This window comes from Amblyomma mixtum, chromosome 10, assembly GCF_055824585.1.
Source record: "Amblyomma mixtum isolate Tamu chromosome 10, ASM5582458v1, whole genome shotgun sequence".
Taxonomy (NCBI): Eukaryota; Metazoa; Arthropoda; class Arachnida; order Ixodida; family Ixodidae; genus Amblyomma; species Amblyomma mixtum.
The window spans coordinates 3,533,551-3,605,223 of record NC_143021.1 but is presented as its reverse complement, the minus strand read 5'-3'; the positions used below and the strand labels follow the sequence as shown (position 1 = coordinate 3,605,223).

Sequence of the window (71,673 nt, the reverse complement as noted above, 5' to 3'; positions counted from 1 at the left end):
CACAAAACAGAGAGCCCGATGTAGAAGAAATATGGCTAAGAAGTACTTGAAACTGGGCTTGTTGGTGCATATTCGTGAAAGTCCTTTTGGCATATTCGCATATTCGTGAAGGTCCTTTTGGCAGATAACGATTTTACTTTTGACGAAGCAGTAGCTGATGTTTTAGGTACGTTTGGTCGGAATAGCATGGGTCTCACCTTCACACACGAACTGCCTAGCAGTAATAACAAATTACAGTTTTTAGATCTCACCCTAACCTTCCACCCTTCACACGTTTGCTGGCAGTACTGTCCACGCGCAAAGAAAGATTTGTTGCCTTTCCATTCGAACCATTCTAAGACCGTTAAGAGGGCTATCGCTTCCCAGTGCTTAGCTTCCGCACTAAAGAAGTCTTGCCACCATGCCATGCACGCAAGCTATGCTTCCCAGGTGCGGAAGAGAATAAGGCCCTCAGGCAGGAACTCGGCCAGCTCAGGAAGCAGCTGAGCGAGGTCCTTAAAGAACTACGCGAAATCAGGACGGGGCAGACGCAGCCCAGAACTCAGGTCCCACCGCCCCCAACGGTGGAAACACAACAGCAACAGGATGGTGAGCTTAAGGCCCTCATAATGAACATGCAGAAACAGACACAAGAACAGATGCAATTTATGCAACAAAAATTCGCACTTCTGGAGCAAAATGTTAGAACACACATTAAGAACCAGAACACGCAGAGAATGACTAACGACGCTAGAGACCGCCTGTTTAACGAACGCAGGTTCAGCACAGAAACCCTAAATACAAATAACAGTACACCAACATGGCAGAGCGCCTCCAACAACTAGAGATGTGGCAGTGGAACTGCAGGGGGTACAGGCAAAAGCACGGCCTCCTGCAGCAGTACATTTACGCCAGGAGAACTCCACCAGATATAATCATGATACAGGAAACTAATTGCACACCTTCGCTGAGGGGCTACACGTGCCAGGAGGCTGGCCGCACCGCGACCCTTGTCAGTAAAAAACTGGTAGCCATAGCTCATGACGAAATAACGGATACCCGGATCGAGCACGCGATTACAGAGATCATACCCAAAAAGAAAGCGCAATCCAAGAGCACCTTCATTATCAACCTATATAGCCCGCCTAAGCAGAAGGACGGGGACTTCATTAGGCTCTTCACAGAAGCCAGAAAACTAGCGGGCTGTAACACCCTGGTTATAGCAGGGGACTTTAACGCCAAACACCCAAGATGGGGATACAGCAAAGACGATAGGAAAGGCAGGGTAGTCTGCATCGCAGCAGAGCAAACGGACTGCGAACTCTTGACTGACGAAGACCAGCCAACAAGACAGGGCAATAGCGTCAGCCCAGACACGTGTCCTGACCTAACCTTTGTAAGGGGCGCTAGGCAGGTGGAGTGGGAAAACCTACTCGAAAACCTAGGGAGCGACCACTACATACTGAGAATCAGTATCACCGCTGAGAATACCAAGCGGAAAATAGGCAAGACTCGGCTCGTCGACTGGGACGCCTTCAGGGCCCACTGTAGGCAGATGCAAGGAGGCAACATTGAATCTGTGGGGGAGTGGAGTCAACAGCTCAAGGAGATCCAGGAACTCTACACCAAGGAGGTGGATCGAACCGAACAAGCCCCGCAGGTGGACAAGCGGCTCCTCAAGCTATGGGAGGCGAGGCGCGGACTCACTGCGCGGTGGAAAAGACAGAAACTGAACAGGAAGCTCAAGATCAAGATAGCCGAAATCACCAAGCAGGCGGAGGAGTATGCGACACAGCTGGCCAGGCAAGGTTGGCAGCAATTTAGCAGTACGCTGAACGGCACCCTGAGCACGGCCAGGACGTGGCAGATCCTCAAGTCCCTCATGGACCCAAGCAAAAACAAGTCAGAGAGCGGCAAGGCAATCCGAAGGCTGGTGCACCAATACACCGGTACAGACGAACAGCTAATGGAGGAAGTCCGGATCAAATGCTATGGCAACGATCAGGCCCAGAGCTATAAAGAAGAATACCGGGGCGAAGCGAACCCTAATATGGACAGACCCATAACCAGAGAAGAGGTGGTCGAAGTGATCAGGTCTGCTACGAAAAATACGGCAGCAGGAGCAGACAAAATCCGTAACTCGCTGATCAGAAACCTAGGAGATGGAGCCATTGATCAGCTTACTGCCTACTTCAACAAACTCTGGCAGGAAGGAACGGTGCCCGCCGAGTGGAAACATGCGGTCGTGGTTATGATCCCGAAGCCTGGCAAGAAACTACAAGTGGAAAACCTCAGACCGATCTCCCTTACGTCTTGTCTAGGCAAGATGTACGAAAAAGTAATAACGAAGAGAATCCAGTCGCACCTGGAGAGGAACCAACTCTACCCCGATAGCATGTACGGGTTTCGAGCTCACCTGTCCACGCAAGACGTACTCCTCCAGCTAAAGGAGGAAGTACTGGAGAAGATGCCAAGAAGCGGGGAGAACGTTGTCATGGCCCTCGACATCAAAGGGGCCTTTGACAACGTGAGCCACGCCGCCATCATGGAAGGCATAAACGACACGAATTGCGGGACGAGGGTCCACGACTACATCAGGGCCTTCCTAAGTGACCGGACAGCAACCGTAGGGCTAGGCGAGTTATGAAGCGACGTCTTCGCCACGCCCTGCAAGGGAACACCCCAAGGCTCTGTCATATCGCCTGTACTCTTCAACATGGCGATGCTAGGACTAGCGAGAAGGCTCAAAGCGATCCCGGGTATTCAACACGCGATGTACGCCGACGACATTACCGTATGGACCACCCAAGGGTCGCTAGGAGAGAAACAAGATCGGTTACAAGAAGCTGCCACCTGCATAGAAGACTACGTAAGGGAGAGAGGCCTGAGGTGCTCGACCGAAAAGTCGGAGATCATCAGAATAGGGAGACACCCCACCCAAGCTTCACTGGATGTCGTCCTCGAAGGACACCTGATCCAGGAAAAGAACCTGGTCCGCATCCTGGGTATGTGGCTGCAAAGTAGCCGCAAATGCAGTCACACCATCACCCTGCTCAAGAGGGCCGCGGAACAAGTGGGAAGAATGATCAGCCGAGTATCTCAGAGAAGATACGGAATGAAGGAAGAAGACACTCTAAAACTCGTAAACAGCTTGATCGTCAGCAGGGTCATGTACTCGCTGTCTTACCACGCTACAACGAAAGCGGAGAGGGAGCAGGCCGACTGTGTCCTCAGGAAGGCCTACAAGATCGCTTTGCACCTACCCAGGAACGCATCAAACGAAAAACTGCTCCAGCTCGGAGTCAGCAACACCTTCGACGAGCTCGCAGAGGCTCAAACGGGTGCACAACTGGTTAGACTCAGAGGCTCCCCCACAGGAAGGGCGCTCCTGAAGAGGTTGGGTCGGAACACCGGTGGTCTGGCTGACAGATACACAGAAGTACCAGACGACCTCAGAAGGACTTTCAATGTAGGGCCATTGCCTAAAAACATGGATCCCAACTTACACGAGGAGAGGCGGAGGGCTAGGGCCGAGCAGATGGACAAAAGGCTAGGCCGATCCGAAAACACACTATATACGGACGCTTCTATGTACGCAAGCGTAGAGAAGCGCACAGCCGCTGTAGTGGTAGTCAATGGTACAGGGGAAATGACCTCCTGCGCTTCAGTGGGAGTGTCGGGGATAGCGGAGGCCGAAGAGATTGCCGTCGCGCTGGCGGTAGCCGAAGACTATAGAAGAGGCCGCTCCCTGAACATTCTAACGGACTCGAAAGAAACATGCAAGAGTTATACGAAGGGCAACATTAGCGGCATCGCCCTTAGGATCATCGGCGAGGCGGCAGCTTCCGCTGGAAAAACGCCTATACAGCATATCATCTGGGTGCCAGCTCACGCAGGCGTAGCAGGAAACGAAAGGGCGGACAGCCTGGCTCGAGGGCTCACTTACCGAGCAGGCTTATCGGACGCCCCGGAGTTACGGCTACTCACGTGCGAGGGAGGCTACGCAGAGACCCTACAACTTTATAGGGGAACTAGATTGAGGTATCCACCACCACACAGAGCACTGACTAGGGAAGAGGCTGTAGGATGGCGTAGGCTACAGACGAACACTTTTCCTAACCTGTACATATACAGCAAAACGTCACCAACGCAATTCAGATCAGACTGTCCCTGGTGCGGCGGTACACCTACACTCTATCACATTACCTGGGAGTGCGAAAGAAACATAGCATTCCACAATTATCAACCACCGAGTGAGGAGCAATGGGAGAGCTGTCTCTCCAGCAGCGAGCTCGAGGTCCAGAGGGCCTTGGTACAGCACGCTGTTGAAGCGGCACGACTCAGTGGAGCCCTGGACTGAGGGCCCACCCTTGCTCGAAGACTCAAGTCGCCAGCGCCCAAGCAGGACGACCAAGAAGTCTTCATCTCCGCGAATCTCTTGAAAGAGCAATAAAAGTTTTCTCTCTCTCTCCCAGGTGTCCAGGCTGCAGAAAGCAGGCTTCCCGGCTTCCCTGGTTCTCTCCGTGGCGCAGACCTTGCTGAAAAAGCTGAAGGGCAGCAAGGAAAACAACCGACCGCAAGAAAAAAAGCAGGCAAGGCCGGAAGTTGTACCTTACGTACACCACACTTCTCATAACCTGAAGAAGGTGGCTAATAAGTATGGCGTCGATGTGGTATTTTCAGCGCCGCGAAAACTCGCCGGAATGTGTTCACGGATTGGAAGAACAAAAGTACAAGAGTGCCCCATCAGACACCGAATGCCACATGTTGGCTGCAAGAAAGCAGTAGTCTATGAGTTCCCGCTTACATGCGGCAAGGTGTACGTTGGACAAACCGGCCGTTGTCTTAATGAGCGCCTGCTTGAACACAAGAATTCTTTAAACAAGAGAGGACATCTTCCAGACCACTGCCAAGCCTGCTCGAAAGAGAAGCGTGTAGCCTGCAAGCCTCGACTATATGATTGCAAAGTGCTATTGATAAGCCGAGATAGGACTGAACGTGAGCTTGTGGAAGCCTTCTATATCAAGAAGCGAGGTGATAATTGTATTAGTGACACGTCAGTTGTTCTTCGCCACAGTGAAATGCTGTTTCTTGATGCGTATCTGTGAGAGGCGATTGTCTGCGATCAAGAGCATGGATAAGAGCAAAGGCTATTTAAACGTTCTTCCCTGAATAAATCCTGTTGAAAGTGCAGCGCTCGTCCTGTTCCCTTCCTCGTCCGTGTCCCCGTTTTGCGCTCTCATGTCTTTCACGTATTTAGATGACGTCGTTGTCTTCGCCTCGAGCTTTGAAGAGCACCTGAAAAGGCTTCAAACAGTACTAGACGCAATCAAATCGTCCGGGCTAACTTTGAAAGCAGAAAAGTGCCACTTTGCCTGTGAAGAGCTGCTGTTTCTAGGCCACATTGTTAGCAAGGAGGGAGTACGCCCAGGCCCGCAGAAAACAGCTGCTATCGCAATGTTTCCGCCACCGGCCGATAAGAAAGCTGTGCGCAGATTCCTCGGACTGTGCGCGTATTACCGACGTTTCGTCAAAAACTTTTCGCGCATCGCCGAGCCACTTATCCACCTGAAAAAGGCAGATGTACCATTTAAATGGGAAGCGCCGCAAATAGAAGCCTTCAAGGAACTTCAGCGCCGTTTACAGACCCCACCGATCCTTGCGCACTTTGATGAAAACGCCGAGACTGAAATTCATACCGACGCAAGTAGTGTGGGCCTAGGCGCTGTCCTCGTTCAGAAAATTGACGGAGTGGAGAAGGTCATCGCGTACGCTAGCCGTTCCCTGTCCAAAACCGAAGCTAATTATTCGACAACTGAGAAGGAGTGCCTTGCCATCATCTGGGCTACGTCGAAATTCCGCCCCTGCCTGTACGGACGACCGTTCAAGGTGGTCAGCGATCACCACGCACAGTGCTGGCTCGCCAGTTTGAAGGACCCCTCCGGCCGCCTCGCTCGATGGAGCCTGCCCTGCGGCTCCAGGAGTTTGATGTAACCGTCGTTTACAAGTCCGGACGTAAGCACTCTGACGCCGACTGCCTGTCACGACCCCCTGTAGATGCACCGCCGCCGGACGACGATGAGGACGCTTTCCTGGGACCCATCAGCTCCAGCTCTTTTGTACAACATCAACGCGCGGACCCCGACATAAAATGCCTCATCGAATACTTGGAAGGCAAGGTTTCTTCACCCCCTGCCTCGTTCAAGCGAGGATTGTCATCGTTCTGTTTACAGAACGATGTCCTCGTGAAGAAGAACTTTGCAGCGAACAAGACAGTCTACCTCCTTGTTTTACCTGTAAGTCTGCGCGGAGAAGTTCTTCAGGCCTCACACGACGAGCCGACAGCTGGACATCTCGGGTTTTCTCGCACCCTCCGCCGCATTCAAGACAAGTATTACTGGCCCCGACTGTCTGCCGATGTCGCACATTATGTGAAAACCTGCCGAGATTGTCAGCGACGAAAGACCCGTCCAACCCGACCAGCGGGATTTCTGAACCTCATTGAACCCCCCTCAAGGCCCTTTCAGCAGATCGGCATGGACTTGCTTGGGCTGTCCCCGACATCAACATCTGGAAATAAGTGGATCATTATAGCGACCGACTACCTGACCCGCTACGCCGAGGCAAAAGCCCTACCGAACGGAACAGCAGCAGAAGTCGCCAAATTTTTCGTGGAGAACATTCTTCTGCGACACGGCGCCCCCGATGTGCTCATCACTGACAGAGGAACAGCATTCACGGCGGAACTGACGCAAGCCATCCTCCATTACAGCCAAACCAGCCACCGGAGAACAACTGCATACCACCCGCAGACCAACGGACTGACCGAGCGCCTCAACAAAACCATCGCCGATATGCTCGCCATGTATGTCGATGCCGAACACAAGACCTGGGACGTCATCTTGCCGTACGTAGTCTTCGCCTACAACACTGCAGTGCAGGAGACCACCCAGATGACGCCTTTTAGGCTCGTCCATGGCAGAGAGGCCACGACCACGCTGGACGCCATGCTGCCGAACGTTCCCGAGGAAGATAACGTCGACGTCGCCGCCTATCTACAACGCGCAGAAGAAGCCCGAAGACTTGTCCGATTAAGGATCAAAGACCAGCAGCGGACCGACGCCACACGCTACAACCTACGAAGACGCGACGCGGAATACAAGCCAGGAGACCGAGTCTGGGTTTGGACGCCCATTCGCCGCCGAGGATTGAGCGGAAAGCTTTTGCGACACTATTTCGGCCCGTAGAAGGTTCTTCGTCGGCTAGGTGAATTGGACTATGAAGTCGTCCCTGACCAAATGACTGCATCCCAGCGACGCCGCGTACGACCCGAAGTAGTCCATGTCGTACGCCTAAAGCCCTATCATGCACGCTAAAGGACGCCGTGTTTCCACATTCAGTGTTTATTTTTGCACAATCCGTTTACATTATTTTCTACAGCATCGAGTCGATGCTTCTTTGAGAGGGGAGTAATGCCGCGAGTCTTTGTAGCGTTTGTTTGATGTGTTTATTTGTTCATGCTTCAAGGCTGCCGGTACGCCGCTTTATCGCTTCGTTTGTGACGCAAGACGCGCCTAGAATTATCTCGATGGATCGCATCCGGACGGAGCCGACTCTGCCAGAATATTCTAGTAACTTCTAAAGCTTTATCTCGAAGATTCGCTATCGGCTTTAAAAAGAGCACGGCCGACCGCGGCGGGCATTCTGTTCGACGACCGCCGAGCACGCTTGTTGCTACGCCGCCGCCGAGTGATTCAGTTCTTTGCGGGCGCAAGTCAGCCCGAATAAAGAGCTTCGTTTCGAAGACGTTCTCGCTGTTTTCCTGTTCGCCGTACTGCAGTGACCACTACGTGACAATATGATTAAAATTTGGCTAAGTCCTCTGAAGATCTAGTTTGAAGAAACCGTTTAAAAAGATAATTTTTCTTTTGAATCATGTTTAAGCAACCACAATATATCCAGGGTTTGCGCAATTTACTAGGCTTCTTAGTTGTTTTGTATGGGAAGCATTTGTCGTACAAAAATTTTAGTGTCTTGATGTATGTGTCATATGCTTTGCTGGGGTCATCTATTTCGTAGACGTGATTCCACCCTGCCTTTCGTATTTCATTACTGAAATTTTCAATAATTTCATTTGTCACGCATTAGTACGTCGTATAGGAAGGCTTACTCTGTCGAAATACTGTTGGCAACTCGACAAAAAAAAATTAGCAGATGGTCACTAACTTGTGCTAGCACCACTCCTGACTTCATCAATTCCTTTGGCACATTGCTACAAAAAACATTAATGGATGTCTGTGTTAACGGTCGCGTTGATTCTTTTATGTAGTTGGTAAGGGTTTAACATTCGAACAACGTGTCTGCTTCTTGTGTCTCGGGAGATGTCAATATTAAGGCCACCACTTAGTACTACCTTTAAGTCATTTTCGGTTACCCAAGATAGCATTTGATGTTCCCAGCTGGGGACGGTATACTGCACAAAATACATTGCGGCCAGATTTCATGGAAATTATTTCATAATTTTCGTTCATTTTTGAGAACTCCGGAATAAGGCAGCTTTGGAAATATTTCTTTGCGCAATCAGCACGCCACCACCTTTTTTATTCGTGCTAGTTTGGAGATAAGTATCGTACTGTGGCAGTTTCAATGGGACCGTGTCTTTTTTATTAACGTTTCTGTTTCAGAATAACGTGAAAGGCAAAGGTTAAAGCGTCCAAAAGGTTTGGTTTGGTTTATTGGGGCTTAACGTCCCAAAGAGACTCAGGCTATGAGGGACGCCGTAGTGAAGGGCTTCGGAAATTTCGACCACCTGGGGTTCTTTAACGTGCACTGACATCGCACGTTAAAGATAACAACGTCCTCTTCTTTGTTACAAGTGACTGTGCGTTCAGGTGAACGCACAGTCACCAGATGCCAGATGCCATTGAAATAACAGAAAAGTGCATGGGAGGGTTCATCTAGTTTATCTTGTCCGGCAAGCGATCCTGACATCCGAACTGTCATTCCTTCTAGTTAAAATGTGGCCATTACGTGTCCAGAAAAATTTCCAACTTTTCTCTTTTTTACGGCAAATTGTCATTCCTAGTTGTTTTTTGAAGGCGGGGCACAAATGCTCATTTACGTAAATAGGTTAGTTTATTGGTTTATTGGGGCTTAACGTCCCAAAGAGACTCAGGCTATGAGGGATGCCGTAGTGAAGGGCTTCGGAAATTTCGACCACCTCGGGTTCTTTAACGTGCACTGACATCGCACAGCACACGGGCCTCTAGAATTCCGCCTCCATCGAAATTCAACCGCCGTAGCTGGGATCGAACCCACGTCTTTCGGGCCAGCAGCCGAGCGCCGTAACCACAGAGCCACCACGGCCGGGCTTACGTAAATATGAGTTTGTTCGGAGTGGCCAAGATCGGTTGTAGCCATATTGATTTTTTTCGCTTTCGTTAGGACGGTGTCCCCCTTCGAGCTATTGCGAAACTGCACAATGATGTTCGGGATTGTGGTATTCTCAGTTGGCACACGGCGACAAGCATCAATGTCATCAAGCGTTATGGACTCACTGATGACTTCATAAACCCTCTGTGCCGCCGCGGTGGCTCAGTGGTTACGGTGCTCGGCTGCTGACCCAAAAGACGCGGGTTCGATACCGGCCGCGGCGGCTGGAATTTCTTTGGAGGAGAAATTCTAGAGGCCCGTGTGCTGTGCGATGTCGGTGCACGTTAAAGAACCCCAGGTGGTCGAAATTTCCGGAGCCCTTCACTACGGCGTCTCTCATAGCCTGAGTCGCTTTGGGACGTTCAACCCCAACAAACCAAACCAACAAACCCTCTGCAACGTGTCTTGAAGGTCGTCATGCTCACTTTCGAAAACGCCTTCAATGTCTTTGTTTTTATTTCTGGAATATTGCTCCGGACCAGTGCATCGTTGCTCAAAATCTTCTACAAGCTTCTTGAGTCCATCTCGCTCAGTGCAGCATTTTCAGCTCTAAGTTCCTTGCATTCTTCCTTCAGCGCTGAAAACTCAGCAACTATGTCATCAAATTTCTTGGAGCAAAAATCGGCAATGTTGGATAATTCGCGGCACTCTTTCCGAACATCCCTCTCGATTGAGCTACGCAATTTCCTTTGGGAACTCTTTTCGGAGTTCTTCACGTCGCTTGTCGACATCACAGGCAACGCCAGCTTGGCAGTGACAGCAGCAAGAGATGCTAAAAGGAGCAAAACGTAAAATACCGTACCGTAAAAAGAGCGTCGCATTGCCTGGAGTCTTCTCTCAAAAAATCGTTGCAAGATACCTTTCAAAATCAGATGGGCCGACGTCCGGCGGCTGGGTTCCCCTGCTCTGAGTTGGTTGCTGTTTGCGAGACCCTCTTTCAAAAACTTAAGCACGAAACACGAAGAAATACTGGAGAGGATCTTTTCAGGGCACAGAATCTGCTAGTTGTGCCTTACGTACACAAAACCTCGCACAACTTGAGGAAAGTGGCCAACCGGCATGGCGTGAGTGTCGTCTTTTCGGCTCCTAGCAAGCTGGAAAAGTTGTGCCCCCGAATCTGCAACTCAAGGAAGCGGGGTTGCCAGATGAAGCATGGTACTCCATTTACCAAGTGTTCCGTAGGAGTGGTCTACGCTATACCCTTAACGTGCGGGAAGTTTTATGTCGGCCAGACTGTCCGCTGCATCAACGAGCGTTTGGGGTACCATGCCCGGAATTTATCAGATTTGAAAGATAAGTACGCACATTTGGTTGCGCACGTAAGAGCAGAGAGGGTTGCGAGGCGCGGTTAAATGAGACGAAGATTCTTGGCAAGAGCACAGATAAAACTGCACGTGGCTTTTACATAAAGAAATTTCGCCGTAGGTGTGTCAGCACTCTATCGTTATTTTTATTTATTTATTTATTCAATACTGCCAACCACCATTTGGTTATCTCTTTTTGCCTCCTAGCTCAATTTTCTGGATTCTCCTATCAAGTAACTGTTCTTTTACTTTAGTGACATCTGGCTGCCTGCCTGTTTCTGCGTTCCCAGATGGTTGCCTTTTGAAGCGAAAAGCTTCACTACGAGGGTCGGAGCCGAGCTTCGCGTGAGCCGGTGCACAGATTTGCCAGCTCTGCGCATGCGCGAAAGCGAGTGACGTCACACGCGGCGCAGGTGGCCGCAGCCGTCTCCGCGGTCTCCGTCGCACGACCTTTCGCCGTAGCCGCGCTCTGCTGCGCATGTGCGCCGCCGCTACCGCTGCGCGCGCTACTCCTCCTCGCCACCGTTTGACCTTTCGATGCAGCCGCGCGATACTTAAAAAGAAACTGCATCGGAGCTGGGAATCGAACCAGGCCCTTTGACATTTGAGGCGGAGGCGCTACCACTCCGCCAGGAATGCTGAAGGTTTGAGCATGAATAAAGGCGCATCTAGTGAATGCATGGCTCTCATAAATGAAAATAAAAGAATAAAAAATCAGAGTAACAAAAAATTAGACATTAAAAAAGAAAAGAAAGAACTGAAAAAGAAAAACGAAAAAGGAACGTAAAAAAACAGCAAAAAAAGGAAATATACAGAAATAAAATTTGAATGAATAAAATATGGGAAAATAAATCCTTCTTCATGGGAAAATAAAAATTAAAAACAATGAACAAGAATAAAAACAGAAACAAAAAGGAAAAATTAACTATGAACAATAAAAAAAAACAGTGCGCCAGGAAACGCTTTCGCCTTGCAGCACTTTAGACAGCCAAAGTGCCCCCTGAATTTTAACCGCGCCGAATACCGTCTCCGCCTCCGCACAGGCAGTGTGTGGACGGCCGAACGCCTCCACCGTGATCGTGGTGCTCCCAGTGCACTGTGAGCCAACTGCGACAGCCATGACGTGAAACCAAGCGTAACTGCAGCTCTTCGCTTGTATAGACAGGCTTATCCAGAGCTAAGCCACTGCCAAATTTTTTTTCACCTTCTCATCCATGTCACCCTTCTTTTCCCTTGAAACTTCACCTTATGTAAGGTGCTTCCTGGCTTCAATAAAATTTCAGTCTCGTCCTTGCTATTTTCTTGTGGTGTGCATGGTTCAGCGCTAATTTTAAGGCGAAAGCCTTTAATGGCTCATTCTCCCGTCCGTCCGTACGGCGTTTACAACCAGCGCCTGGACGACGGGTGTCCACCGAGATATGCGAGACAGTTACTGCGCAATTGTTGTTGTTGTTCCTTTCCTCAATTACAATCTTCATTTTCTTCATTACGGCCCCTCTTTCTCCTTCTTCTTTCACTCCCACCTCCTCCTTTCCTCTACAGTGCCATTTCCTTTCCTCAAAACGAGTTGCGTTCAAAGGTGCTTCCAATGGGCAAGGCTTCGCAGTGGTGGGGTTCCGTGGACTACCTGGCAGCACTACAACACGCTATCGCGTTCCACTCCTAAAGGCGAAGCTTAAGCGTCAATAATTAGCAGTTATTTAGTACTTATTCATTAATCAGTACTCAGCCATTAATTAGTAATTTGTCGCTAGTTATCAATTAGTCATTAATTATGTGTGACGTCATCCAGTGGTAACGTCACCAGTGCCACAGAGGCAGTCAAAGTGGTGCGCAAAATGCTTTATGCTCTACGCACTTTAGACAGCCAAAGTGCCCCCTAAATTTCTTCTCTCCATTTCAAGACAAGGGAGTCCCCTGGCCCCTCAAGAAGGGTTCGGACGGAGAAAAAAAGGTGAGCTTCAACAGGAGAGATTCCGAGCCTAACCAGCGAGTACAAAAGATAGAGAAGGAAAACCAAGACTCAGAGAAACACTTAAGGAGCTGAAGAATGTCATTATGGCACTCAAACAGAAAATGCAAACACTTTAACAGGAGGTACACACACCCCACAAACACCGCGGCCACACTACACAAAGAGACTCCGCAGTCCCAAACTGCCGAACCTACAGCAATAAAGACGTTAACAGAGGCGGCAAAGAGGCGCAGACCCCGCCTAGCAAGCGCAAATGCATCGAAAAATTCGAAGACATCTTCGTTACGAAGGCACAATTTGAAGAACATGCTTTAGGGCTAGTTGGTTCATGATTGAAGTTCAGAATGGCGCAAAAGACACACACACAGGAAAAATAGGGGATGACACAAAGAGCGCCTACTACCAACTGAGTTTATTGCGGAAACACCCTCTTTTATAAGGCAAGACATATCAACCACGAACCGGAAACAGAAAAAACACATATTCATGGTTTGAATTCACATTTCGAAACACCATCGGCAGAAAAGAAAAAGCCACAAGAACGAAAAAACAGAATCTAGAACTACACGTGGCCGTCTAAGAAATCCAGCTCCTGGCGGCAGAGTTTAATCGATGAATGCACGTGGACCCAGCTTTCTCTATATGATATGCTTCTATAATCTCTCTTTCAAATCGCTCCCTGCCTCTGCCGATAAACGTTGCCTGTTCCAGCATCGGTCCGCAATCTCTGCATTCCCTACAGTGATTCGGCAGGTTGACCCTGTGATTGATTTTAATTGTTCTTCTGTGCTCGCTAGCTCTCTCGTTGAAACACCGGCCAGTCTGGCCAGTGTAGGCGGATCCGCAGCTGAGCGGTATGCGATATACTTTGAGAGGACATAGTAGTAGCGCTTAAAACAACACCAATTAGCCCAGCTTTCTGCCTTAAATGCGATATACGACTTCGGACTTGCATTCAGTGAACCGTATCTGATGTTTGATAGCGCATCTGCGGGGTCGTCAGTTCATCATGGAGCAAATTTTTGCAAGCTTGCATGGTGCTGAAAACAACACATTTACACAATATCGACCTCCTATCTTCTTGATATTGTGCGCTATCTTATGCATGTACGGTATTACCAGACGGGTTTTCCGCTTTGTTGATGATTATTTTATTCTTTTTGACGGGACCTCTCCTTTTATCTTTGACGATGCTGTTGCTGATGTTCTTAACATTTTACGAGACAGTTCTCAAGGCCTTACCTTTACTTGGGAACTGCCTCAAGAGGGTAAAATCCAGTTCCTGGACATTCTGTTTGATTTCTCTAAAAAATACCATGTGTGTTGGGTGTACAACCCCCGTTCTAAGAAAAACCTCATGCCGTTCAGCAGTGCCCACTCCAAACTGGTTAAACGCAGCATTGCCATCACGTGCCTACACGCAGCTTTCTCGAAATCCTGCGATTATTGTGTGCAGGCCGGCTTTGACAAGCAGCTAGTGAGACTGGGTAGCGCTGGCTACCCGTATCTGATGATAACAGCGATATGTGAATCTCTGCTACAAAGAATCAAGGTCACTTCTAGCGGAGATACGCAAAGCAAGCAGGAAGACAAGAGGCCTATGGTGGTAATACCGTACATGCAAAGATAGCGCACAATATCAAGAAGGTAGGGGATCGATATGGTGTAAATGTATTGTTTTCAGCACCATGCAAGCTTGCAAAAATTTGCTCCATGATGAACAGACGACCCCGAAGATGCGCTATCAAACATCAGATACGGTTCACTGAATGCAAGTCCGAAGTCGTATATCGCATACCGCTCAGATGTGGATCCGCCTACATTGGCCAGACTGGCCGGTGTTTCAACGAGAGAGCTAGCGAGCACAGAAGAACAATTAAAAACAATGACAGGGGCAACCTGCCGGATCACTGTAGGGAATGCAGAGATTGCGGACCGATGCTGGAACAGGCAACGTTTATCGGCAGAGGCAGGGAGGGATTTGAAAGAGAGATTATAGAAGCATATCATATACAGAAAGCTGGGTCCACTTCATCGATTAAACTCTGCCGCCAGGAGCTGGATTTCTTAGACGGCCACGTGTAGTTCTAGATTCTGTTTTTTTCGTTCTTGTAGCTTTTCTTTTCTGCCCATGGTGTTTCTAAATGTGAATTCAAACCATGAATATGTGTTTTTTCTGCTTCCGGTTCGTGGTTGATATGTCTTGCCTTATAAAAGAGGGTGTTTCCGCAATAAACTCAGTTGGTAGTAGGCGCTCTTTGTGTCATCCCCTATTTTTCCTGTGTGTGTGTGTCTTTTGCGCCATTCTGAACTTCAGTACAATTTGAAGCCGTCATGACAGGAATTAACAACCAGCTAGAAACCATCGTAAATGAAATGAAACAGGCCATGGAATCAATGCATGGGCAAATGCAGTGCATATGTCCAGCGAAATCAAGAAAATCCAGGAGAAGCTCGAGTGTAGAGCGGCAGTACGTCTCGAAGGCCCATAATGGCTACACATGTCAACAACAATTTCCCACGCCATTTCAAGCTAAGCACTCATACCCCCCCAACCATTCTACAATCGAACTGCAGGAGTTACCCGGAAAAAAACGAGCACTGCTAGAACACTGCCTTTCTTTAGTTGGCGAGGTTCCTTTAGCCATCGCACTTCAAGAAACCAATATAGAATGGCCTAAACAGAGGCACTTCAGGCCCTATAGAAGCAACAGAGGGGACGACACCAGAGTGGTAACACTAATCTGAAAGGACGTCACGGCCGTATGGCACGGCCCCTCGTTTCAAGAAATCCTCAATGGGGACAAACACATAGCCAGCATCTTTATATTTAACGTATACAGCCCACCGAAGAACTACAGAGACCGTTCCAAGCCGCACTTTAAGACCGCAATTCAAGCCGGTGTGAGTGCCCACTACCTATTAAAGGAGACTTTAACGCCAATCATCCAACTGGAGATACGACAAACTAGACTCGAACGGCAGAAGGCCGTGGGAGGATGCATACGCGCTCAATCTCACTCTCCACACAGACCCCACTTCCCCATCCAGGGACCGCAACAATGTCACTAAGGACACTTCGCCGGACCTTACGTTCACAAGAAACCTGAAGGAGTTTACGTGGGGGAATACCAGATATAATCTGGATAGCGATCATTATTTACTCAGTCACACTCTCTCCCTCACCAAAACATTCGGTCGCAATGAATCACAGATTGGGGCAAATTCAGAAATGAGAGCACTCAGTCACAACAAGAAGACGTGCATCGTGGTGGAGCAGCGAAAAGGACGGGACACAAGAAACAAGGAAGGACGTACACAGGCGCTCACTATCAACTGTATTTCGTAATAAAAATTCAGTTGATAGTCAGCGCCTGTGTACGTCCTTCCTTGTTTCTTGTGTCCCGTCCTTTGCGCTGCTCCACCACGATGCAACAGCACCAACTAGCCCAGCAACTTGCTCTTCTGAAGAAGACGTGATCCAAGACATTGAGAAATGTACTAAAGAAATGGGAACGAGAGTCAAGAATAACACCAAACGGTCGAGGACGAAGATGCACCCGCACCGATGGACTATGGCCTCCTCCATATGTGGGAAGTCAAGAAGAGCATGGAAAAGAGACTGAAAGGACAGATATTGTGCCCCCATATCAGTGGACAATAAAGTTTCTCTCTCTCTCATCGTCAACTCCCATCTGGTACCCTCATCACTCTTCAGGCCAAGTGAGCCCAAAGTCTTGTGTCTTTGATAACGCATTCTCCTCTCTCCGCCCACCTCCTACATTCTATCACGCATCTCCAGCTTCATGGTGAGCCCATCAGCATCAAAATATATGCCCCCATCTCATGCCTCGCCATCATCCATAACGCCGATGGCCACTTCACCCCTGCTTACCCCATGCATGGCATTGAATCATTCTCTACAGATATTCTTGCTGCTCGCATGATGAACAGCACTCAGTCGGTGCTCATAACTTTCGCTGGTACCGTCATCCCCCATTTTGTGTATTTTAAACGCGTTGCCTTCCGGTGCCGTCCTCATAAACCTAAGCCTCCCACCTGCACTCGTTGTGTCGCTCTAGGACACCGTGCCCACCAATGCACCCAGCACAGTGTTCCGGTCAAGCACCGTCTCTGTGCTGCTGTAGGGTCGGCGCAGCGCTCATGTATGTGCCCAGCCCTGGTGCGTTCATTGCCAGGTTAACACCCACACCTCCCTCGACCCCACTTGCCCCTTCCTCCTCGCTAAACAACGCGAGTGTGCCAAAGCTGCATACCTCCGACGCCTAGCTTTGCGCCGGGCCACGCAACCCATCTCCTCCTCCTCCTCTAATCATGAACCTCAATCAGCTCCAAACCCGTCACCACCAGGCTCCTAGGCCGCCAAAGTTAAAGGATCCTCGGTTCCAGCATCCCTCTCTTCCACTACAACACCCTCTCCATCCCTGATTGACGAGAGCCGCTCCTTCGATCTCCAGCTCGCAATGCTGGAACGCCAACAGCGAGAGCAAGAGCCCATTTCCCACGATCTACAACAGCAGATCCATGCCTTGACTCATACCCTTCAGATAACCACCTCCTCTCTTATCTGCCAGCTTACCAAGCTAAATGACCACCTTGCCACGTTCACCACTGCCTCCTCCACCGCCCAAGTTGCCCCTCTAGCTGACACTGTCGAATCCATCGCGACCACACTCGCTTGCTTCAGCTACACACTTCGGTTCTCCACATTCTTACCACCGTTCAAGCACAATCCAAGCAATTGGAATCCTTCACTTCTATGCTGCACTCCCTGCATGAGTCACTGCCACCGGCCAAACAGAAGGAACGCGTATCCTGACGGGCCTCTACCTCGCCGCTATCATAATGGCGTTTCGCAAGAACCTGGAGACTGTGCAGAGGAACTTCCGAAACCTTTGCCATATGTAAGGAGATAGCGCCACCCAGCGTCGGTTGTGAGGCAGAAGACGAAAAAGCACGAGGAGCGCGTGCGGAGGGCTACGGCGGAACAGGTGGAAGAGGATTACGTGGCAGAGAAGGGATGAGCGCGGCCGGCGACGGACGTTGGACGAGTTCTGCTGGCTCCCCGAGTTCCGGGCTTGGGCCTCAGCCGCAGACGTCCGGGCCACCAGACCTGGGCATCCGTCGTCGAGAGCCTCAGCCACCAGGCCCAGGCGCCACTCATCTCCGTCCATCTGTCAGCTGCTCCACACAGGCCGTCTCTGGCGCCTACGTGGCGTACCCGTGCTGGAAGCCCACAGACGCTGACGCTGTGGCAGCGTAGAAGGCCAACGTGGGAAACGCCGGTAACTGTGCGTCGACACTGGGACGCCCAGACTGCCTGACGGCCCGACACACAGCCAGTCCTCCCCGCTCGATGCTTGTGTAAAAGACAAGTAGTGTGCCTTTCCTTTTTGACTTTTTGTTTCTGTATTTTTCGCGAGGATTTTGTTCTGTTCTCCCGTGTGTGTTTTTTTTTTGCACTTGTTGCGTTGCTCTCTTGTCTCTTTCCTCTTTTCACGCCAGTACCGAAATTAGAGTTTCCTTTCCTATAAAAGCCGCCTCGTTTATTTCTTATACCTTTAATGTTAATTCAACCTTAAATCTTCCACTTCCTCACAAATTTGGCGTCCGCTACGACAGGTTGAGGTCGGTTTTTGTTTCTTTACCTGTTGTGTTAATTTAGGCACAGTATGAGCGCTTCAGAGTTGGTTGCTTTAGGCGAGCACATGGGCTTGCGCGGCGCGGAGTTGCGAGCGTGGGTGGAGGGCGAGCTTCGTAAGGCACGGCAAGAGAGAGACGCTGAGCGTGAAGCTACGAAGCAGAGTTAGAGTTAGAAGCACGGAATTTAGAGATGGAGCGTGAAGCTGCGAAGCAGAAATTGGAGTTAAATGCACGGAATTTAGAGACGGAGAAGCAGAGATTGGAGTTAGAGGCGCGGAACTTGCAGCTACAAATAAGGCTCATGGAGGGTGGCGCAAATCCTCCAAATGACCGTGGAGAGCGTAGCGTCGCACCGGCCAGCTCTATTAACCCGCACGCACTCATACCACAGTATAATGAAGCGCGGGATGACCTCGATGCCTACTTAAAGAGGTTTGAGCATGTGGCCACGGGGCAGGGTTGGCCAAAAGAAAAGTGGGCAACGGCGTTGAGTTTGTGCCTTGGCGGCGAAGCGCTTAGGGTCTTCGGTCGGCTCTCGCCTGAGGATTCCGTGGACTATGACAAAGCGAAGCTTGCCTTGCTGCAGAGGTTTAGGTTCACCGCGGAAGGGTACCGAGAAAAGTTTCGCCAGAGCAAGCCCCAGGATGGCGAAACGGCCTCGCAATATGCTGCCAGGTTGTTTAGTTTCTTTGACCGTTGGGTCGAGATGCGGGGAGAAGGCCGCACTTTTGAGGTGGTTCGCGAGATGGTCGTGAGCGAGCAGTTCCTGAACAACTGTCATTCCCGTTTAGCGCTTTTCTTACGTGAACGGGAGGGCAAGACAGTTTGCAAGCTGGTGGAGGCGGCCGATCATTTTCTCGAAGCACAGCGGCAAAAAACTTGTTCTTTAAGGAGCAGGGGGAGCATACGTTAAATAAGGCCAAGGACTAGGTTTCAGTTTCACAATCCCGCCTTCGGTGTTTTCTTTGCGAGAAGACTAGGCACAAGGCGTCGGATTGTCGGACGAAGCCGAAGCAATCGTACTGCACCTGGTGCCGTGAGGTAGGACATGATGCCCAGTCATGCAGAGCTAAGTGACCAGGAGACCGTGAGGAGTCCGCTTGTTGCATGACACCTTGGTATTCGCGTCCCGAAAACCCTGCAGAGGTAGCGCGCATAGAGGGCCAGTTGGGAGAGATGATGATCTGCCTTTCCAACCCTGTGGAAGCTGCTATGCTCGTGGGGCACGGCGAGGTGTTTATTACGGGATACGGGCAGCCGCGGCATTGTTGTGCGTGAGTCCCTTGTACCGGCAGCGGCACTTACAGGGAAAAAGGCTACATTATTTTTGGCCAATGGGACCCGTGTAGAAGTTCCGGAAGCGGAGGTGGTGATTTCTTCTCCATACTTCACGGGTAAGGCCATCGCACGGTGCTTATCTACACCCCTGTACGACATCATAATAGGCAATGTCCCTGGCGCTAAAGCTCCATTCTCGGTCGACCCGCCAGTTCTAACTGATCAGGCAGTTTCCCCTGCCATGACGGGTTCGGTCGATGTTCCTTCCCTTACGGTGACAGCGAAAGTTTCAGAGAGTAGCAGAAGCCCCACTCTTAACACACTACACTTGTCACGGCCGGAGTTTCGCCTCAAACAGGAAGAAGACCCGACGTTAGAGGTGTGTCGCAGGAAGTTGAGGCAGACATTTCCTGGCAAGGGACAGACCGCCCATACTTTTCATGCAGATGACGGTGTTCTTTTCCGAACATACCAAGTGTGTCCCGGCCGAGTCGTTGAACAAGCGGTAGTACCGAAGTGCTTACGCACACAAGTCCTCATGTTGGCACATTAGAGTGCATTATCCTCCCAGCAAGGGATACGGAAAACGATAGCTAGGGTGCTCAGTGAGTTTTATTGGCCCGGTGTACAGGCTGACATTAAGAGTTCTCAGATCGTGTGATACGTTTCAATGGACTGTGTCGAAGGTAAGGGAGAACAGAGTAAATAACATCGTAGGACGGGAACATTTAAAATCAGGGTGGAGACCGAGGTCGGTTTGGAGAAACCGGTTTCACAAAGGAAAACGGAAGTACTAGCTGAAAGCGTTCTCGGGACGGTGAAGTGGTTTGATGTGAAGAATGGAATACGGAATAATGTAGCCCACACCGGTTCGTGTTGGCACTGTCTGTGTTGGTTCATGTTTGTTTTTGAGTGTCCGATACCTACTTTTTATGCCTTCCGTGATTCTTCGCCGCTCTATGGACGCTTTACGTTGACTTTGCATATACTCTCTGTGCTGTGTGTGCGAATGTCTGTGTACGCTTCGAACATTGACGACTGTCGTATTGTGTGTGGTGTGTAGTGTGCGCGCTGTGGTGTGGTGTTCTGTGGTGCGGTCGTCGAACACGTCTGGGGTCGCTCTCCTGGAGTTGAGTTCTTTCCCTTGGAAAAAACTTCCGAAGAGGGGGCCTTCTGTAAGGAGATAGCGCCACTCAGCGTCGGTTGTGAGGCAGAATACGAAAAAGCACGAGGAGCGCGTGCGGAGGGGTAGGCGGAACAGGTGGAAGAGGATTACGTGGCAGAGAAGGGAAGAGCGCGGCCGGCGACAAACGTTGGACGAGTTCTGCTGGCTCCCCGAGTTCCGGGCTTGGGCCTCAGCCGCAGACGTCCGGGCCACCAGACCTGGGCATCCGTCGTCGAGAGCCTCAGCCACCAGGCCCAGGCGCCACTCATCTCCGTCCATCCGTCAGCTGCTCCACACAGGCCGTCTCTGGCGCCTACGTGGCGTACCCGGGCTACCTGACCTGGGAACCGTGCTGGGAGCCCACAGACGCTGTGGCAGCGTAGAAATTGCGTTGCTCTCTTGTCTCTTTCCTCTTTTCACGCCAATACCGAAATTAGTTTCCTTTCCTATAAAAGCCGCCTTGTTTATTTCTTATACCTTTAGTGTATGTGCTAATTCAACCTGCAATCTTCCACTTCCTCACACCATAATAGGAGCCCCCCCCACCAGCATCTGCTCACCCGCCCCTCCCTGCCCCATTTTCTCCTTCTCCAGGAGACTCGGACGGCCCGCACTGTCCTAGATTACCGCACCTACCTTGCTACTACGGCCACACCACTTCGGTCTACTTATCCACGCAGCGACGTGCTTGTCGAGCCACTGGACATCCCCTCCACTCTCCTTAAATATTTAGTTGGTGTGGCCTATTACCACCCTTCTTCCCGCATCTCACTCGCCATTTTGTCTTTCTGCAACGCCCCTGTCACTTCCTGTTTATTCTCCGCCCTGGGCAAGTTCCTTCACTCTTTTCCTTCCACCTCCCATTTCCGCTTTGATGCTGACTTTAATGCCCCTCACACACTCTGGGGCTCCCCACAAACCCTCAAACCCGGCCGCCTCCTCCATTGTCTAGCCCAGGAACGCCACCTCACCCTTCTTAGTACTCCTGGCTCCCCTACTAGAGCGGGCACTGTCTCACAGCACCACAAGACACTCGACCTCACCTTCTCTCGGGGTTCACTTCCCTTTCACTGTCAGGTCACAGCCGAAACTCTTCACAGTGACCACTTTCTTATCCATAACCACCTCTCTTTCCCACATCGCTCAGTGTCATCCGGTCACTCTCACTGATTGTCATGCCTTTCGCACTAATCGTCTCAGACTCCTCTCAGTCACACAACGATTGGACGTGGTGGTGGTGAAAACATTTATTACGAACAGGAGGTATGTTTGGATCAGTCCGTAAGGGACCGATCCTTACAAACACTAGGTGGAGGTCCCTAGTATGGGACCCCAGTGGCGGTTGCCGCCGCCCGTGTGCGCCCGACTAAGGCTTGTTGGGCCTGTAAGTCGTGGCAGCCGAGCAGGGTCGCCTCCCAGTCCTCCCGGGTTGGGTTGGGGATGGGGGGAATAGCGGGGTTGGAGGGGCAGGCCCACACCATGTGATAGGTGTCAGAAGACACTGCACTACAGTGTGGGCAGCTGCCGCTAAAGGAGGGGTCAAAATGTTTTAGCGCTGCCGGGCACAGCAAAGTATTGGTGAGAAGGCGGAGAAGGAGCCGCTCCTCCGCCTTCTTCAGGCCTTTACATGGGCTAGGGTAAAGGCGATGACAATTTTGATAATATGTTGTAATATCTTTGAATGTATATACCGGATTAAAATCGGGTTCCTGATCGGATGGGGAGGAGAAAACAGCCCGGTGAGAGAGCGCGCGGGCGGCTGCGTCTGCTGCCTCGTTTCCTGCCAACCCCTGATGAGCAGGGGCCCATATGAAGTAACGGTGTGCGGGGTCCGTATCCGGTATGCAATTTTGGTATATTCGATAGGCTAGGAAGGGAGTGCAGCCTTGTTCGACGTTCCGACAGGCCCCTCACGAGTCGGTGATTATGTATTTTGAATTGGAATGTCAGGCCGCGACGGACGGACGGACGGACGGACGGACGGACGGACGGACGGACGGACGGACGGACGGACGGACGGACGGACGGACGGACGGACGGACGGATGGACGGATGGACGGATGGATGGATGGATGGATGGATGGATGGATGGATGGATGGATGGATGGATGGATGGATGGATGGAGGATGGATGGATGGATGGATGGATGGATGGGACCGCCCCCTTTGAAACGGGGTGGTGGCAACTGCCACCATGCTCAGCTTTTCTTTCTTTATTATTTTTTTTTGTTTCCTGTGTTGGCAATTATCATTAACAATCGCCATCATCTTTACCTACAGTTCCCTACAATTCTAACCTTATGCCACATCTCTGCTTTTCAGCCACCAATCCTCCAATCGCTTTTTCCTAACTTTCACTGCAGATTTATTTACATGACAATTGTTGTCTTTAAACCCTAGGGCCTCAGGAAGAGTGACTGCGCCTGCATCGACATCCGGATGGATACCATCACGTTTGATTATGAGGTGTTCAATTGTTTCCACAGATCTACCACACACGGCACATGTGTCATCTTCTTCGATAAATTTCTTTTTGTAGCTGCGCGTTCTAAGACACCCTGATATAGCTTCAAAAAGTAGGGCACTGCCTGTTGAGTTATCATAGAAGAATTCTTTCCTGATCTGCCTTTTCCAGTATCGATATATTTCTAGACTATGTTTCTTTTCCATTGAATTCATCCAATTACTAACTTCCGCGTTTTTAACCTGTCGTTTAATGCTCTTTCTTTCTCCGCCCTCATGACCTGCATACTTACTGGTTAGTTTTCTAGTTCTTTTCCGCCACTGTGAGTCAACGCTCTTTCTGTATAAATATTTAAATACCTTAGCTGCCCACCTGTTATTGTCCAATTTACTCAGGCGTTCTTCATATAGTATTTTACTCTTAGATTCCCGTGCTTCGAACGATGCCAAGCCCATATCCCCTTGTACTGCCTCGTTCGTGGTTTTGCCGTGGGCACCTAGTGCTAATCTTCCAACAGCTCTCTGATTTACGTCTAATCTCGACTGAACTTGTGCCCTTAAGCACAGAACCGCATTGCCGAAAGTAAGTCCCGACACCATTATTCCTTTCCAAATACCTCTTAGTACTTCATATTTGTTGTACCCCCATAATGCCCTATGTTTCATTATCCCGGCGTCTCTTCGTCATTTTGCCCTAAGAGCCTGTTCGTGCTTTTCTGTGTATATCTGCCCTTCGTTTAGCCATATCCCGAGGTCTTTGTATTAGGCTACTTTGAGTATTTCGTGGCATTGTACTGTAAGCACCTGGTCAGTTGTATCGTTAAAAATCATCAGACCTGATTTAGTGGCGCTAAAACTGAATCCTAGAGAGTCTCCTTCGTCTCCACAGCAAATAACCAAAGTTTGTAAATCTTCCTGGCTATCTGCTAACAGTACAATATCGTCCGCATACATTAAACCCGGGAGTCGCTGCTCAACTACATTTCCGCCTAATCTGTACGACAGATTATAAACTAGATTACTTTCTTCTAGCCTTCTTTCCATATTTATCACGTAAAGCATGAACAGCAGCGGTGATAGAGGACTACCTTGCCTTAATCCTTTGTGCACCCCTACAGTTGTGGTACTTTTTTCCCTTCCCATGTAATTTCAACTTCATTATTTCGGTAGATTTCCTGTATAAAATCAATTACCTCATGACCGATACCTAAATCTTTCAATATGCTCCACAGTACTTCCCTGTTCACGTTATCGTATGCACCGCTTATGTTCAGAAGGGCTAAAAACAGAGGTCTGTTTTCCGCCTTAGCTATTTCTATGCATTGGGTAAGCACGAACAGGCTATCATCTAAACGCCTACCCCTTCTGAACCCATTCTGGAGTTCTCCGAGTATCCGATTACCTTCTACCCATGCCTGCATTTTTAATTTCACCGCCTGCATTGCCAGCCTGTACATAACAGACGTTATCGTAATCGGACGGTAGGATTTGAGGTTCATCTTATCTCCTTTCCCTTTATAAATCAAATTTATTTTACTCTGCCTCCAGCTGTGCGGAATTTGCTGATTTGTTATGACTGTCTCCGATGCTTTTATCAGCGCTTCCTTACATCTTGGGCCAAGTTCATTAATCAGCTTAATTCGCATTTCGTCTATCCCTGCGGATGTGGTTCTAGGAATATTCGCTTCCGCCTTTTCCCAGTTAAGGCTAGTGAACGCGAAGCGTTCAGGCCTGTGGTGGTGCCATATCTGCATAAGGTGTCTCATCACCTCAAGAGAGTTGCAGGCAGGCATGGTGTCCCTCTGGCGTTTTCTGCGCCGAATAAACTGGCGAAGCTGTGCTCCCGCACGTGCGGTGATAGAAGGAGTGGATTCCTAATCAGGCACGGGTCTACCTACATCCCTTGCGCCACCGGGTTGGTATGCTCCTTCCCTCTTTCATGTGGTAAGACCTACATCGGGCAGACAGGGCGGTGCATAAACGAGCGACTCAGGGAGCATGCGAATAAAGTTAGGAACAACACAGACAAAGGGGCACACCTTGTGTCCCATCTTAGTTCTTGCCGCAATTGCGCACCGCGACTTGACGAGACAGTGATACTGGGAAAAAGCAAAAATGAACAAGCGCGGCTGGCTTTGGAAGCTTTCCACATAAAGGAAAATGCTGTAGACTGTATCAGTGACACGTCCGTGGCTCTGTACGTAGCCGAAATCAACTTTTTGCGTTCGCGTCTGCGTCAACAGCCCTTGACATGACTATTGTGGTTAAAGATTGCTTTTGAGCATGCGTGGCCAGGTGTATAAGTAAGCGTTCCAAGGAAGAAATAAACAGTTGTTAGTGCGCTTGTGTGTGTCTCTGTGTCTTTCTTCGTGGTTCGTCCTTTGATTGCGCATCCTATACCTTCACAACATCATGTACTTTATTGAAGTTTTATTTAAGGCTAGTCAGTTCTAAGGTGTTCTCTATTGTGCTGTCCTGTGTTGCCGCCTCACTTGGGGAGATTACCTCATTGTCGTTGCTAAAAGACGCAGCTATAAATGACGTAATGTAGTCCACAGCATCGTCTCCCTCCAAACATTTTCCCTCAGCATCTATAATCTGTTCCTGCTTTCTTTTATTTCTTTTTCCCAACCAGCTTATATGGTTCCAGAATTTTCTTGGCCCCCCTTTATTTGTCTCGCGAACTTCAACCAGCCAATTATCAGAGGACTGCTTCATTTTAGCCTGGACTAGGACCTGAACTTGCTGTTTCTTTTGTCGATAAGATTCCCATTTTTCGCCTATTTCCTCTTCAGATAACTGCGCCTTCTTTGCTTCTCTGTGTTCCCTTGAAGCCACCCGTCATTGTTCGATGGCCTCCTTAATTTCCATATTCCACCAGCTTCGTGGCTTCCTCTTTCCTCTCCAGCGTTTTACTCCTTTCACTTGTTTCATTTTTGTAGCGATGAGCAGTTCTAACTGATTATAATCCCACTTTTCCATGGGGCGTTTCTCGATTACTTCTATTTCGGCTGGTATTAGCCCTATTTGTTCATCGTTTAATTTTGCGTTGTCTTTTTGACTTCGCCGCATTTCTCTTTTGACTAGGGCTCCCAACTGTAGACTAATACGTTTATGATCACTTCCTAGGCTGTACTTCCCCTCTTCGTCTATTTCCATTACTGCGAGCTTGCTATAGATGCCCTGCTACATTAGACAGTAGTCAATGGTTGTCTCCCTATTACGGGATTCCCACGTTATTTGTCCCTCACATTTAGTTTCTCTATTGACAATAACTAGGTTGTGCCGCTCACAGAAGTCTAGCATTAACTTCCCGTTACAATCTGTGTATCCATCCAGATCCTCGATGTGGCCATTCATGTCTCCAAGTAGAATAATATCGACACCGTCTCCAAACTGCTTTATAACCCGACGGCGCCGCTCCATAGTTCGCGCGGCGCGTTGACAGGCACGGAGAGTATAAAGGAGGCTATGGTACAGGGTACTGAATTTTTTGCTTTATTGAGGAGATTCCACTTCACACCACCTTTAAAGCTATCTCGTCATCATGACTGAATGTAGATGATGCAACTGTGCACCACCATCACCTCTTAAGCTTAATCACAATAACTGCCACCCTCTCGCTAAAGCAAGAGAATTCCTGTACGTTGCCAGGTATACTTTTATTGATCAGAAATTTCAACCTAGTTCTAGCCTGTCCGCTAATCCCCGATGGCTACATCTGCTACCTTGCCTAGCAGCCATCAATTAGCACATGGTCCGGTCCTTTCGCTGTGGGACAATTTCAGTTCAAATGTGTGGAATGGTGTCTCCATGACAATGCGCGAAAAAATGGTAGAGTATGTTTACAACATTACATTCCAAGCGAAAGCATTGGCTTTTCCTTGAAGACTGCTTTCACCGATTTCATCTGACTGATTAAATTGTCTTTAGCAGACGTGAAAGACTTTCTCGGGTCAGAACCTCCAGATTAGTGTGAAGTAGAAGACAACGATGAGCGACTTACTACAAGCGAAACCTTGCTCATACTTTTCTCGTGCGCTTCATTTTATAGTCAAGGCTCCTTCAGCCATGAGTGTAGCCCTTTGGACATTTTGTTCCTGTACTATTGGCCCGGTCCCGAGCATGAGCAGCAACTAGTGATATCTGTGCATGCAGCTGCCCATGATAAGTCGCATGCGTGGCTGCCAACCTTACGAAAAGGATGCCTTGTTGCTCCGTCCCTGTTTGGGGTTTCATGGAGTTCAATTAATGGCATGCACCGACAAATGAGCCAGACGTTCTTCTCACGAGTTTATTGTTGCATACAAGCATTACAAAACTGTTTGGTGTGCAAGTTCTAGTTTTTCCACACGCACACACACATGCACGCACACACACTTGTGGAGAAAAGAAAAGCAGGTATTTATACAAATGCTCAACAGTTTGTCTTCGGAATAAATTGTCACAGATTCCTAGCAGTGCTTCACAAGACTTTCTCGCAAATTTGGGCTTCAGCAACAGCACCGTCAACCGCTTAACTGACCACTGTGCACTGCCGCAAAGCAATGTCTTCGCACACACACACACGCAAACATGCACACCTCTTGCTCCACTCGGAAGACTTCCTGCACTGTGCCTCGGGTGCTGCTTCACACAATAAGTAGCCACTTATCCACACTCTAAGCACGAATTAACCTATATGGGAGTAAACTGCAATCTAATGCACTTTTTTTTTTTCAGAGGCAGGGAATGGTGGTGAAGTTTGTGAGCAGATTCCAGTCAAAAATTATATGCAACGTCTCCTCTGGGCAATGGAGGCATATTTCCACTGCAAAGTGCCGTTAGCAATGGGCTCATAACCATGGCACCAGAGGTTAGCAAATAGAAAAGACTGAAACCCCAATTAACTCCTAGAACGGTTTACAGAACGAATATTATGCTAGCATAAAACTTCTTTGAATGGTGTTCCTTCATCAAATCTGGCCCTTCATTACAGAAATTGTCATCTGAACAAACCCAGTGTGTCCAAGGTGTCTAATAAAAAAGCACACTTTAATCTCCTTAGCAGGGCTAAGAATAAGTTTAGACATCAAGATCAGTTGACCAGGGAGTTGTGTCAAGCCTATCACATTCACAAGAAGAGCGACACGTGCGTTAGCACACCTTCTGTACCCATCCATGAGAGTGAAATTTCGTATCTGGATTCCTAACTTCCTTTTTCGTGCTTTTTTTTCGTGGGAAGCGCAGGCGCTTAGGGTTGTCAGTTGAGAGTATATAACCTGTGTGTTTTTTCAAATAAACTTCCAGTTGTTAGTAGCGCTTGTCCCTGTCCTTCCTTCTCTTTCTTTGTTCCTCGTCGCAGCGCTGGTGAAGTTGTGAACAAATACCAACTAGCTCAGATCACGGTTTTGCTACAGAAGGAATTTGTTTCCACTGATTATTCCACATCTTTAGTGATGCAAATCTAGCACAGGGCTTGGGCCTGGAAGGGAGTGCACTAGAGAACCCTTTCCACTCCCATGCAGGCATATCGTGTTGAGAGTGAATGAGCGCACACCTGTAGACCGGATACAAGTTGCATCAGACCACAATAACAGGCACTGGCAGACATTCCAATGGCCAGCAGTGCGAGCAGAGAGAATCACGAAGCATCTTCAAGGAGGAGACAGGTCCTGCGAAGGCTGAGCCGCAGTACCCGAGGCACAGTGCAACTGATTTACACAACAAACAGCACCAACACTGGAAATTCCACCCTCTGGTCGAGGCCCCAAACAAGACGCTCCAGCAGAGGCGGTCCACAAGGCCAACACTGCATCCTCGCTCCAGCACAGGAGGCAACCACATCTGTGCAGCAGCAGCAACTACCCCCTGGGGGAGCGCACAGCTAACAATGTCTAGGATAACAAATGTGCCACTCCGAGGGAAGCGGCACTAAACTCCTATGTACACAGGTGTATCTACAACTAGTCGTCTCCGCTGGTTTTCGTGGGGAAAAAAACAGTGGCTCACAGTGGAGCCAAAAAGGGCAGCAATGGGGAAGCAGGAAGGGAGGGGGGGGCCACCCCGAATTGGCATTAGTGGGTACCCGTCACTGGGACCTCCTTTCCTTGCAAGGCACATTGTAAAAAACACAACAGCAGCTTCACCAAGTGGCAGCTGAGAATGTGCTCCCCCCCCCCCCCCTTTTCCTTGCAGAAAGCTAAGAACGCTATGGCTCATCAACCCATAAGACACCTTCAACAAGACTGGAGGACCAAGTCAGCTCAGAAGCAACTGTGGATTCTCACAGTCTTGGGGGCTAAAGGCTTCAACAAACTGATGGAGACTGAGCCAATACCCACCCCTCCAGTGCTGCTAGCCAACACTGGTAAAAGCACTGCTCCTCGACGGGAGAGGCGATTTCGGGCTGCACTCAACCCTTTAGCGCTGGTGCTAACCCAGTTGAGATTAACAACAGTTTTCTTAACATCAAAGACCGTTACGCCCGGTCTCCACAGATTGGGTCGTGCAGTGCACCTACAAGAGCAGCATCCCTCGGCAGTGGAATGTGCCCCCACCCACAAAGCATTTTAAAGTGCGTTGGCCGTTGGTGAGAGGGGGGGAGGCCCTCCTCCTCAGTGGTGGTTGTTGAGCTCAGCCGGCAGGGAGGTGGTGAAGGTGGGCGTCTCGAGCTCCTCGTGCTTGTTCACCTTGGTGTTCTGCTGCAGCTTGTAGTGGTTGATGATGTCCTGGTCGGCCGGACAGGACTGCAGGAACGCCTCCAGCTGGTACATGTGGCCCATGTAGCCCCAGATGGCCGTCAGCGTGCGCGGGATCTCAAAGTCCGCGAAGTACTTGCCTGCACCAAGGGGAACAAAGAAGATCAAAGCTAAGCTGTGGGGTTCCACCTGCCGAAGCAACATATGGGCTGCCAGGGACGCTGTTCTAGAGGGACACATGGGCTGCCAGGGACGCTGTTGTAAAGGGACACATGGGCTGCCAGGGACGCTGTTGTAAAGGGACAAATGGGCTGCCAGGGGCGCTGTTGTAGAGGGACACATGGGCTGCCAGGGACGCTGTTGTAAAGGGACACATGGGCTGCCAGGGACGCTGTTGTAAAGGGACACATGGGCTGCCAGGGACGCTGTTGTAAAGGGACACATGGGCTGCAAGGGACGCTGTTGTAGAGGGACACATGGGCTGCCACGGACGCTGTTGTAGAGGGACACATGGGCTGCCAGGGACGCTGTTGTAAAGGGACACATGGGCTGCCAGGGGCGCTGTTGTAAAGGGACACATGGCCTGCCAGGGACGCTGTTGTAAAGGGACACATGGGCTGCCAGGGGCGCTGTTGTAAAGGGACACATGGGCTGCCAGGGACGCTGTTGTAAAGGGACACATGGGCTGCCAGGGGCGCTGTTGTAAAGGGACACATGGGCTGCCAGGGACGCTGTTGTAAAGGGACACATGGGCTGCCAGGGACGCTGTTGTAAAGGGACACATGGGCTGCCAGGGACGCTGTTGTAAAGGGACACACGGGCTGCCAGGGGCGCTGTTGTAAAGGGACACACGGTCTGCCAGGGACGCTGTCGTAAAGGGACACATGGGCTGCCAGGGACGCTGTTGTAAAGGGACACATGGGCTGCCAGGGACGTTGTTGTAAAGGGACACATGGGCTGCCAGGGACGTTGTTGTAAAGGGACATATGGGCTGCCAGGGACGTTGTTGTAAAGGGACATATGGGCTGCCAGGGACGCTGTTGTAAAGGGACATATGAGCTGCAAGGGACACTATTGTAAAGGGACATATGGGCTGCCAGGGACGTAGTAAAGGGACATATGGGCTGCCAGGGACGCTGTTGTAAAGGGACATATGGGCTGCCAGGGACGTTGTACAGGGACATATGGGCTGCCAGGGACGCTGTTGTAAAGGGACATATGGGCCGCAAGGGACGCTGTTTTAAAGGGACATATGGGCTGCCAGGGACGCTGTTGTAAAGGGACATATGGGCTGCTAGGGACGCTGTTGTAAAGGGACATATGGGCTGCCAGGGATGCTGTTGTAAAGGGACATATGGGCTGCAAGGGACGCTGTTGTAAAGGGACATATGGGCTGCAAGAGACGCTGTTGTAAATGGACATATGGGCTGCAAGGGACGCTGTTTTAAAGGGACATATATGCTGCCAGGGACGTATGGGCCATATGGGCTGCTAGGGACGCTGTTGTAAAGGGACATATGGGCTGCCAGGGACGCTGTTGTAAAGGGACATGGGTTGCCAGGGACGCTGTTGTAAAGGGACATATGGGCTGTCAGGGGCGCTGTTGTAAAGGGTTCCAGATTATTTAGACCACCTGGGATTGACATTGCACGGCATACTACAGCACTTAGTTTCCACACTAACGCAGCAGCTGGGATTCAATCCTGCACCCTTGGGATCAACACCCAAATGCCAAAGCCACTGACCCACCGCAGGAGTTTGTTTTGATAGCAGCAAAATAAAGCAAACAGCAACACTGTGTGACGTTCCCGCCTGTCGGGGGTCAGTCACAATGCAACACAGTTGTTTGTTGCTATCTACGGGTTCTGCTGAAGCGAGGAGAAATGAGCCAACACACAACGCCTCCAAGTCAACCTAATTTATTTACACTCTGCCTGAAGGTGAAACTGGGAGTTCCGCTCACCGCTGTCTTGTACTAGGCGTCGGTGCTGTCCGGCCAACAGGTGCCTCGCTGCTTGGCTGCTCTGGCGGGGGTGGCGCTCAGCCTGGTGACGGTCCCCCGTTTCGGTGACTATGACGGGTGATGGCGTCAGGCTTCTTGGGCGTCTCGGCTGGCGGTACTCTGACGGGTTGTGGCGTCCGGCTTCTTGGGCGTCTCGGCTGGCGGTCAGTTTGCAACGGATGCCCGCGGGTCCGGCCTCACCGACTACAGACCAGCGCGATCTGCTCCCGTCCGTACACTTCGCCCGTCTCTGCTCGTTCTTCCTTTGTCTCTCCTGTCTCCAACGCCTCTCTGAGGATTCTCTTTCTTTCCTTCGGTGTCCTCCTCGCCTCCTCTGCTGGGAGCCCTCTTGGTGCTAACTTGCCGGCCTCCCCCGCCACCTCGAGCCATTAGTAAGGCTGTCGCGCTGCAAGACAATGCAGGCCTGTGGGCCCGCGAACTCCGGGAAACTGTCTGTGCCGCGAGCGTTCCGGCCTACCCCCGGCGCCGCAGGGTGCCGGCCTCTTCGCGAACGCGGGTCTCATGTTCAGCCGAAGACGCACTCCTCTCGAACTTGACATATTTATGAGGGTCACGGCTGTCCTCTCTCTTCTCGCATCAGAACCCGGGGTGGTCTCTTCCAAGAACCGCGGCTTGGACACGCGACCACAGCATTCGAAAACTTGGCCGTCAACGGACAAAGCGCGTCTTCCTCCAGCAGCGGAAGAGAGCAGCTGCCCGGGGAGACAGTCTGTTTTCCATGGGCCTGGGGCCCTCTTTTCTTTTGGGTTGACTTCCCTTAATAAAGACCCAACTCCTAGCCTTCTCCGAGTCCACAGCCCGTACCTCGCAACAAGGCCGTCTGCAGGCGTGCATGCGCGCACACACAAACGCACAAACGTGCCTGTCTCTGCGCCAAAGGGGGGGGAAGTTGGGGACGCGCTGCAAAACGGGCTGGAGGGATGCGTGTGGTCGCGCTGGGCGCCCCGCGCGGCCTCTCCTCTTTTGCCCTCTGGCTATTTCGCACGTCTTTGTGTTGCGCCCGCTGCATTTCACACAACCGCCTTCGCTGACGGGGCAGGGCGATAATTTTGAGCCAGACACAGTGTCTCTGGTGTTAGTCGATGGGAGTTCTTTTGGGCCACGCCTAGGCCTCCCGTACACAGTCCTTCACAACTGCATGCCAGAGGAAGGTCACCAGCTTGCTTTGAATGCAGTGTAACGGGCAAAACGCTAATCAAGCATCATTCATAACACCGCCACTGCTTTCTTGCACCTGCCAGTTACTGTACATTGCCATGTATACGCCGACTTAGAATATAAGTCGATCCCCAAACTAGCACCCCTCTCTGGCAAAAAAAAAAGTGGACTCCAAGCCCACACTTTTGCCACCCTAGCCAGCCAAAGACTGAATATGTATAGACTGAATATGTATGTTTATGCAGTACCGTTTCGCGCAGTATGGCACCGTGGCACACACACAACTTGTAACGAAGCGACTGCGAAGCCAACGGTGCACCTTCCTGCTTCTACTAACCGCATGCAGCTCGGCTGACTATCAAGCAACAAAACAAACATGTAGTCTTGGGTCCCAGTGTGGGGAGTCTGCTTTATCTACCACTGGACAGGGACAGTGCGAGCAAGCCGGGTAAATGGCTTCAAGTGTTCAGTAGCGAAGCAATTTGCATACAAAGAACTGTTCTCTACACGTGGAGCTCCACGCATCCCGCAGGTAACAGGCGTACTATCCGTGGCCACCATGGCTCAGCTGAAATTTGTTCACGCTCTGCATCCCCATATTTCGGGTGGTCATTATTGCAAAAAGAATGTCCACTAATCTGCAGCTATGTACGGCAAACTCACTGAAGTAGCAAAATAGTATACATTTCTTGCCATTTTCTTGAGATTCCTGTCAAGTCCCTTCGAGCAATGGCAGCTGTCGCCAGCTATGGAAATTCCTGGCTGCCACTGCGCAGCTGTGCTACCACCAAGAAACCACTTCAGAGAAGCCAAGCAAAAGCTGGAACCGAAATTTGGCCGAGCCTTCCAGCGCTGCACTTCCTGCAGTGTACAGGACGGCAAGATGGTGCTAAGAAATTCCTCAGGTAATGGCGCAAATAGGACGCAGCAATGCCAACTCTGAAGTCTAGTATGTGTACCGCCATTTCTCTCCAGCGCCTTTTTCACTACCGTAAAGTTCAACTTAAACTGAAGACAAGCGAGCTGTGGAAAGCAAAATGGTTAAGAGATCGGAAGCGGATGGAGTGGCTGAGGGAACAAACGCGGGTTAATGCTAACATCCTAGTCGAAATCAAGAGGAAGAAGTGGGCTTGGGCAGGGCATGTAATGCAAAGGCAAGATAACCGCTGGTCCTTAAGGGTAACGGAGTGGATTGAAAGAGAAGGCAAGCGTAGCAGGGGTCTAGTGGTTTGAGTGCCCGTCTCGGCAGCGGGAGGTAGGTGGTTCGAAACCCACTGCCAGGCACCCACCGGTCAAAAGGGTACAAGCGTCCCCCGGCCTGGCGCTCGGCTTTCTTTAGGGGTGCACGTTTGGAAGAAGTCATAAAAAAAAGGGCCACAAATTGGGCTTCTACCGCACGAGGCGGATTTAAGAAAGTTAGATGGGCGGATGAGATTAAGAAATTTGCGAGAATACGGTGGCCGCAACTGGGGAAGGGCAGGGTTAGTTGGAGAGACATGGGAGAGTGGGCGTAGTCAGGCTGATGATGATGGAAGTTCAGAACGAACACCCACCCGAAATATTGCCCAGCCATCTTCTCAAACAAAATATCCAAATGAGCACTAAAAGACCCCAAACATCATCCACTCCCTGTGAAACAGAGCAAGCTTCAAAGCCTGCAAAATCAAGGGAAGCATCTCCATGGAAACACCTGACAGCCCCAGACAACCAGTTTGCAAACACTCATTTCGAATGAAGACGATTCCCGCAAAATTTCAGTGGGCAGGAAGGATACTGGTTGTCTTAGAAAAGGGAGTTAAGTAGACCGGCATGACAACTGTCCCAGTAAACGATAACTGGCAAGGCTTCAGGGGTTTAGAAGAATGCCAATTTGGGCTAGATGGTGCATTATTTGAGACTGAAATGGTAACAGCGCTACAGCAAGACGTACACAAGAACAACCGACACAGGACATGCGCTAACTTCATCTCAGTTTATTTACTGCAAAGCCAGCCGAATTTTCTATATATTTGCTGGCTTTGCAGTAAATAAACTCGGATGAAGGTAGCGCATGTCCTGTGTCAGTTGTTCTCGTGTACGTCTTGCTGTAGCACTATTGCCATTTCTGTCTCAAAGAGGAAAGGGGTGTACATGGTAAGAACAAGGTTTGGTTTGGTTTATGGGGTTTAACGTCTCAAAGCAACTCAGGCTATGAGGGACGCCGTAGTGGAGGGCTCCGGAAATTTCGACCACCTGGGTTTCTTTAACGTGCACTGACATCTCAGAGTAAACGGGGCCTCTAGAATTGCACCTCCACAGAAATTCGACCGCCGCAGAACAAAATAGCGAATAAATAAGGAAAGGATAAGGGCAAAGTTGACCGGGTGCTAACAAAAAAAGAGATGTAAACAGCAGTAAACAAGCATTCCTCTGCCTGCCAACAACTGTTCATCTGCAGTTGCTTCCAAAGTCAACCATGAAATACTATACTAGCTACATTACTCCAAGGAAGGTGGAGGTTGTTCAATGGCACAAGACGAATGGAGACATCAGCAAAACTGAAGCACTTTCCAGTGGGACAGAAAATGTGTGCGTGAATGAAACAACAGTCACCTCTACAACTGTGCCACAAGAAAAACAAATTCAAGAGATCCATTTAAGGGTGCCCTGAGAAATCTTGGGCCCTCCTCCGTGTGTGCAGGGGCTGTCACAGCTAAGGGGAACCTCACAAAGCACTAGGAGCACTAGGAGGTTTTAGGCTCCTATCCAATGCTTGGGCGGCTCTTTCAGAGCAAACCGTTCTGGCATCTTTTAAGCGGGGACAAGGGTCTTAAAACTGACCTTTTTATTTACGGCTAGAATTTCATGAAGTATTGCATCTCTCTTCTGGTTCCAGAAATGTAGTCATAATTGAGCTGGTGGTCTTGGATCAAAAGTTATCTTAATTCTAGAGTTTAAACAGCAATTTCTTACGGAGCTGTAATGAACTTTCTGATTGCATTTTGTTGCTTTTTAATTACATGAACTGATAGCCAGCGAATTCCCACACCCAATGACATTCTTACTTTTTTTTGTTTAGACCACATATAAATAGCAATTTACAATTAGCTTAACTCTTTCCCTGCCGCGCCCACTGAGCATCGTTAGCCTGCTAACGATCATTTCATGCCCAGATTTCAGAACCTTCTGCGTTGCTAATGACCGCGCTGCAGATGTAGTTTGTAGGCCAGGAACCAAAGTTTTGTTTCCGATGTAGTTTTCTTTTGTCCCACGAGGGGGCACTTTTTAACGCGCTGCGAAGAAATGAAGACGCGGACCTGCGCTCATTGCCCACCGTGTTGCCCGCAGATGACGCCTTCACCGCTCAACTTCGGAGCCTTCCGTGTTGCTTACAGGCACGATGCGCATCTGGCTTGTAGCCGGAGAACTGAAGTTTTGTTTCCGATATAGTTTTTTTTTTTTGCCCCTACAAAACGGCATTTTTTTAACGCACTCCGAAGATGCGGTACCATCAATGTCGCTTGGCAGCCTCCGCATGCGCGGCACGCGCTCTAAGACATAGCAAATCTCAGGACTCCGTTTCGTCTGCGAGTGATTTAATCGACGTCCTGTGCAACAACGAGCCTGAAAATGTTGCAAGGTGCTAAAGATGATTCAGTTTTCTCATCAGTGATGATGGAAACCAGCCTGAAACACAGGCGGCCGCACTCCGATGCACAACTATAGGGTTTCCAGTTATTGTTTTATAGCAACAATACTATTCAAGATAGAAATGACTTTTCCTTTTTTGCAGAAAGTGGGAAATAGAGTAACAAACATTTTGCATATTTCAAAAAATTCTTAACATTTTTTTCTTTTTAAAAGCGTGTTTTTGCAAGTTTTGTTCAATTTTTTTCTAAAATCTCGTTTTTAGCAAATAAAATTTTTTGTTGCAACATGGAATTTGTTGCTTAAATGTGTATTAATAGAAAGCACCTTTATTCAGCTCTGTTTTTGGGTATTGCAATCAATATTGAATGCAATAGTTTTTACAGAAAAAAATGTACTGAAACCTTCAGAAAATGGTCATTTTCGCCATGGTAGGGAAGAGTTAACAAGTTGCAGTGTCAAATTACTGCGACTTTTTACTCTTGACACAGTATATCAGGATGACATGCCTTTAAAGGAAAATGAAGAATGTCACCACGTATGGGAACTCTCTGCCTATCAATTCACACAAATAAAAGCAACAAAATGCAATGACAAAGTTCATTAAATCTGCGTAAGAAATTACCTAATTACATTCCAGACTTAGTAAGATTTAAGCGGGGAGAACGTATTTATCTCCTTAATTAACAACCCCACACTTTCTGCTTACTCCAGCCATGAATGACGGAGGCCAACACTAGATGGCGCATCCTCTGTTGATGACGGCGCTGTTAAGCAGGAACGAAACCAGAACGGTCAATTCAGGCTGAAATGTTTTTGAACCCCCATGTAATAGGCGGTGCAAATTTCACATCCTAAAATTTAGAAAGAAAGCTCACAGTACACGAGACAGGAAAAACAGCAGCACCGAAAAAACACACACACAGCTGAAGAACGACTTATGACAAGCGCTCAAGGACAAGGAGCGCTTGTCCTACGTCGTTCTTCAGCTGTGTGTGTGTTTTTTCGGTGCTGCTGTTTTTCCTGTCTCGTGTACAATGAACCATCTAGCCCAAATAGAAGTTCTTCTAAACTCACAGTATCATCACCATCATCAGCCTGAGTACACCCACTGCAGGGCAAAGGCCTCTCCCATGTCTCCCCAGTTAACCCTGTCCTTTGTCAGTTGCCGCCAGCGTATCCCCACAAACTTCTTATCTCATCCGCCCGCCTAACTTTCTGCCGTCCTCTGCTACGTTTGCTTTCTCTTGGAATCCACTCCGTTACCCTTAAGGACCAGCGGTTATCTGGCCTTCGCATTACATGCCCTGCCCAAGCCCACTTCTTCCTCTTGATTTCAACTCGGATGTCATTAACTCGCGTTTGTTCCCTCACCCACTCCGCCCTCTTCCGATCTCTTAACGTTGCACCTATCATTTTCCTTTCCATAGCTCGCTGCGTTGTCCTTAACTTGAGCTGAACCCTCTTTGTTAGCCTCCACGTTTCTGCCCCATAGGTGAGTACCGGTAAGATACACCTTGAGGCATACTGGCAAACTGCCATTCATGATCTGCCGAGACTGGCGGGGAGGATCAGAAAGAGGGCAGACAGACCGGCCACGCGGATGTGCTGCAGGCGGGGCATGAGCTCGCAGTCGAAGCAGCACATGGTGTCCCCCGTCAGGAAGCGGCCCCCCCCCTTGTGCAGGTGGGCATCGATGTTGGACAGCTGGTTGAGGAGGGACTTGCGCGACTGCTCGTCCCGCCGGGTCAGCATCAGCTTGAACTTCTGCAGGGGGCGGAGAGAGAGCACAGACACTGTAACAAGGTACCCATGCGGGCTAGTCGGTGCACATCAGACACAACTTCACCAGCGAAATTACGAGACACCAGGAGAAGAAGAACACAGGACAACGCTGGACTAGAAACTGAAGTTCAATTGAGAAACGGCCAACCTAGGTCACGAGAAGACGGATGCGTATCAGACACACTAACAAACAAACAAATACATAAGTGGCAAATCACCAAGGAATGGACACACGCTCCAGCACTGGCAAACAACAACAGACATAATTTGCCTATCAAGCTTGCACGTGCACACTTCTGCTTGGGAAATTAGCTTCCGTGCTAGTGAGATGCAAGGACGGTGCACTGACGCACTGGCTTGCAACCTAATACGGCAGGCCTCAAGGATTTCCCTCTCCCCCTCTTTTTGCCTTTTCCGATTACTGAAATGTAGGGGTGTGCGAATATTCGAAATTTTCGAATATATTTCGAATATTATATTTTTAGTATTCGAATTCGATTCGAAATCCAAGTATTCGTGTTGTTTCGAATATTCGACCCGACGCGAATATTCGTACCTAGCCGAATATTCATTGTGAGCACCGGCGTTCATTTCGGTCCGCAAGCCCTATCGACAGATACATAACAACATGGCGGCGCCTACACGGAAGGAAAATTATTTCTTCCTCCAAGGCCCATGCCGTAGCTGACTGCACTGATGAGCTTTTTTGTGGCTATACCTGCGAAGCTGGTATACGAGGTCTGTTAGAAAAGTATCCGACCTTTCGCCGAAGAAAAAAAACTGGCATAACTGGAGCATTGGAAACCTAATTACCTTCAAAGTAGTCTCCTTGGGACTCAACACACTTCTCCCAGATGTGCTGCCATTGTTGGAAGTATTCCGAAAAGGCCTTTTTCGGAATGGAGTTTAGCTCAGCTGTCGTTGCAGCCATAATGTCCTCTCTAGTCTGAAATCGCGCACCTTTCAATGACCTCTTGATTTTGGGAAACAACCAGAAGTCGCAGGGGGCCATATCAAGAGAGTAAGAAGCCTGTTGAACTACAGGGATCTGGTTTTTCGCCAAAAAAGTCTTAATCAAGTGCGAAGAATGTTCAGGAGCATTGTCGTGATGGATGCGCCAATTTCCTGTTGACCACAACTCCGGTCTCTTGCGCCGCACAGCATCACGTAGGCGACGGAGGACATCCCTGTTGTACTCTTTGGCCATTGTTTGACCCTGGGGCGTGCGTACTCGTGGTGTGCCACACAGCGAGAGTCCAAGAAAGCAGTCAGCATCACTTTGACGTAGCTGAGCATTTCGCAGGCCTTCTTTGGTCTTGGGGACGTGGAATGCTTCTACTGTGACGACTGGGATTTAGTTTCCGGGTCGTACCCGCACACCCAAGACTCGTCACCAGTGACTATGGTGTTGATGAAGTCGGGGTCACTGTTTGTGGAATCCAGCGTGTCCTGTGAGACTTCAACACGAAGCGGCTTTTGCTCCACCGTGAGCAGCTTCGGCACGAATTTCGCCGCAACTCTCTTCATGGCCAAATCTTCGGTGATAATGGAATGTGCAGAAAAACTACTGATGTCCACCTCTTCCGCAATTTCTCGGATAGTCACACGACGGTCCCGCATCACTAGAGCGTTCACTTCGGCAATGACCTGGCCATTTCGGCATGTTGATGGCCGACCAGAGCGTGACTCGCTCTCCTCCGATGTGCAGCCATCTTTAAACCAGTTGTACTATTGCTTAATTTGTGTGCTGCTCTAAGCATCATCACCGAAAACCATCTAAATATTCCGAATGGTTTCGACTTGGCTGTCGCCCCGTTTCTGGCAAAATTTGATGCATTAGCGCTGCTCCTGTCGCACCGTCATTTTGCTTGCACTAAAAAACCGACGAGAGCACTGTGCACTACCTCACTCAAACGCTGCCTCCCAGCGACTGACGCTATCGGCAGGCGGGGAAAAATTCGTGCATGCGCACGACGGTTCAAGGTCTGCTGGTGCAAGCGCGCTTGTTTCATATTCATCAGGTGTTCGCAAAAAAAAATAAGGTCGGATACTTTCTAACAGACCTCGTAGTCAGAACTGTGCACGAAGTACTTCGCAATACGTGCCAGGTCAGTGCCAAGTGAGAGGGCACTTTCTGTAGCTGGAGGAGTTGTTTCAGTTAGAAGGGAACTACTTCTGCCTGACCACGTGGAGCAGCTGGTTTTCCTTCACGACAAACTTTTACGTCATCCCAGCAGCGCGCTTTTGTGCTGATGGCAAGCTAGCCTTAATCAATGCTGTGCACTAGCCATCTTCTCGGATATTTCCACTCTTCTAAGAATAATGTTCGAGACTTTGATAGTTTTTGTGCAGCCACACACACCTTTTGTGTTCATTTAATCATCGATAATTGAACTGTGATGTTCTTGCGTGCCTAAATAAATTTTTTGTAGTGATTAAATGCGTCTATCCTTGATTATTCGATATTCGGAACTAAGTATTCGTATTCGATTCGTATTCGAAAAATTTGATATTCGCACACCCCTACTGAAATGTTGTTAAAACCCGGAGCACAGTTGTTACAACTGCTGCAGTGACGTGGGAGAGTATTTTCATCAGACGAATTTTATCTGTCTTTTGTTGTTTGCCAGTGTTGGAGCATGTATCCACTCCTTGGTGATTTGTCACATATGTATTTGTTTGTTTTTTAGTGTGTGAGACGCATGCTTCTTCTAGTGACCAAGGTTGGCCGTTTCTCGATTGAACTTCAGTTGTTAGTCCAGCATTGTCCTGTGTGCACCTTCTCCTGGTGTCTCGTAATTTCGCTGGTAAAGCTATGCCTGACATTCTCCTATCTTGCATCCACAGCACCATTTGGTTGTCAAGGGGTTTCAACGCGACTCTGGCTATGAGGCACTGCATAACAGAGGGCTCCAGACAAAGTCAACCACCTGGGCTTCTCGAACGTGCACCCACATTTCACACTGCACGGGCCTCGAGCATTTCTCGCCTGCCATGAAATGCACCAAACGAGTCTTTTCAGCCAGCAGCCAACAACCAGTGAGCCACCACAGCAGTTAAATTTAGCATTACAGTGGGAGGGAGGCAGGCAGGCATAGTACGGGTAACAATACAAGTGAAATACAGGTGCATGACAAAGGAAAAAATAGCACACGTCAAATGTTTAGGGGAATCCCCCAAGGTGGGGTAGATTTGAGAAAGCTGTATAGCTTTCCTTTGTAGCCGTATGGCTGCGCTCGGGTGGAAGCCAATGAGTAATCACTCCCTTATTACAAATCTACTCCACCTTGAGGGATTCCCCTAAATATTTGGTCGACACTGTTCCCACTTCGAGTTATTGATCAATTCGCTCTCGCCCTACCATAGGCTTGCCGTCCCGGTTAGCTCAGTTGGTAGAGCGACAGCTCCAGTGAAGCGGTGGTCCCGGGTTCGAACCCCGGACTAGGACGAATTTTTCTTTAACTGCGAAGTTTCTGAGAAAGCTGTACAGATTTCCTTTGTAGCCGTATGGCTGCGCTCGGGTGGACGCCAATGAGTAATTACTCCCTTATTACAAATCTACTCCACCTTGAGGGATTCCCCTAAATATTTGGTCGACACTGTTCCCACTTCGAGTTATTGATCAATTCGCTCTCGCCCTACCATAGGCTTGCCGTCCCGGTTAGCTCAGTTGGTAGAGCGATTGCTCCGGTGAAGCGGTGGTCCTGGGTTCGAACCCCGGACCAGGACGAATTTTTCTTTAACTGCGAAGTTTCTGAGAAAGCTGTACAGATTTCCTTTGTAGCCGTATGGCTGCACTCGGGTCGACGCCAATGAGTAATTACTCCATTATTGAAAAAAAAGTACAACTGTACAGGAAACAAAACAAAAACATGAATGCAGTGCGCAGGTAAAAATGCAGAAAAAAAAACACATGGAACAAGACAGTTACCAGGGTGCATTTCACAAAGCAAAAAGCCATAAAAGAAAAAGAAAGTGCAAAGTTGAGCACAACCCATCCTCCACAAACACTGCACCTGCTCTTATGATGCATGCAGAACCAGTCTGCCGTGACATGGCTGCAAAGAATGTGCCACTCGAAGTAGCCACAACAGCTGCCCGCAGGCAATATCACACTGACAGATAGTTTTGGCAAAAATGAAATGTGCGCACGCAGGAAACCAGACCAGCTGGTCTCCAAACTGCCAGGCTGGCAGCAGTCTTGTGCATATGGCCCAAAAAGAGCCCCCTTCCCAGCATTCCTACTGGAATCCCTGTGACGGAACACTGCCCATTCCTGTCATCCTACACCCCTTTATTGGCAATGCAGCCAAGGAGACACAGGCTGAGCATACCACAAGACAGTTTCCTAAAACTACTCGCTTTTCCACCAGACATAAAAGGCCCGACTGCTGGCTCATTATTTTGTACACACCATCGAAATCATGGATTCCACTAAAAAACTGTTCACCACTTTTTTTTAAAATCGGTTACAAATATTTCCTTGCATGCATTCTCCTAGGCAGCACTGAGCAAGACCAGCCAGCAAAATCAACATCACCCAGAAGGCTCCTTCTCAAGGGGAGGGGAATTGGGTTTGACCCAATTTTCAAGAAATACATTCGATGTCCAAGATTCAGGCCCAAGATTAGCCCCCCCCAAAAAAGGGCCCTAAATACTGAGCTGAACCTTGACATAGCCAACCTCAATTTACTGACAATCACAAAATAATGCATCTTTTTCTTCATTTCCCAATTTCTGCCCCAATAAAAACCATGCACATTTTATTCGAAGTGATTTGATACCTCACATTCCATTTCAACGAAGCGCGTGTACCTTCCTAGACTAGCACATAAAAATGAAAACTTTAGCTGCCTAGACAGACTGTGATGCACACAAATGCCGCATGTGAGCATCAATCTGTACAGCATCGATCTGTATCGCTGTGCTGCGTACACAGCAGTGTCGTGGGTGGTGTGCTCAGCTCAAAGCTCGCTTTCAGCAAAAAAGAGTTACGACAATCCTGTCAGTTTTGTCAACTGAGTGGGCGTGGGGACAGCGTTGTCATGCGGCTGCTTCACGGCACGCAGGTTGGTAGTAATGATTCCATGTTTGCTAAGAAATGGAACAATATGTGCCTGCTCCTGTACCCATGCCCGGGAGTGCTGTTGATTTTGCTCGTCCCCAGCGCTTCCATGTTTCTTGTCAACTGCTTTTCTTGTCGGGGGACGTTGAGCTTATTAACCCTGGCCCTGGGTCAGGCTCTGACGCTGTCACATGGTCCAAAGACAGCGCTGTTGATAATTCTCTGCAGAAACAGCTCAACGACATGCTGACTCGGTTAGAAGGCGTTAATTCAAGGACCGCTATGATTCAAGGATCAACCATTAACTGCCGCTGTGGGTTAAATGTATCCGCTCGGTTAAAAGTATCAGCGGCGGTTAAAAGCGACCTCACTTTATTCTTGCCCCCCCCCCCCCCTCGTCCCGTTTTCTTGGCCTTTCCTTTTTGTGGTCTGTCGCAGATGCGCATGCGGTCATGGTTGTCTTTTCTTATATGTTCTAGGAAAACGTTTTCAGTAAGCATAGTTGGAGTCAGCGCCCGTCCTGTCATGTCCTCTGTGTATTTGTCTTAAATTTGAAGAAGAGAAAATGCGTAACCAAGTCCACTCACGCTGTAGAGGTTCTCGATGACTGTGGCCGTGTCCTTGTGCTGCACGAACAGGTTGTGGCCCCCCGGGATGTTCTTCATGATGTAGCGCTCAATCTTCTCGTTCTCCAGCACCGCCTCCTTGCCGTCAATCAGGATGGGCGGGGGCGTCGAGTCAAAGTTGGAGCGGAAGTCCGGCGGCGGCTTCAGCATGTCCACCGTCGTCACCTGCAACAATAATACTAAATGCTTTGCCCCCAGACCTTAATCAAATGCGCTTTCACACATTTTTTACTCTTTATTGAGGACATAATTCTGCCACCAGGAAGTTCTCTCTGCGTTTCCTCGAACGTACTGGGCCCTCTTAAAGGTAAGCAAGTTCTCTGCAGTGGGATACCGACGGAGAGTGCCCCAGGCTTTGTTTTGCCGTTTTTTTGCCAATGTGCATTCTTGTGTCCACCACATTTTGTGTTTCTTCTGTGCGAGTCCTGTAGTTTGTGGCATGGCTAGTGTTGGGGCCAACATTACGCATGCAGTAAACCTTTGGTTATTTTCGTCTATGATGAGGTCTTTAGAAAACTCCTTTTCCCGAGGGGCATTTGCCCGAAAAAGTCCCCAGTCGGCGTGGTCGAATTTCCACTGCTGCACCCTTATGGGGACTATTGGAGTAGACAGCGACAGACTGATGACAACAGGCAGGTGATCACTTCCCAGAGGGTCATTGAAAATCATTAAAAACAGATGGCAATGCGAAAGCCACATTGAGGGAGACCATTTTTCCCAAGCTTGGGCAGCAATACGTGGGCTTATTTCTATTAAGAGAAGTTAGTTATATGGGGTTTTATGGCGCATAAGCAACTATGGTTATCATGCACCAAACACAATTGTATTAAGAAAAGACACATTATTTGTGAGAATAAAAATTGGCTGTGGCTTAGGTAAGCTTAAGCCTGGATATCTTGAAGCGAAAAGCTGCAGCAGCGTGTAGTGAATACAGTGCTGTCTTAGAAGGTGTCTTAGAGACGTGTGTCCATTCCTTTCGGTTGGTTGGTTGGTTGGTTTGAGGGGTTTAACGTCCCGAAGCGACTAAGGCTATGAGAGACGCCGTAGTGGAGGGCTCCGGAAATTTCAACCACCTGGGGTTCTTTAGCGTGCACTGACATCGCACAGTACACGGCCTCTAGAATTTCTCCTCCAAAGAAATTCAACCGCCGCGGCTGGGATTGAACCCGCGTCTTTCGGGTCAGCAGCCGAGCACCGTAACCAGTGAACCACCGCGGCGGCTTCATTCTTTTCGGGTGTACACTCGGCGTGAAAAGTAAATAAATGGAAGGTGACTTTGTCAAAAACATTTCATTTCTTTAAAAAGCGCAATGGTCCATGCTTGTTGGTGCACAGTGAAATTTGCAAAATCACAAGTAGGCTGCACTCATGTATTCAAGGATGCATGAATGGGGGGGGGGGGGGGAGGGCCAATGATTAAACTTTTCCGTGAGTATTGCCTTCCATTTACTTTTGATGGCACCTGTACACCAAGATATGAGAGACTGGCATTTGCTTTCCTTAAAACCAATTTTCACTTCATTTCACTTTCCATAAGGCCCTTAATGAGATATGAGAGAGACAAGGTTTCCTTTCCTTAAAACCAATATGGCGCGGTTCAGGTTTCCACCGAGATATGACCACTCCCTCACCTCTTCTGTGAGGTCACTCTGTTCTGTGCACGCGCAGCTCTGGCTAATGCTGATCACGGAGCATACGCCAGACCCAGTGTTGACTAGCCTAGTGAGGCTCTTCGCTTCAAAAATCTTCGATTATTAGCCCCTAGGGTCGCACCTTTCACTTCCCCAAAAAGGGGTGAGAGCATTAAAATCCCACACTACCAGATACGGCTGTGGGGAGTTCACCAATTAGGTCCTCCTAGATTAGGCACTGTTAGAGCGAGATGTGGGGGAATATACACAGAACGCAGTGTTTTGCAGCTGCTGGTGCTGACCGCAACTGCCTCTGGTTTTGTTCTAATTAGGATCTCTTGAGCAGGGACGCCGTTTTGAGTGACAACTGGGACGCCTCCCGAGAGTCTATTTGCCTGCTCACAATCGCATCGGAATGTTTCATAATGTCCCAGGATATTCACATCTGGTGGACCAAGGTTGGCTTCCTGAAGACATAAGGCTACAATTGACCCTGCAATATGTGTTATGTCATAGTAATTCCTGAGCAGTCCTGCACAGTTGCACTGAAGAGAGAAAGTCAGGCTTGTATGTTTTTGGGTAGGCATTGAGCAGGGATTGGGTAGGGATTCTAAGAGTAGAAAACTGACCTAGTTGATCCATACTTCTGGGTGGGCACAGCCAGAACAACAAAACGCGTACGCAGAAAGAAACACACAGAACGAGGACGAAGCTGACTGTCAACTGAAAATATATTGGAAAACACGCGCTTTTTAAGTAACACGTGAAATCCTTCAAGCATGGCGCGATACGGGGAAACAGGACAGCAGTGCGTTAGCACACCATCGATAGCTTTACCAAGAAAAGAAATTTCTTGAGTGAACCCCACGGGACATGAAAAGCAACATAATTATGACAGGGAAACAAAGCGCGGGCTCTTCCAATAAATTTTTAGTTGACAGTCAGCTTCGTCCTCGTTATGTGCGTTTCTTTCTGCGTCCATGTTTTGTTGTTCCTGCTGTGCCCACCCAGAGGGTTCACTTCTGTTTTGGGCCTGCAACCGGGGTTCTGCCTGTGTTCACTGGAGAGAGCTGGTCTGCCCCTGCAAAGCGGGCTGACTGGGGTTACACCCATCACCTCACTAGAGGTGCTGGAGGACCGTGGAGAGGGTGGGGTTCAGGCCTCTCCAGGAGGGGAGGGGGGGGGGGTGGTTCGCTGTCCCTGCCTGGGGCGTGCATGGCCCTGCCACAGGCTCAGTGAAGGTGGCCTGGGGCGAGCAGATGCCAGAAAGCTATGTGGTGCACACCAAAGTTTGCTTTTCCGGAGAAGGTGCTCTTTGCGTGGAAGAGACGTTGCGCTTCCTCAAACTTGGTGACAGAGAAGCCGGAAATCTTGGGTGAGATAACAAGCAAAAGGCTAGTTAGTTAATTATATGGGGTTTTATGGCGCATAAGCAACTATGGCTATCATGCGCAAAACACAAGGTTAGATGATCTTATGTCAAGTGTATAGAGGTTACATTATAATAGATTTAAAACATTCGCTTTCTTTAGAAACTTACAAACAAGTGAAAACTCGACAAGTGTTTGCTCGCCTAAAAGCAATGCGGGATGAAATGGAATGTGTTCAATGTAAAATACCGTAAAAAATTTTTTACGAAGTTCTTCGAGATGTGAACAAGAAATTAAAGTGTGACTTACTGTGAGCTCCTCACCATACATTTCACACACAGGTTTCTCTTTTTTTGTTAATAAGAAGTTATGGGTGATGTGTGTGTGGCCTATGCATAAACGACATAAAATTACTTTGATAAAACGTTCCTTATGGCGGCATGATTTCCATTCTTTCAAAATGGGCTTTACAGTATGCAGCTTGTTGTTTCCTTCATTTTCCCAAGAAGCTTGCCATTTGGCTCTTAGTTTGCTATGCACTAACTTCGTGTAATCCCTAGGAGGCAAATTCACATGTTTTATTTCCATGGTTCTGGCTTGTGTAGCACACATGTCGGCTCTCTCATTGTCCCTAATGACAACGTGACTGGGAACCCAGCAGAATATTATAACATGTTTTTGTGTTGTGACCTTTACTATATTGTGTATGATGCTTCCTATCAGTGGCTCCGTGGCATTTTTGGAGTTTAATGCTGTAAGGACGCTCAGTGAATCTGTATAAATGATGCTCTTTTTGATGTTTTCATTTGTTATTTTCTGTACCGCAAAATTAATAGCATAGCACTCCGCGGTGAAAACTGTAGCACATGAGGGAAGTCGTACTGCATTTTCATTTTTTCCTTGTATTACTGCACTTCCCACATGAGCATGAGTTTTTGACCCGTCAGTATAAAATGCAGTGTAATTTCTGTATTTTTCTTGTAGTGCTAGGTATTCTTGTATTATGTGGTGGTGTGGTGTACAGGTTTTCCTGAGGCGTGTTAGTGTGACGTCACACACTGTGGGGAGAGTGTACCACGGTGGTAGTGCTTCGTGCCTGGGGGCAATATTTTTAATTTCGTTTAGTATGTTCAGAGCTTGGCATTTTTCTTCGAAGCGCAAGAGCAACGGCTTAACTGCGTGAGGCTTGTTGTTGAAGAGTATTCGGGATGGGCATTTCGTCACAACTGGGTAACAGAGATGTTTGGGCTGAGAAAGGATTTTGAGGATGTATGTACAAGTTAGTGCAGTTCTTCGATCTTCTAAGGAAGGTTCATTCGTTTCCACATACAGACTTGCTATTGGTGAAGTTCTGTAAGCACCGGAAGACAACCTTAAACCAAGATTGTGGACAGGATCCAGTCGTTTTATGTAGGACGGTCATGCTGAGCCATTTACTATGGACCCATAGTCTAACTTAGAGCGAACCAGAGAACGATATATATGTAACAGGCATGCCCTATCAGACCCCCAGCGTATTCTTGACAGTAGCTATAAATGAAATGAAATTTAAGCGCACACGAAAAACGCACACGTGTGCGCTTAAATTTCATTTCATTTATAGCTATGCACCATCTAGCCCAAACTGAAGTTTTGTTAAATTATCTTGACAGTAGTTTTAGCACATTAAAGGCCTGGGAAGCTTTTTTCTTTAAGCTGTTTATATGTGGCAAGAAAGTGAGCTTTTTATCGAAAGTTATCCCTCTAGAAATTTATGCCCTTGTTTGACGGGTAATGGGGTCTGGTTTAGATATAGTGTGGGGTGGGCCTGTAGGCCTCGTCTCAAAGAGAACAGAACCGCTACTGTTTTCTGAGGGGAAAATCTAAATCCGTTTCTATCTGCCCAGGTAGCCAGTTTATTTATTGTTATTTGTATCTGTCGCTCACAGGTAGGTATGCTGGAAGACGTGCATGCTATTTGGAGGTCGTCTACGTAAACTGAGTACATTATGGATTTTGGGATAACTTTTCCTATGGAGTTCATTTTGATGATGAATAAGGTCGTGCTGAGGATGCACCCCTGGGGTACGCCAGTTTCTTGAATAAAAGTGTTGGAGAAGGTTGCGCCTAGGCGGACTCTGAATGTTCGATTGCTTAGGAAGTCGCTCAAACAGCCCAGCATCCTGCCGCGGATACCTAGGTCCGCTAGGTCACGGAGGATACCGAACCTCCACGTGGTATCGTAAGCCTTCTTCAGGTCGAAGAAGACCCCGATACAGTGTTGGTTGTGGATGAATGCTTCCCGAACTGTGTTCTCAAAGCGAACGAGGTGATCGGTTGTGGAACATGTCTTTTTAAAACCGCACTGGTGTATACGTAAAAGTTGCTGCGACTGAAGTATGAAGGTTAGTCTGATGTTTAGAATGCTTTCGAATGATTTTGCTATGCAGCTAGTGAGTGCTATTGGCCTGTAACTGGTGGGACTAGTTGGTGGTTTCCCAGGTTTTAGGAAGGGTACTATGATTGCTTCTTTCCATGCTTGGGGGATTTCTCCACTCATCCATATTTTATTGAAAAATTTTAGCAGAGCCTCTATGGCAGTCTCAGAGAGGTGAGCAAGCATGGCATAATGTATATGGTCTGGACCTGGTGCTGTCATTTTACCGGATGTTAGGACTGTGTTTAGTTCCTGCATTGTAATAAGCTGATTGTAGTCTTCATGTATGCATGTTCCAAAGGGCAGTTTTTGTTTTTCTACTATTGTTTTGTCATGTTCCAAAGGGCAGTTTTTGTTTTTCTACTATTGTTTTGTGCTTTTGAAATGTGTGTGTGTAGTTGGATGAGCTTGAAACTGTAGAAAAATGTTCAAACAATATGTTGGCCTGCTCTTCTAATGTTGTTTGAGTACCGGGTGTTGTTAGCATTGGAAATGTGAATGGAGTAAAATTTCCGGTGAATTTCCGCACCTGCTCCCACATTTTCTTTGATGATATTGAGTTGTTTATGGAGGATATGTACTGTTGCCATGATGCCCTTTCTGTGCTGCGTCTAATGTATCGTGCTTTGGCTCTAGCCCTTTTGAAGATGAGCAAGTTTCCTGCAGTGGGATATCTGCGAAGGTTGCCCCAAGCCTTGTTTTGCTGCTTTTTAGCCAATGAGCATTCATTTGACCACCAAACTTTATGTGTTTTTCGTGCAATTTCAGACGTTTGTGGGATGGCTTCTATTGCTGCAGATATTAAGCATGTGACAAATTTTTCATTTATTTCTTCTATTGTAAGGGTTTCGGCATATTCTTTTTCTAGTGTGGCCTTCGTTCTGAAAAGTGCCCAATCGGCGAGGTGAATTTTCCATCGCCGTGGCTTCTTAGGGAGGATGAATGTAGCTGATGTTAGCTTTAAAACCGTAGGTAAGTGATCACTTCCCCGAGGGTCGTATAAAACATCCCAAATAAAATCATTAAAAACCGATGGAGATGCAAATGCTAAATCGAGGCAAGTCATTATTCCAGAGCTGGGGCAACAGTATGTGGCTTTTCCCGTATTCATTAAACATATGTTATTCGAAAGAATAAAATCCTCGATGAGCTGACCCCTGGAATCAGTATGCTCACTTCCCCAGAATGAGGAGTGTGCGTTAAAATCCCCAATTATCACATATGGCTCAGGCAACTGTTCTAGAAGTTCTTCTAGATCACGCATGGCAATTGTGTTGTGTGGTGGTATGTACACAGAGCATATTGTTATCGCTTTATGGCTAATGATGTTTACTGCGACCGCTTCTAAGTTTGTCGTTAATGATATCTTCTTGCAGGGACATCGCTTTGCGTAATGATAGCGACGCCTCCCGACAGTCGGCTAGCTTGCACTCGGTCTTTCCGGAAAATATTACATTTTTGTGTGCTGTGGCCCAAGGTTTGTTTCCTGCAGGCACACAGCTGTAGGTGCCATTGTTTTCAGCATATCGGTTATGTCTGTGTAGTTTCTCTGTAGACCTCTACAGTTCCATTGTATTATATACGCCATTGTGATAAGCTGGGGATTGCGGAAAGTTACTTATTCTCAGGAGCAGTGATTCGTGGTTTCCCTTTCTTTAAAAGAGTAGAAAACTGAGCTAGTTGGTTCATACTTCTTGGTGGGAACAGCCGAAATAATAAAACGCAGACACAGAAAGGAACACATAGAACGTAGAACGTAGGGAGTCTCGCTGCCGCTGCAGCGGTGGCGAACCAGGAGTTGAATCCATCGCCACTTTCGTGGCACTGGATTTCCGCGGAGACGCCGCGGGTGCGTGTGTTTTAGATGTCGGCGGACTTTCACTGATATCCATACCCTCCACGGTGGACGTGGAGGATGCTTTTTGGTTGCGATGGCCCGTGGCCTTCGTATTCGTCTTTTTTGTCGGCACCGCTGAACCAGGCCCTGCTCCAGGGGCAGAGTCTCTTGGGCCAGCAGGCGCCTTCTTAGAGGGGTGGGGCGACAGGTCCAGTTCAGCAGAGCTGTTCTGGGTGTCTGTCGCCGAGGATGCCGCTGCTGAAAGTGGGGCCTGAGGGCCTCCGGTGAGTATCGCGTGGTCTCCTCGCGAAATTTTCAGCCCTGTGAACTGTACCACCGACTTCTGTGGTGGGGACTTGGATGTCGACACCAGGTCCACCGGATAGACCTGTGTGCCGACAGAAGCCAAAGGCGGTGGCGGTCCCCACGTCACCGCTTCAGAGTATGTCCCTTTCTGTTGGAAAGAGACACGTTTTTTTGCCTCAAGGTAGGACAGGTTTTCTGTGGTCTTCAAAGTTATGATTTGTTTTTCTGTTTTCCAGACTGGGCACGACCTGGTGTACGCGGCATGTGCGCCATTGCAGTTGATGCATTTTGGTGTGCGTTCGCATCTTTCCTCTGTATGTGCGTTTTCTGCGCGTGTGACACAAGTGGGTTTACCCCGTCAAGCCAGCATGCTGTGTCCAAAGCACTGGCACTTGAAACATCGTCTCGAATTTGGTATGTATGGGTGGACTTTACAATGGAGGTATGCGGCGTGGATGGAGTCAGGCAGAGTTGTGCTATTGAAAGTTAGTACAATGTGTTTGGTCTTGATTTCAGCATTATTTCTCCAGATGGTTATTCGTCGGGCTGCTATTACTCCCTGTTCAGCTAGTTCTTCTTCCATTTCCGCACCGGTACTCTGTAGGAGTTCATATTCAGATATGACGCCCTTCGAGTGGTTCAGGGTGCGGTGCGGGGTTACCTGCACACTCGTTTCTCCAAGATTCTGTAATGACATCAGTTTGGTTCTCTGTTCTTTTGTGTTTACTTCTACAAGGAGGTCTCCGGTTCGTTGCTTTTTTGCTTTGTAGTCTTTGCCTACACAACTTTTTAGGGTGTTGGCGATGACAAATGCAGACAGGTTGGCTACCGGTACATCAGTGTTTGAGTGAAGCATAAAAAACTACGCAAACGTTTCTGGCTTCTGTGGACTCAGTTTCTTCACATCGGTGCGACCCCTTTTCGGGGGCTGATTAGATTTTTTTGCAGATTTTTCCATACGGCATGTATAAACTAAGGGTTCCCAATACTTTGTCGCCTCTGATTCACCCTTATACAGAGAGGAAGGTCCCGGGACTCCCCGCCTGGTAGACAGACGAGGAGCCCATCGGCCGAGGATTGACCACTTCCTCGACCGCCACCGTTCAAGGTTTCTTCCCTCCACCTCTCAACCTATCGCCACGGTACGGATGACAGCTTCGGTATGGGGGCTAAGGGTCCGTGGTGGCGCCAAGCACCAGCACCTTGTTACACAAGGTGCCCCTGCGGGCAAGCAAAGTGCTGTCGGATTACAGGACCTGTAGTTTGGCATCTCTCACACGCCTCCACCAGTAATGCCCCCTTAGCACAGAGTGGCACCCACTCAGGACTCCACTTCAGAAAAGGTAGAAACGCTAAAGAGAATTTAAAGGTGCAGTGAAAAGGAATCTGAACTTGTCTCTTTGCCGTGGGAACTCAATCTACACGTTCCGAGCATTCTTAGAAACTTCGATTTATTGCCCTGTGTGGCCGATTTCCCTAATTAAATCGGACTGACGTCCAGCTCCCGCCTTTTTTTTTAATTCTCCCTCGTACGGTGGGCGGAGTCGACCAACGCGGGGAGCGCCTTTCACCCAGTCCCGTGGCGGCGTGCCACTCTGCCATCGGCGGAGTAATACGAGTAATCCGTAGTAGCAAATAGTCCGTGCATATTTTTATTTCTGCGGGCTTATTTTGCGGCTAAATTATCTGCGAACGAAACTATTTATTCACGGAAACCTAAAAAACAAAATAAAGCAAAAGAAAAGCCTCCACGAAGCTGGCTGCAAGGCGCTCCATGTGTTGGTCGACTCCGCCCACCGTACGAGGGAGAATTAAAAACAAAAAAATCTCTGCCTCTCCCGTAACCGAGAGTAGAGTAAGCATGAAATGTTTACGGGCCTAATGTCATCTCGGTGGACACCAGAACCGCACCGTACAGGAAGGGAGGAACGCCACCACCCGTTCAGCGCGATGCCTTGCCATTTGAACGCAAGGTTTTTTGAGGAAAGGAAATGGCGCAGTAATTCTCTGCCATCTCGGTGGACACCCGAACCGCATCGTAATGGAAGGGAGGAACGCCACCACCTGTTTGGCGCGATGCCTTGCCCTTTGAACTTGCCCTTTGAACGCAGCGCTTCTCCCCCGGGCCGCCTGCGCGGCTTTGCTTCGATGCGCGAAGCCCCTAAGAGATCACGTATGACAACGAAGTGTATCGTGGCATTTATGTGCTTTTTGCACGCGTTATTAGAAATCGGAAATTATAATTCCGTGCATTATCAAACGCACAGCGACTGATATCTTGACAAACATTGAGAAGGCACTGGCAGCAGTTATTTTTTGTGACTCCTTTGGAGACCAACCGGCTCAGTTGCATGCCGGTCGCGTAGGAGGGCTTACAGAGTCTCGTTAAATCTCGTTACGTCTCGTACGGTGCCCGGATGTTCTCGTTTCAGAGCCCGGATGACTGGAATTCAGTGCCCGGATGAGTGGATTTCAATGCCCGGATGAGTGGATTTCAATGCCCGGATGAGTGGATTTCAATGCCCGGATGAGTGGATTTCAGTGCCCGGATGATGGCTCTCGGTCTCGGCGTGACGTCACCACACTGCCGACAACGGGGGCTAAAAGCATTTCATGCTTAAAAGGTGGGAGCCAGACGTTCATCCAATTTAATTAGGGAAATCGGCCACACAGGGCAATAAGTTGAAGTTTCTGAAATGCTCGGAACGTGTAGATTGAGTTCCCGCGGCAAAAAGACAAGTTCAGATTCCTCTTCAGTGCACCTTTAAGGTAGCTGCTACAAAACTGCCGCTGGGGACAGCACCGACCTTGAGGGAGATGGTCTTGAGCTCGGCCAGCAGGTAGAGGTCCATGAAGTACTCCTGGCAGAAGAGGCAGGCCCCCTTGCGCCGACCGTCAATCGTGGACGCCTGCACCACACAACCCACGGGGTGAGCGCCTCACACAGGGTGCATGTCGATCATTAGTTCCCACTGCCACCCTGCGGAACCCACTGCATTGGTGTGGCACTGTTTGGGAGCATGCTGACATTTGGACACCAGCACAAAGACACCATCTTGATGTCACGCCTAATATCTTTGTGCCTTGGCTGCCGTCAAAATGTCAACACATTTCCCCTCCCCCACCTTGTAACTTCGGTTCTACCGCAGCCGAACACGTGGGCCCCGTTGGTAGAGCACCTAGTAAGCACACCAAAGAACTAAACAGAAAATTAGTTAACTCACTAATTCTCTAATTAAATCAGCAGTTCAACTGAGTTGCCAATGGATGCAAGAATTGACTAATAGGGCTAATTAATTCATACAATTTATTTCCTCAGTTAAATAATCATTTTGGTGGCTTAATTGAATGTAATGCAACTTAACTGGTTCATTAATTAAGTAATCAAGTAAGTAAATAACCAATGCACAGGTTCAATTAAATTACCACTTAAATGTTAATTCAGCTATTTAATTACCCCACCAAATTAATCATTTACCCTTTTAATTCATCACGGTAACGACCTGATTAAAGATCAGGTTAATGATAATTAAATATTTATTCATCTATTTCATTAATTAATCCAATAATGGATGATTGACAGTCCACAAGACACGCTCTGATAACAGGTCCTGTACACGCCACTCAGGAGACAAGAAATGCTTTCACATCAATAATGTGTGGAGGTTCTTTGCCAGCTTCCGAATGGTGCAATCGTGATTTTTGTTGCAATAAGTTCTAAGAGGATTCTGGTGTGGGCTAGTTGGTTCATGCTTAATAAACAGATTCACAACAGCGCTACGGAACGAGGACAGAAGGAACACGAAAAACACAGGACGGGCGCCCGTCCTGTGTTTTTCGTGTTCCTTCTGTCCTCGTTCCGTAGCGCAGTTGTGAATTTGTTGCAATGTTTTGAGATTTTTGCTGCTCACATTAAGACTTCCTCGAGAACACGAGTTTTGAAGACCTGAAATGCACATACTTGCAACTTTTTATTGCAGGGGGAAAAAAAACGCAGCTTGCATTTCAAATAGTCAGCGTTTCACAAGCAAAAGTGATATACTGTATTTAGGTGTGTATGAAAAATTCGGTGCCAAAATGGGGAAAAACTAAATCGGCTTAGAAGCGTACGACGAGTTTGCGTAGCTGTTAGTGCAGCCAACAACACAACACATCTGCCTGGACTTCGTTTCAGCAGACATCCTCACGCAAAACCACACCGAAATTGAGAGCACCGAAGCAAACTCCACAGAAACCAACAACAGACTGCGCACTCCAGTGCGCCGTCTGGCGCCATCTACTAGTTAGCGAGCTGACCAACTGCTCCTTTGGTTGCAGTCTTGATTTCAGTGTTTCGACATCAGGTGGCACCGTGAAAAATAAAACTTTGAGGGGTCGCAGCACTGTCCGCAGGCAAAAATGGCATCCACACCGTTGCGCTCCTCGAAAACAAAATCCGATACCAAGCACTTCGGCTGCTTCCGATGCCATTTTTTGTGATGAAAGCAGTAGTGAGAGCCAGACAACGATGCACAAACGTCAGATTTCAGTTCCGACAGCGAGACTTCATCACAGGCCTGGAACACAGTGCGTACTCACACGCAAGTTTCATTTTCGTTCACTATGCTTTTTCTGCGGTGCATTCGGTTTGTAATTGATGACAATGGGTTTGTTTTTTTTGTGCTTCAGGGTCTTCACAACATACAGCCAAGACAGTTTGCCACATGCTCAAGGTCGCATCGCGTTTTCCAACCAAGACGACAGCCAGGTGTCCATATCGGCGCATTGCTGTGGAGCGGCGCTCGGAGATTCGCTCAACCTCTCGACTTCTTTGACATTTTTCACAGCGGAGGCGATGAAGACCCTGTGCAAAAACACTAATAAGTACGCATGTGTGAAGATTTTGGAGAGGCAAACATAAGCTCCGCCTGACAGCTCATGGGAAGAGGTGAATCCATTAAACATGCTGAGGTTCCTTGGAATCATCATATACATGGGAATTGTTGACGTGCCACGACTACACCTCTATTGGAATACATGAATTTAATAGAAGGAACGCCGACCAAAAGGTTGTTAATACGAAGATGAAGATGTTTTGGCTTCCGCATCACTTGAATGCTTCAAGGCTTGAACACTTCAAGGCTTCCATACGGAAGCCTTGAGTGATCAAGGCTTCTGTATGGAAGCCGAAAAGTCTTCGTCTTTTTAATTAACAACAACCTTTTCGTCGGCGTTCCTTCCATAAATTCATGAATCTTCTACCCGACCAGACAAGTTTTCGGCGAACGTTAGATTTTATTGGAATACACGAATGATCTACTCTGGCCTTCTTCCATCAAAAACAATTTCCCGTAATCGGTTTTTAATTTCGCTTGCTTTTTTTCACGTAGCTGACCCAGAAGATTTGTGGGAATCCTGGCTTTCTGCCGTCGCCTTTGCGCGGCTAGCCGGCCTCCCGCGTTGTTTCTCCTCTTTCCCTTGCTCCCGCCTCAGGCGGTGGAGAGGCGGCTGGGTGACTAATCACTGTCATTTAGCCACAGCTCCGCCCCGGCTCCCCAAGGGCCTTTGCCATTGGCGCCTTTTGGCGGGAATTTGGGACCCGCTTTGGGCGGCCGCGCGCTGCGCGACCGTCCGAGCGGGGCCCAGAGAGAGAGAGAGATCCCTCCGAGACAGCGTAAGGTGCGTACGTTACTGTTTGTCCGTGCCGGCCTTGCCGTTCGGACCAGGGCTTACTCGAGCTCGCCCGCACGTGTCCTCTGACCTGCAGCGGCTCGAGCCTGTCCAGCGGGGTCCAGCGACCTCTGACAGGCGTACCTTGCGTTGAATGCCCACTCTCTCTCGCAACCGGCCCAACGGTCGACACGAGAGAGAGATCACAGCACTGCCGCGGGGACATTCTCCTGCAGCGGCGTGCTAGCGGTGCGCATTACTCGAGTCGCTTCGTGCGCGCAGCGGAGCCTTGCTCCTCGCGCGCCCCCGGGACGGGGTGACTATTGAGTGTGTGTGTATCAGCTGGAGGACGATGTGAATAAACGTCTCCTTTGTGAACTTGGAGGCCTATTTCTTTGCGGCGAATCGCTCTCCTCCCAGCGGAGGTTGAGTGCGCTGCATCGGTGTCCCAGTGTGTGTGTGGTGATGGCTGATCGGGGCCCTTGGCTCGCGCGAAGCTCGAACCCGCGGTGGGTGGTGGCCTGTGTCCACGTAGAAACCCACAGATTTAACGGCAACTGCATTGTTTGGCAAGACTTGGAAAGTGCCGTGGCTTTTGAAGCACATCAATGAAACATCTGTAAACTTTTTTTCAACCAAAGCGCAATGTCTCAGTTGATGAACGAATGGTCAAATCTAAAGGAAGATCCGGAATTTGACAGTATATGAGAGAAAGTGAAGAAATGGAGTTATAAACTGTGGGTATCGGCTGACTCCAAAACAGGTTACACTCTTACGTTTTCTGTCTACACTGGGAAACGTGAGGTAGCAGGACCGCGCGGTCTAGCTTTTGATGTAGTCGGCAAACTATGCGCGCAGTACCTTGACTAGGGCTATCGTGGTTTATATGGATAATTTCTACACATCAACCAAACCCTTCGAGCACCTTCTTGAGCACAAAACTCTTGCATGAGGCGCAACCCGTAAAGATTGCCACTACTTTCCATCCTAGTTGAAGGTTTGGTTGGTTTATTGGAGTCTAACGTCCCAAAGCGACTCAGGCTATGAGGGACACCACAGCAAAGGGCTCCGGAAATTTCGACCACCTGGGGTTCTTTAACGTGCACTGACATCGCACAGCACACGGGCCTCTAGAACTTCGCCTCCATCGAAATTCTACCGCCGCGGCCGGGTTCAAACCCGCGTCTTCCGGGCCAGCAGCCGAGCGCCGTAACCACTGAGCCACCACGGCGGGGCCCGAGTTGAAGGCTATCACGTGGGAGAGGACAGCCCAGCGCGGAGATGTCCGGTGGCTTCCAGATGGCAACATTCCTTACATGCAATGGAAGGACCGGCGTGCTGTGAACCTTTAGAGTGCCACTCACACAGCCAACCAGCATATTCCGGCCAACTGAAGGCAGAAAGGAGACTCATGGACTGTGACAACCATCAAAAAGCCTCTCCTGGTCCATGAATATAATGCCGGAATGTTGGGAGTAGACAAGTCCAATCAAATAATTGGCACATACAACGTTTTGAGAAAGTATGTGCGTTGGTGGAAAATGCTATTTGTCCACTGTGCTGACGTTGCTCACATAAACAGTTTTATTCTGCACCAAGCACACCGAAAAGACCATCCTGATGTTTCAGAGCTTTTCCAAAACGCCCAATTTGATCAGCTGGCTTTCGGGAGCAGCTAATGCAAGAAATCTTTGGGTGCGACGAAGTAAAAGAAGCCCAATGCTCCCATAGGATCCATTCGTCACCAATCAAAAAGAATGAAAAAAAGAAGCAACTGCAAGCTGTGCTATCAGAGAACAAAACAGGAGCAAAAATCGATCGAAGTTATGTGCACAACATGTCAAGCCTATCTCTGCTTTGCATCGTCACGTGACTGCTTTTCACAGTGGCACTGCATTCATGACCCCTGATCTGACCCGCCATGGAGAGTTCAATAATTTTTTTTCATAGCTGAAACTGCGAAGATGGACAGCCATAGACATGTGCAAGATTTAGTATATTCCAGTTTTCCTGTAATCAAGTTCTGGTTTAGTGCAGCCAGTAATTTTAGTTTTTTGTGTACACTTTTTTCGTGTTTTGGACTAATCTGAGAAATGAGTGTTCATGTACTTTTGCACACGACTCTGCTGTTTCATTCAGAAGTGTTACTAATAAGCTACAATTTCATGCATTGCAATAGCAAAGCTTCCACGGAGCTGGCTGAGAGGCACTCCACGCGTTGGTCGACTCCGCCCACCGTACAGGGAGAATTAAAAAAAAAGGCGGGAGCCGGAGGTTAATTCGATTTAATTAGGGAAATCGGCCACACAGGGCAATAAATCGCAGTTTCTAAGAATGCTCGGAACGTGTAGATTGAGTTCCCGCAGGGACAAAAAGAAGAGTTCAAATTCCTCTTCACTGCACCTTTAACAGTTGACAACTATGCCCCTACTTGTGAAGCCGACAAAGCTGCCCTTTTGGCCACATTTTGTGCCTCAGGGGATGAACTCCTGGAAGCATGCCACAAATTCGTGCACTACAGCCAGCCTGTTGGCGTGCAATGGCACGCACACAAAAGAGAATTTTCCGCCTTCTAAGAACTGTTTTTGGGCATTTCACTGCATGCAATTAAAAAAGAAATTTGCTGTGTCTAAAGGCAGCTGTGTCAACAAACTTAAAGGGGGTGAGGGATCAGAAGTAAACATCTTTTTGTGTGTGTAGATAAATGAAATTTCGCATGCTTATGAACGTTTAAATACCAAATTATACTGCAATGTGTTAAGTAGTTTTGGCAACGTAAATTTCCATATGATTTATCATTATACCAAACTAGCAGAAAGCCTGCCATGACAACAAACGATGGTAGGAGCCTGCAGTCACTGAAAATTTACCCAAACGAATGGTTGATGCAATGACATTCTGCAATCACTTTTAGCAGCCAGATTTTTTTCTACACTGGATGGCATACCCATGCTTGCATAATGCACTATTATCATCATGTACTGACGCATGAAATTCCAAGAGATGGTGTTTCACAATTTTTAGATTTTAAGCTAATTCTCACTGAGAAGTCTACGTGTTCGGAGTACCATCCAAGGCCTAACAAACCCCTCTTACCAATTCATTCACCTCATTTAAAACTTGTTAAGAGAGCACTCGCTGAGCAATGCCTAAATAACGCACTGAAAAAGTCGTGTTGCCATTCACTGAGCCATGGTTTCCAAAAGGAATGAAATGTTGAAGAAAAAAAAGACAAGAACCAGAGTAAAGAAAATGGAAACAGAACGGTAGTCATTCCCTACTTGCACAACACCTCGCATCACCTAAAGATTGGAAACGCAGTGAGTCAGAGTAGTGTTCTCAGCGCCTGAGAAGTTGGAAAATCTAGTCAAATTGACTAGTACTTTTCAAAAGCCAAAAAAACCATGCGGTATCAAGCAAGAGATCATTTTATAGCATGTGTTTCTGGTGTCGTTTATGAAATTCCTCAATCGCGTGGCTCTAGGTACATCGGTCAAACTGGCCAATGTCTGAATGAAAGATTAGTGGAACACAGGAGGAAGGTAGGCAATTATAAAGAGGGTAATCTTTCTGAACATTGTCATGACTGCACTGAAAAGAATAAGAAACCATGTAGGCCTGTCTTCAGCACATGCAAGATAATGGCCAAGCATAGTTGTCAGGATGTCAGAGAAATAATAGAGGCAGATTTGATTAGAAAAGCGTGCCCATCCTGCGTCAGCGCACCATCTGTCCCACTGATTAAAAAGGAAGTAATGTTTTTGGGAGCGGCCACGTGATGTCGGCAGGGCTATCAGTTTGACGTCATGCAGCAAGGTGTATACAATTGTGCTTTGGTGTCAATAAATCTTCAGTGGGAAGTAAGCGCTCGTGTTGTCCAAGTCTCTTTCTCTGTCCGTGTTTGGTTTTTCGCTTGTACGTGTCTGTCTTAAATTCTAGTCGGGTACAACTGCAGTCTGCAGTGAAGCTCCACCGACACTGAGCCTCTGCGCACAGAATTCCTCCATAACAAAAAAAGTGGTCCACTCATTAAGCATTTTTTGTTGCCTAAACGAAAAGCTTATCACACGAAAAAGTCAATAAGCTTTAGAATTTTGATACGTGGATTGCTTGAGGTAGTCAAACAATAAAAAGCTGATAACGTTTACTGCCGCAATTGTCCAGGGGAGTAATACAGAACGCCATGGACAGCGGCCCTGTGTTAGCAAGTGCTGTTTATTAAGTTGTATCCTACTATTGTTAGAGTGAAAAAATTCAGAAATACAAAAACGCCACTGCATAAAAAAATTTATCAAGGAACACAATGCAACAAAGACAGAGCTAAAATCTTTGAAGCCACAGTCATCTTTCTACAATTAGGTCAGTCAGGTCAAAACCACTTAAGAAAACATTCTCGCGGAGACTTGAGCCAGTTTATTGCTACCTACGGCCACAAACACCCTTCTTTAAAGTCCCATCTGGGCTGTTTTCGGAAAATACTTGGGGGAATGCAAGTACAAAGACGTTACAGATATCAATTCTGGTCTCTTCTAGAACCTGATTTTCCTCGAATATTATCACAATTGGTTTGTTCATAGAAGGTTGCGGACAAGTACTTCACCAGGGTGGCCCAATTCTGTTAAGGACCTTAAGTTAAGGACAACGCAGCGAGCTATGGAAAGGAAAATGATAGGTGTAACTAGAGCTGTGCACGGGCTCGGGTCGGCCCGAAAGCCCGTACCCGGCCCGGCCCGCGGGCCGGGCTCGGGCCTTGCGGAAGTATATTCACCCGGGCCCGGGCCGGGCTCGGGCCACGGTATATTTGTCTCGGACGGGCCGGCCGGGCTTCGCGATCGCGATTGCTCCTGCGTGGCTCCAGCCCCCTTGCTCAAAGTTTGAGCTATCAAAGTTTTGGAGAAGCACGGCAGCGACGCACCCAAAGCTTTCTCTTCTTGCCAAGAAAGTGTTAGCCATTTCGGCTACCAGTTCAAGCAGCGAGAGAAATTTCAGCGCTGCCGGGTTCATTATGCAGGAGCGCCGCACTTGCCTCAAGCCGTCATCAATGGACGATTTGTTGTTTTTACATAATAACTTGGAGTGATAACTCTCTACATGCGCCGTGTTTGCATATACTCACTAATTTTCATCTAGACCATGAGAGCCGAGCATTTTAAAAGCATTGAAATAAACTGATTTTTCTTAAATTATCTCTTTCTGTTTCGTCGTCACTTCAATTTCAGTTTTGCAGGTCGGGCCGGGCCGGGCCCGGGCCGGGCCTTAACTCGGGCCGGGCCCGGGCGGGCTTAGGTTTCTTCAGTGTCGGGCCGGGCCGGGCCTCCGTCAGTAGTGTAGGGCTCGGGCCGGGCGCGGGCTGAAATTTGCGGCCCGTGCACAGCTCTAGGTGTAACGTTAAGAGATCGGAGGAGGGCAGAGTGGGTGAGAGAACAAACGTGGGTTAATGACATCCTAGTTGAAATCAAGAGGAAGAAGTGGGCTTGGGCAGGGCATGTAATGCGAAGGCAAGATGACTGCTGGTCCTTAAGGGTAACGGAGTGGATTCCAAGAGAAAGCAAACGTAGCAGGGGGCAGCAGAAAGTTAGGTGGGCGGATGCGATTAAGAAGTTTGCGGGGATACAGTGGCCGCAACTGGCAGAGGACAGGGTTAACTGGAGAGACATGGGAGAGGCCTCTGCCCTGCAGTGGGTGTAGTCAGGCTGATGATGGTGATGATTACCGCTATTTACTTCTCTACAGGACAGGCACCAAAGTGCAGGCAGCCCCACCATGAAAGGGAACGAAACGGCACTCGTGCAAAACAGACATTTTCCCAAAGAGTGTTCCTGTCAACTCAGAAGCCACGTGAACTGCTTTGCGGAACGCGTCACAGGCATTGTGTACGAAATCCCCTTGACGTGTGGCAGGCCGTACATCAGGCAAACTGTGCGCTGCATCAATGACCAGCTCAGGGAGCACGCAAGAGACCTAAGGAGCGGGCAAGGTGCTAACCTTGTCGAGCACTGCGCTACTTGCCAGGATTGTACACCGGTGTTTTCGGGAGTGAGGATTCTGTCCACAAGCAAATCAATAACAACCCGTGAGACGATAGAGGCATATTATATTCAGAGAGCATGGACAGAATGCGTCAGCAATACTTCAGTTCTTTTGTATACTGCAGAAACGATGTTCCTTTCAAAGTTTTTGGAATAAAGATGTGATGAGTGTCTTTTTTTCTTCTCTTTTTTCTTGTTTACCTTGCACGGTGTGCGCTTACGCTGGTCTGAGTGTGTTTAGGCTGTGTGTGCGTCCCTAAATAAACAGTTGACAGTCAGCGCTGTGTTCGTAGTTCTCTTCTGCTTCTATTCTTTGGCCATGTGCCGTTGCGCTGAAAAACTATGATTGGTTTATGGGGTTTAACGTCCCGAAGCGACTCAGGCTATGAGAGACGCCGTAGTGAAGGGCTCCGGAATAATTTCGACCACCTGGGGTTCTTTAACGTGCACTGACATCGCACAGTACACGGGCCTCTAGAATTTCTCCTCCAAAGAAATTCAACCACCGCGGCCCGGATCGAACCCGCGTCTTTCGGGTCAGCAGCCGAGTACCATAACCACTGAGCCACCGCAGCGGCTGGAAAACCGAGTTTAAATCAGAAGCCACCACAGAGTTTGTCCTCTCGTTCCCTCCCATGGTGGAGGCATTGCAGCAAAGACTGTGCTTCGCCCTCACAGCCTCGCAAATGTGACTGTAGGGCACTCCTGTGCCGAAGCTGGGAGACCTTATTCCCGGCCCACCTTCTAGACCACAAAACTCCAGGACGGCATCGGCTAATGGAGGTAACCTCCAATAGCTGCTCACTGTTTTCCCTCCAAGTGGAACTATTCTAGTGGAAGCAGCCAATACCAGCTTCTACCACTCTGTGATGCTTTGGTGAGTGTGCCTTCTGTCAGGTCAGGTGCAGTAACAGCCTTTGTCAAAAGTTTGGAGCCCAGGGGGTTTTCTTTTGAGCCACACTGTGTCGTCCTTAGTGGATCTCTAGCGCTCCAAATTTCCTGGACATGAGAAGACTTCTGGCACTGCCTCCTGCAACAGGTAGGACTTCCATGAATGCTCCGGGAGTCCCAATATAAAGCCTGGAAGTGAGCCCCCTGGGCTCTAAACTTTTGACAAAGACTGTATCTTGCCTACTGCATGAGCACCATCTGAGGGGACCCTCATCTTTTCACGTCTGTCATGTCCCCTTCACGCCTTGCACTGAAAATTATCACTTGCAATAAACTATCCTCTGCAACTATAGACTGCCATATTTACTCGCACAATAAAAGCACTTTTCTTTGCAAAAAATTTCAGACGATTCTTGGGGGTGCGTTTATTATGCCGGTTAAATAACCCCCCAAATATTGTACTTTTCGGCAGTGAATATAAGGGGGGTTGTGTTCATTATACAAAGAAATAGAGCCAGTGCTCTCCATTGCAAATTTGTTGCGGAGCATAGCACGGCCCGAGCTGATGTTGGCTCCAGTTGTACAGCCATATGTGTGCTCCTCCACTAGAACCAAATGACCGGTTAGCAACCCGATGCGAGCATAAATTCCTTTCCATCAACCCTGCAAACTTTTGTCCATGTACGTACGTGACTGTCCACTTGAACGATTCACTGGCACAGGTTTTGCCGCACCATTCAATTTCTACACCGCTTTGCTAGCCCTAAGGTATTCGACACCATGGTCGGTGCCAGGAAGGGTCAAATGTTGGGCTAGTTGGTGTTCAGACTTCACAGGCATATTTTAGCACAAAAGATGGGACGACAGAAAGACAGGACGAACACGGGCGCTACTGACAGCTGCTTTATTGAATCAAGAACGAGGCATATAGATACGCCTGCGCCAGCGCTACCTACCAAGGAACTTGGAATTACATGGGAAATCATATAAGAGGGCGATAAGAAATTTATCTCGGCATTATACAGAATCATAGACGTGTCACTAACGCATTCCTGTCCCCCTTTCCTGATAAAGAAAGCTTGCAAGGTTTCACAGGCTGTGTTTTCAGCACTTCTGCCAAGGATTGACACGCTAAGGAAACGCGGCTCACAACTGGTGCAAGCAATGCAGTGGTCAACCAGATTAGTGCGTTCCGTATTGCAGATATCTTTTGCATGCTCCCGGAGTCTATTGTTTATACAGCGCCCTGTCTGGCCGATGTCATCCCGTCTTTTGCGCTAAAATATGCCTGTGAAGTGCCGAAAAGGTTGTCGGTCTGTCAACTCAGAAGCCACGTGAACCACTTTGCGGAGTGCTCCACAGGCGTTGTGTACGAAATCCCCTTGACGTGTGGCAGGTCGTACATTGGGCAAACTGGGCGCTGCATCAACGACCGGCTCAGGGAGCACGCATAAGGAATGGGGAAGGTGCTAACCTTGTCGAGCACTGCGCTACTCGCAAGGACTGTACACTGGTATTCGATTGAGGCAGCTCAACAACCGCACAAGTTCACCACAGGCAGCGTACCACAACTCACCAGTCCCACACTGTGCACTATGCGTGTGGTTCTTGTGCAGTGCCTGAACTGGAAAGAGGGAGCAGATACTTTGTTCTGCTCATGGTCGTAATTGGCGGTCTGCAGTGGAGTACCTGCGAATGCACGGCTATCGACAAGCTAGCTGTCGTGTCCACCCCCCCCACGGCTACTTCATCTTCCTCCATATTCGTAGTATAAAGCATACAGGCCACTGAATTCTGTACAATTATGCCACATTCGCTGTCCGAATGCAAGGATTGTTCACAAGGTTAGTTTCTTGGGTTTACTGCCAGCTCTAAGGTTGAGCAGCAATTGACCAGCTGGGTATTTTTTCCAGTTAACTTTCTCAATGGCTTGTTCAGCAACAATGTCACACATATAGTTGGGTTTCCTTCTGGACAACGTTAACTAGAGGTGGGCTCATGATATGATGGTATCTTCCTGATTCAGAGCTGACACGCTGTGTTACTCTCAGACAAATTTCATCAAAATACTGTTTTTTTTTTTCAAACCCCCTCCCCCTCACAACTGGCACAAAAGACTGAACAAGAAAGAAAGAAGTGACTAAGCATGCTTTCTCTATTTTTTTGCAACATCGCATCAGCCGAGCAGCCAAGCAACACTCACTTTAGCAGGTTGTTTTTTTGTTTAAAAGATGAAGAGGCAAGGACGAAGAAAAGTACCATAAGTGACCAATTCACTAGGGAACCTGAAAAAATCAGCACATGACAGGTGTAACATTACGACACAGGAAGCGGGCAGAATGGGCGAGAGAACAAACGCGGGTTAATGGCATCCTAGTCGGAATCAAGAGGAAGAAATGCGCTTGGGCAGAGCATGTAATGCGAAGGCAAGATAACCGCTGGTCCTTAAGGGTAACGGACAAAGTTAGGTGGGCGGATAAGATTAAGAAGTTTGCGAGGATACGGTGGCCGCAACTGGCGAAGGACAGGGTTAATCAGGGTAGTCAGGCTGATGATGATGATGAAGGCCAACAACCATCAACGTACTTTGATCTGAGCTGGTTCAGAACTCAGTAAATCAAAGGCTGCGGAAAGGAACACACCCTTCCTCCAACCTGCTAAGGTGGTACTATTTCTTCTTGAAGGTTTTGGACTGTCCGCCATCTCCTTTTCCGTGGAGACACACCACTGTTCTTTGCAAAACCACTCACTTTCCCACGTGGCTAAGACATGGCAAAAGTCTACAGTATTAAGCTGCTTCAAAGAGCTGTGATTTCAAGTCAAACTTGCTATCGACATCTAAGATGCGGTCATTTTCTATGAACTTTCTGCGTGGAAGCACTTCGGAGCTTTTGTTGATGTATCCACGGTCACACAGCCAAACAATGAACACCCCCAGTGTAACTGATGCAAATACCTACCGATAGCCCAACAAAATGCGTAGGAAAGGACAAACGCTAATATTGGTATGAGCAGTGAGAGATGTGCGAACTGGGACCTTCGGGCAGCATAACAGTGCAATTCTGTCCTAACAGACATATCATTACCGCTAGGCTAAACTATCCAAGGCTAGTCTGAGGAACAAAGGCAGTCTAGCTTGCTTTCGAGGCAGTTCACCTGCTCCCGTCTGGGCAACAAATCTCCCGTCCCCGCTACTGTCAGCAAAAGAGGAAAAACAAGCAAACTATAAGTCTAGGTATGCGGGCATAACAAATTACTACGATGCTTTCCTTTGTAGCCGTATGGCTCTGCTCGGGTGGATGTCAATGAGTATTTATTCTCGTATTACAAATCTACACCATCTTGGGGGGTTCCCCTAAATATTTGACCAACTACGATGCTGTGGTTGTGGAATCAACAACAGGAGCCCTTTTTTTTTACCATTTTCCGCCTCTTCTGTTATAACGGGAGGTGTGGCTTTGCTGCAAATAAGCATCCGTACATAGGTATAAGTATTCTTACTTTGGAGCAGCCAAGCCAATGAACTGCACTCACTGCCCGAAGCTACGACTGGTGCACCGAAGAATATCGCCTATTTTTGCGGAACTACTCAAACGATCCCCGGCATCACCACTCGAGACGGTCCGCAAGTGCGGGACCCCCCCACCCCACATGCATTCTCCGCAGTGCGATCACCTCACAGCTGCAGCCTCGGCTCGAGCTGCGGCCGAGTCACGTGCACTGCACAGGAAGGATACAACATTCAGGCCTAATCGAATCTGCCAGAAAAGCGGGCGACGTTTTTTTCTTTTCGGGTCACAGGGAAAAGCGGCCCCGGCAAATGCACACACTAGCCAGCGGTCGCCGACACGTCGCCGCTTCCAGCCGCCGAGCGGAAAAAACAGCGGCGAAAAAAGTACGTGTCCGCGATATTGCTCAAGGACATTCGCCACGGCGCAACCTCCTCAGAGAGGGAAGCCAACCAGTCTGCGAGTTCCGGCATTTTCCGGCTGACTGAAATAGAAAGTATGCCACGACATACAAACGCAAAATCGCTCACGGCACCAGCTCAACTGCCGCGCCCCTGCGATCGGAGCACACCGCCGCTTATCTCGGGCCAGCCGAGCGCTTTCCGAGGCACTGTAGCTACCCACACTGGGGCGGCGACGGCAGCTAGCGCATGAAACAACAGGTGCAGTCGCAGGAATGCGTCGCACTGCGCGAAAAGCAGCACGAAACGCGAAAACTAACCACGGGGTCAACAAAAGCGAGGCGGACCCCTACACCCGAGACGTCGGCGCGCTGACTCGGCCGGCGACACCGCCAATGATTGCGCCATTGCCGCGCGGGCGAAAGCCGGGGGCCGACCGCGCCTCCCACGCTTCGGGACGGACGAAACTGCGGCCGAACGAGTTGCGAACCGCAATCTGACGCGCCGCCAGCGCTAGGCCTAACCGACGGTTCACTGCCGCCAGGACGGCGGCGGGCGTATACCTTGATGATGAGCTCGATCTCCGGTATGTCCTGGATTTCGTTCGAGTCTTCGTGGTTGTTCTGGTCGTCCGACATCTTGACGGCACGTCCGAAGGTACTGTCCCACGGCCGAAACGACGATCAGAAGAAAACGGGGCCACCACGAATTACAACCGAAGAGCTGCGAAATCCGACGCACGCACTCAACCGTCCGTCAGGCGCGGCAGACTGCTAACGCACGCACGGCAAGGGAGTGACACTCTCATAGAGCCAATGGGGACGTTTTTTTTAGAAGGCGATGGTGGCGGCACCTGGGAGAGGCGGTAAACGCATCAAAAATCCAATATGGCGGCGCGCGTTTAGGCGGCTGGTTGTGGCCGGTTGCTCGCGCTACAGTGCACTGTACCCGCGCGTTCCTGGTGCTGGCGGCCGCTAGCTCGATCCAAGCTTTGTAAATAGTGGTGATTAACTGATCCCGCGCTGCATTCACGCTTGATTTCCTAAGTACTTACGGAATCTGCTCACTCGCTTTTGCATTTCGATGTGTCTGTTGATGTAGCATGGTGTATGGTGGCGAGCGACGCGACTGCTTAGCAGCTGCGCTCGATCGAGAACGAAAAGCGTAAATGGTTTTTGTACAAAGAACAATTTATTAAAAGAACATCAGCAGTGACAATCGATGTCCAAAAAGTGATTTTTAAGTATGAGTGACACTGCAGTATCAGGAACAGGCATCCTAAAAATCAAAATAAAAAAAACACGCCATTATGTAAACCTAGCAGACATGAGCGCACAGAGAATATATAGGGGATAAAAAAAGGTATCAAGGTACAGTATACATAATAAAATGCTACATGACTGAATATACGTTTGTACGCGACTTTGTAAGAGATTTAGGTAAATAGCAGAGAAGTAAAACATCTGACCTGTATTGAAACGCATCAGTCTGTGGCTATGAATAAACACACGCAGAGAAAATTTTCAACCTTTGACTCGTGTAGAATCACAGTGCGTTGGGCTAGGGACAACATAATATGCTGCAGCGCTAGTTCTTAGTATAAAGACTCCAAGAAAAGCTCACTGTGTGACTCGACATGACGCCAATGACGCTGCTGCAGTGCGAATGTCGCCGACGTCGCCGTTTTCGCTTGCGCGGCTGACCGTGCGTCGTCTGCTTGTCGTCTGCTGCCGCGTTACCCGCGTCGTCATCTTCGCAACTAATTTCTTTGATGTCTTATTTTTAATACCTATGGCTGGTTATAATTTAGTTCGTAAGCATGTTTTTATTACTGATAGTGGTCGAAAAATTTCACTTTTGTTAGGCTTAACTGCAGCCCCGTTTACCGCCGATACCAGGATCGCTGCAATCGTTTCGACCGGGGCGCCACCCTCGGCGCGGACGCGCAACTTGCAACATGCCACAGCCCTGCGCACGGTCGCGAGCCGCGCTGCCGTCGCGTTACAGGAGAGGCGCTGCTAAACGCGCATGCGCGGAATCAAGCTTCACATCTCTGCCGCAAGAGCAAATACGGCGCTACAAGACTGGCTGCGACTAGCTGCCATCTTAATAGGGAACGCTGGACTATCGTAGCCGCTGGCGTTGTACAGGCGCTCATGAGCTGCACCCGTTCCACGAAGCATTTTGCGCAGTTAAACTTTCATTCGCACTTTTGTCGTGTAAGGCGCTCGAATCACCAGTAAGTGTGGAATTTGCTCCAGAACAAGCATTTCGGAATAGATTCCGTTAGTCAAATAGCAGCCGTTTCACTTTATTGAAAAGAAATGGATTTTATACGTTTAGTGCTGTCCAACAACTGGAAAATGAATTTCATTGAAGAAATTGCGCATCATATCACATGACAGTGAAAGCGTGAGAAAAAAGTCTCATCGACAAATTGACAAAACTATAGTCAACTAGTTCACTATTAGCATCCTCGATCGCCCGCACCGGTGCGCACCGGGGCGCCTTGGTGCGCACCTTCCATCCTCGATGGACTGCACCGGTGCGCACCCGCGGTCCTCGATCACCGGAAGCGCACCCTACCGGGTCACTTTTTCGTTTTCCCGACTCGCACCCGGAAAATCGGCGGTTCGCAAGGGTGCAATCCCGGCAAGCATTGCGGAACGTGTGCTGCGGACAAGCCGCCTTTAGCCGTACACGGTGGCCCACGCGATAGAGCAGAGAATACGGATGGTTGCCGCTATTGATGAACTGCTGTCAAGTTCGTCTGATAGCGAAGATGACAGATAATCGACTTGATAGCCTAAAAACGGCGATGAACGACCGAAAATTCGTTTATCGGTTCGTCAGGCGCCTCACCGACACCGGAGCGAGCGTCTGTTTACATTGCACTGCTTGGCATATATAGCTGCAGTGTGCATGGCCTCTGACATGTGAAATGTGTGATTTATTTGCAGTTCCGAAAGCATTTTCGGGTGAGCAGGAGCGTGTGACCGCGGTGTTGTGGTTTACAATCAAATGCACGCGCCAGAAGAAAGGCACCCAAAGGGGTGCAGCTTGTCCTCGATGTTGACCCTCGCAGGTGCGCCACCGCCGCGGTGCGCAGGGAACCGCGCTGGTTTCGGGGCGCACCTGTACACTCTAACCTGGTGCCGCTCCTGGGCGCGGCCATTTTCCGCCGACTGGTGCGCCGCGGTGCGGGCGTTTCTTTGGGGACTGCGGGGCTGCGGCAGCTCCGCGGGCGCGCCTGCATATAGCCGCGCTTCGGGCGCTAAAAAAACATTGCCGAGCATACTTCCGCAGCGTGGCTGTGTTGCAGGAAGTATTCACGTTATCAAAGGGGGCACATTGAGGCGTTTTAATGACATTTCGTTTGACATTCACGTGAATTGTGCTGAAGCTTAGAA

The 71,673-nt window shown here is 48.9% G+C and overlaps 2 protein-coding genes, 1 non-coding gene and 1 pseudogene across 3 annotated transcripts in view; 2 read left to right on the top strand and 2 right to left on the bottom strand.

The window, feature by feature from the left end:
• The window catches only part of LOC149325004 (uncharacterized), a 1,211-nt gene extending 1,141 nt beyond the window's left edge, over positions 1-70 (bottom strand). Inside the window, exon 1 of the mRNA XM_089564161.1 lies at positions 1-70. This exon is cut by the window's left edge and continues 583 nt beyond it. Within this exon, the coding sequence (XP_089420287.1) occupies positions 1-70 (70 nt within the window).
• A 27,470-nt stretch (positions 71-27,540) lies between these two features.
• Positions 27,541-69,058, bottom strand: Clic (chloride intracellular channel protein 5). Its single transcript, XM_089562417.1, has 5 exons — positions 68,827-69,058; positions 54,592-54,693; positions 44,186-44,389; positions 38,341-38,515; positions 27,541-30,080 (listed from the first exon to the last, which is right to left on the bottom strand). The coding sequence occupies exons 1-5, from the start codon at positions 68,899-68,901 to the stop codon at positions 29,857-29,859; spliced, it is 780 nt and encodes a 259-aa protein (XP_089418543.1). The 5' UTR covers positions 68,902-69,058; the 3' UTR covers positions 27,541-29,856.
• On the top strand, positions 41,908-41,981 carry TRNAT-AGU (transfer RNA threonine (anticodon AGU)). The gene has a single exon. It is a non-coding gene; the product is annotated as a tRNA-Thr (tRNA).
• LOC149325002 (uncharacterized) lies at positions 56,727-59,343 on the top strand (annotated as a pseudogene).
• Positions 69,059-71,673: the final 2,615 nt, after the last annotated feature.

Bases quoted from the DNA above. Each gene is read 5' to 3' on its own strand.
- Clic (XM_089562417.1), bottom strand. From the start codon at position 68,901: ATGTCGGACGACCAGAACAACCACGAAGACTCGAACGAAATCCAGGAC. The intron at 44,390-54,591 runs GTCGGTGCTGTC...TTATTGTTGCAG, and splicing joins TCAAGACCATCTCCCTCAAG to GTGACGACGGTGGACATGCT. The intron at 30,081-38,340 runs GTCTGTCTGCCC...CCCTTGGTGCAG, and splicing joins GCAGCACATCCGCGTGGCCG to GCAAGTACTTCGCGGACTTT.